Raw genomic sequence first — 72,089 nt, forward strand, 5'->3', positions numbered from 1 at the left:
TGGGAAACAACGTTAGGTTACCGCACGGAAGAGATCAGAAGTGAAACCTGGCTTACTTTACCAGGTTATTTTTAACGCCAACTGCAGAGTATTAGTGGTTTCATAAGACCTTTTTGGGGGGTGACTTTCAGTATTAGGACAGGGTGGAAGCTTCGTGAGAAAGGTCTGGATAGACTGGACAACCTAAGGTAGTCAAACGATCAATGTATTCCAATTTCCCCAACCGCGGAGTCCACACAGTGTAACCCAGCTGGGCGGAAGGTAGCGGGGACCCTCCAAAGCCACGCCCCTCCCAGCGTCCGTCTCTGCGCTTGCGTCACTTCCGGCCCTGGGCGATTCGCGTCCGGGTCGGAGTGAGCCTCTTGCTTTCCTAGTGTGTTACTGGCGGAGGTGCTACGCTCTCCGCGTTCTCTTCCCAGTGTGATCGAGCCGCAGTGCCTGCCGGCGAGGAGTATCCGCTGCCTCGAGCAGAGAAGGACGAGGAGGGGACCTGGGAGCGGGCAGCGGCCGGGCTGGGCCTCTCTGGGGCGGGCTGGCGACTCTGCTCCTTCGCTTGCTGCTGTCTCTGGGAACCGGGTGCCAGCACTGAGGAGTCTTCAGCTGACAGCAAGCCCCTTCCCCGGCTCCCCTGCCCGCCCTGCCGGGGAGGGCGGAAGATGCCGGTGAAGAAGAAGAGAAAATCTCCTGGGGTGGCAGCGGCAGTAGCGGAAGACGGAGGCCTCAAAAAGTGTAAAATCTCCAGGTACCACCTTCCCCTACCCTTCAGTCTTACCTCCTCTGCTGCAGGGCTAGAGAAGAAGGAGGCGGGCCGGGTTTCCGGGGCTCGGGCTGGGGAGAGGTGAACCCCCTCTGATAAACCTAGGTGGGAGGCGCGGAACCGCGCGAGTCTGCGCTCGGCTCCACCTCATGTTCGGTTTGTGTGCTCTGGCGCCAGCGAAGGGACTCGGAGAGTCGCCTCACGTTGAGCCTACGTGCCAGGGAGGGTGGAGAAACAGGAATGCGTACGCGAATTGCCCTCTTTCCCGTTACCCCCTACTCCCTTAATCCCTTCCCCCTCCTTCCTTCCAGACCTAGAAGTGAGTACAGATCCGTGCAAGGGTCACTTCTAGAATTTCTTTGTAGAGTGTGAAGAAAGGAATAGAGCACGAGGAATTTTGATCTGACAACTGCCATGGGAATGGTAGAAAAAAAGCTCCTTATGCTGTAATTGCCTTCCAGATTTAGTATTTGGAGTGATCTAACCCGGACCATCCCAGTAGGAGCCCCATTTTCTGGAAGTATATAGCGCCTCCACCTGAGCCAAGTCCTTATGTGCGGAGTTGGAAAGGCCCTGCGTGCGTTTTGTTTTTCAGCCATCAGGATGCTGTTAGCTCTCAATATAAATATTAATAATTTGAGAGCTATTGTACTCTGTATCCTCTTGGAGAAAAAAGGCAGAGCTGTAGTTGTATAGCTCTTTGATCCCCTTGTAGCGTGTCATTAAGGCATTACAGCAACGTTGTATGCTGCAAAAAATCATTGCAATTTAGGTGTGAGAAGTGAGTTTTTAAAATTCCGTTTTCGGGTGTCTTGACTGTATTAGTGGTTGGCACTTAATGTAACAACTTCAGATGCCACCATTTAAAGTAGCCAGCATTATAAAGAAGAGATAATGATAGAACTATCCTTAAAGAGAGGTCTGCTTAAAATGTGAGGTAGGTGACTTCTTTAGTCTGCATTATCCTTTTTGTAATTGGTTGAATTTTTTTCCTCATTACTGTGTTTGGCAAAAGAGCCCAAGGGTATTTCTTGGACTATTACTGTGAAAGATACTGCTGTTTTCTTATACCTCTTGATAACTCATACTAGAATTTGACATAGTTACTCCATTAGCTCATATTTTTTGAAACATGCAAATTAGTTTTTTGTCACATTAACTTGTAGTAATCTTAATTGTATAATGTATCAAAATTATTTAAATTAAGCACATTAAAACTGCTGAGCAGTCAGTATTATTAGAACTCAGGTGATACTTTGCTCTATCAACTTAAAATTTTAAATATGGCACCCTTATTTTATATTACATTATTCAGTTGCATAAGTTATAGCATTCCTAAGTCATTGTGGTAGTGTGGAACCTTGAGAAAAGGTTCTCTGTTCATTAAATCCTCAAGGCTTTGGCCCAATTATTTGAACTGGTATTATCTGTTAGGGTTTTTTTTTTTTCTTTTTAATCTGTGGAATCTAATTATAGCCTTAACTCCTATATTATCTTTTGTCTTTAAAATATTGATTTAAGCTTGGTAGATGATAAATAAACAACTCTTAATATATAATATTATTCTGAAATATTGATTCACTGAGTATCAAAATATACTTTGTAAAATTTGTTTTCAAATTATACACATATGTAATTTCCATACAAATCAGCAGAAGAATCACTGTAAAGATTTATACCCAACTACCAGTCCTGGATTGAGACCATCAGGTTGAACTTCTGTGTGGTCTTTTGAAATCTGGGGGAAATAATTTTAGTGATATTTTTGGAATTTGATAGTGAGCAAAGTAGCATTTGGGTTTTGTTAGACAGAAATTTTTATATATAGATTACTGTTTCAAATTGCAAGTATTTAACAATTCCAATTTTTCCCTATAACACCAACTGTAAAAAAAAAATACTTTGGTTTGAATTGAAGTAGTTCATATTGAACTTAGCTTTTCACTAAAAGTTGAGACTTGTTAAAATTCTTAGGCATTTGTGTGTTTTCTAAGCTATTGCAGATCCCAACCCCCTGCTAGACTAATAAGTGGAGAGGAACATTTTTCAAGCAAGAAGTGCCTGGCTTGGTTTTATGAGTATGCAGGTAATGAAATTAATATAAGAAGATAACAGTCACATGCTTTAAAACGTTCTTTTGGTTTATTCATTTAACAAATTATTTATTGCAGGCCTGCTATGTGTTAGTCCTTTGTGCTGAGATCAGGGTCAAGACAGAGGATTATGGTTAGGCTAAGAATTTGTTGCCCTTTAAGGCTGATATTTCTTTAAATATATAATTCAGTATATGTTTAATGGGAGGAGTGAAACTCATTTACTGTTAGTAAAATTTGTAAACAGATTCACTTATTGGTTTACATCCATTGGCTACAGTAGAGTTGGTATTCTGGAAAACACAAAGTATGTAATAAAACATTTTATATTTGTTTTTCTTTTCAGTTTTCTTTTGAAATTTTTCTGAACCATAAACTGACATTTTCTGAAACTCTTGGGAGACATAGTAAAAGATTTAAAACTCAGGTATATCATTACATGACAGATTTACCCTTTAATATAATTGCTATTTATTTAGCCATTCATTTCTACTGGAGATGCAATAATAGACTGATATTAGTACAGTGTACTATATGCTATATTAGGAAGATGCACTGTGAGAGTTCATAGGAGAAATGTATGATCCAGCCTTGGAAGTTTCAGGGAAAGCTTCTTCAGGAAACTAATTTAAACTACAGTAAATCCTGTAAGTGGTGAATGAAAAACTCTAGGACTAGGGTGAAACTGTAGTTCAGAGGTAAAAGTCAAAGCCTGGGATGAGGCCAACGAGTTAAGCAAATATATGAAAAAGAACACTTGTTTTCCATTTATTATTAACTTCTTCGTAAGCATATATGAAAAGAAATTTTTAGAATGATTTAGTTCTTTTGGAATTATTGATTTTAAAGTTTTTTTTTTTTTTCTTTCCTCCCCTTTGTTTCATTTCTTTTACCTGCCTCCCTGGTTGGGTTTTTTGTTTTGTTTTGTTTTTCCCCTTTTATCACTATCATTCTCAGAGTGTTTGTTTAGAATAAAAGTGTATATGCAGTCATTGTCTTGTATTTATTGCTAATCAAGTTAAGGTCTCAAGAGTACTTCGAACTTAAGGTTAAGGTTTAGGCTAACTGTATGTAAAATAAGACCATTTTGGAGGACAGTAACTTCACTGTTGGGATCCACTGAGTGATCCCAAAAGTATAATTTAAAAATTGTTTAGTAACAGAACAGATTCTTTCTAGACCAGAAAAACTGCTATTACTGGCATCCCAAGACAACCACTAACCCAAATTAAATAGAGGGAATTTATTTTCTTTTGACCTCCATTTAAAATGTTGACCCAGTATTCAAAACGCCAGTTTTACCAGTAGGTATGATAATGATACAGAATCAAAAGGTCAGTTATCTTATTTTGCCTATAAAGGGTACTAGATACCATAAAATTAGTCAATTTTTTTTTTCTTTCATGCTTGCTTGTTTTACTTCTCGTAGGGACTTTCCTGGGTAGCATAATATTTGATTTAAACATTTATTTCCTATACAAGCATTTTTTAATGGCCAGCAAAATAATTGCTATCTTTATTACAGAAATTGTGCTAATTATATAATTCTCCTATGACCATTCTGTTAAGTAGGTGGTGTTATCCTTATTTTCTAGACGAGAAAACTGAGGCTTAGATTAAGTGATTTGCCCAAGATCATACAGTGACAAGAATCTGGATTCAAACTCAGGTCATTCTGACCATAGAGCCTATGCTTTAACTACTACTGTCTTATTTTAAAATATGTACATGGCAGCTAGTTTTTCTTTTACAAAGAAAATATTAGTAAGTGTACTTTAGGTTAACTTATCTTCTGTCCTTCACTGAATGATGCATATTTATTGAGCACTTGTAGGTCAGGCACTGTGCTAAGTGCTGGGAATATAGTGGTAAACAAATTAGACAAGATCCCTGCCCTTGAGGGACTTGTCTTCCAGCAGGGAAGACAGACAGTAAATAAGTTAAGTAGGTAAGATAATTACAGATTGTGGGGGATTATAAAAGTAATAAATATGGTATGATTCAGGGATAGAAAGTAGAAAGTTGGGATGGACTTTCAAATAAGGTGAATAGGGAAGGTCTCTCTAGAGATTACTTTGGTCAGAGACCTAATTGATAAGGAGGTGCCAGTTGTTTGCCAAATAAACAGTAACTGGGATGTCCCTTTTTAAAATGGAGACAATAATTGTGCCTACTGAGATAATACATGTTAAGAAAGCACTTATCGCTGTACCTGGTTAAATATAGTCAGAACCCAATAAGTGTCAGCTATTATTAAAAGAGTAATAGTATTGCAGCATCAGATTTACTGGTTGTATATTTTCACAATACTGTTCCAAAATTAACAGTATAGTTCCTAGGTAGTTTATGTTGAAGGTACTGTGTCATTTCATTGAGCAGATTTTTTTTTTTTTTTCTCCTGAGCATCTGCTATGGCCGGCATTGTTTTAGACCCTGCAGGTATACCTGGGAACATTTCCTTATGGTTATTAAAACATCAGAAAATTGATTTTTTTTTAAGTTTTAAAAATGTTTTACCACAAATCTTATTTATATATTATAGGTCATGTGTGATAAGCCTGATGATTTTGCCCTTTCATAACACCTCTCATCTTGAGTGCTATTTACATCAGCAAGGATTCAGTAATACATTGGGCCTGTTACTGAACAAAAGCATAGAAGGTGAAAAGGCACTTTTAAGGTCTTATAAAGAATCAGAAAAAAGGTGGGATAGAATGCATGATCCTAATAAGTAACCAGCTGGTAGAGTGAACTAAATCATTTTCATAGATTCTTAAGTTGAGTGGAAGCCTATTTTGTGCCTGAAAAAGTCAGTTAAATTCCACTCCAGAGGTTTTACCCTGGGAGTAGTTTTATTGAAGAGTTTGTTTCAAGAAGTATAATTGATGTTATGCAATCTGGGGAAAAGAACATTAGTATAGACCTTGTTTTAGATTTAAATTTTTGCTATCATTATTTGCATTGCTTTGTGAAAGTCACTTGTCATTTACAGAAGGGTCTTATATCTATCTTATATATCTCCATATAACATAATTTAACTTGATTCTTATCAAATTTTAATCACTAATCTCCCATTTTCTAGGGAGGCTATATTTTATGACAGTAACTGATATTTCTTGACATGACTTTCTCTTCTAACTACTAATGATGGCAGCTTTGAGGGCAAGTCTGCTTTCTTGTTGCATTAGAAAAGTGTAGAATATATTTCCATCATGCCTTAAGAAAAAAACTTTTCTTCCATTAAATTTTTTATCTGATTTTTACTTTTATCCAAACCACATATAAGGATTCATATTCAGTATTTTTTAACACCTTAATTGTATATGTGTGCTTTTAAAATTACAAAATTAACACATTCTCATAAAAAACCCCTCCAAATATATATTAGGAAGTGAAAGTTTCCTGCAATTACCACCCCTTCACCTTTTAACACCTCACTGCATAACTAAGTGCAATGCTTATTTAAACTAGAAAATTTTTGAAAAGGTTTTGGTTTCAGACCATGTTGTGAACATCATCTTAGCAGCTTGGACCTTATCTGAGATAGTAAGAGTTTAACTGGTCACATATTGGATGGTCACATTCTTCTATGAAGAAAAACCATAGGACATTGGCTACATGTTGTGCTTGTGAACTAATGGTGGTGATATAAAATGCCACCTGAGCAGCCCTGGTCTAGTTTATGACTTACAAATCTGGAGTATTTTCAGTCCTTAAGAAAGGAAAACAAGTTTCTCTTAGCTACTTTAACAATAATATTTGAAGACTGTATTTTCTTTCAAAAACCAGGTGTGGTAAATATTTCTATCATATTTTATATTTTAAAATTTGTTTTACCTTCCTCATTATATTTCAGGTGTACAACATAATGATATATGTATATATCGCAAAATGATCACCACCTGTCACTACACAGTCACAAATTTTGTTTTCTTGTGATGAGAGTTTTATGATTCACTCTCTTAGCTACTTTCAAATACGCAAAACCGTATTATTAACTATAGTCATTCTGCTCTATGTTACATCCCCAGGACTTACTAAGTTTGGAAGTTTGTACCTTTTGACCACCTTCACCCATTTTGCCCACCCCTGCCTCTGGCAACCACCAGTCTGTTCTCTGTATTTGAGTTTGGGGGAGAGGAAGGGGGTTGGTAGATTGCTTATACAAGTGAGCTCATATGGTGTTTGCCTTTCTCTGTCTGACTTGTTTCACTTAGCAAAATGCCCTCAAGGTCCATTCATGTTGTCACAAATTTGTTTTATCAAGTCAAAAAAGAGACCTAGCAATGATGTAATTACTATATGGGAATCTGATAACGTAAAAAATATGAGAATTGGTGTACTGACTTATATTTACTGTTACTAAGGAGAAAAATATAAGGAAAATGTCCTTAATTTTTGGACTAATAATAGACATAGCTAATTGAGGGATTAAGCATCTATTTCTACATTAAGATGACATAATGCTTATGCTTTACTGTCTGTTTTAGGACCAAGGAAAATATCTCATTCTGGAATCTGAATGTTGTAATTTCCTTACATCATTATTTTCATAATGTATCTTAAAACTAGTAAATTTTATTTGGGTATATTTCAGAAGGTTAATGAATGACCTTCTGTTTTAGTAAGAAACAGATACTCTCCTTTGTTTACTGTCTTGAATTGTGGGTTGGTACTGGCACAGTCTAGTAGAATAAGAAGCTCAAACCTTCTTGTGCTTCTTTGTTAATGCATTGTGAAAAATTTTCTTCAGAGGAGGTTCTCAGTAAACGTATTTTTAATGGATAGGTTCAAGTTATTGTACAAGCTAGCGATTGATACTAACGTTGCTTTGTTTTCTGTTTCCTTAATTATATTTTATAATGTGGTTTTCAAAGAGTATTTCAAAATTAAAAAATTTTTAATCTGGTGACAAGTATTTATACTTTATCAAAGGTATGCCAAAATTCAAATTCAGTTATTCACAAAAAATGTTATGGTGTATTCATAGATGCCTTTAACACAGTGACTTATGTTTTATGTTGATATTAAATTATAACAATAAAATATATAAATTATTTTTGTCTTTGAAGGTCCTGATGAAGTTGTAGGGCCAGAAGGAATGGAAAAATTTTGTGAAGACATTGGTGTTGAACCTGAAAATGTATGTTTTATTTCTAAGTAAAATGGAATACAAGTGGGGTATAGCATATTCATAAATTTCTAAAAATTGGAACACTTTAATCTTATCAGAAGATTTTGTTTCTTCATGAATATTGTAGATTTTCATTTAGGTTTTTTTAAATGTATTTAAATTGGGCACGTGTTCTCTTTCTTGATACAAATGTCATTTGTAATAGAGTAAGAGAGATTCTACCTTCAGAAATTGTTAGAACTTTTTGCTTTTAAGAAATTGGCCCATCTAAATTTCTTTACAGTTAATAATTCCAGAGATTGTACTCTTTTAATAGTTAAAGGATGGAAATAGTTGTATAAAAATGCTCTCCATGATAAATATAGACATGATTATCTCTATGCTGACTTTTCCCCTATCCTTTATGTTCTGTTCTTTCCAGATTATTATGTTAGTTTTAGCGTGGAAATTGGAGGCTGAAAGCATGGGATTTTTTACCAAGGAAGAATGGTTAAAGGGGATGACTTCATTACAGTAAGAAATTTTTTTAAAAAACAAATTTGATGGCCTATTTGAAGATCTTAATTGATATTTTGTGCTTCGTAGTTTTTTGGGAGTAAGGTTTCACCTTAAATTAATCAAATTGGTTTGATCTAGAACAATCAGTTTAGGATTGACAAAATTTATATTATGGTCTTTGGCAAAATGAACTGTTACTCCAGTTTTCATATTCCCTAAGAAAGAACCTAAGAACAGTTCTATTAAAACTCATTGACTCTCTTGATGGGTGAATTAGAGATTCATGATCAAAGTTATTTACTCACGGGATGTTTGAGTGATAAGGGATTTCCTTCTCAGAATGTAGAATTCTACTACATGAGGAGTTTGTTCTTGGGCAGTCCTAAGCTCTGGGGCCTCCTCTCTCTTCAGTTTTACACTTGACTTAAAAAAGAAATTTGATATATAAAAGAAAGAATGTCTGTATGTGTATAACTGAGTCACTTTGCTGTACAGCAGAGATTGGCACAACATTGTAAATCAACTCTACTTCAATGCAAAAAGATTTAAAAAAAAGAAATTTGAAGAGAGTTACATGATACTTTTATTATTTCTTTTTTGCCAAATGAATCTCATGAATACAAAAGTAGAAATATTGTTTGGCTCCTGTGCAACCGTTAGCCATTTTATAGTTGTATACTTTCAGTTTAGGATGCTGCCTTGGGACGCTTTTATAAGTTATAAAATTGCTTCTTTATAAAAATAATTTGATTTTGGCTTTTCAGAGTAAAGTGTGCTTAGTTTCAGAGTCAGTTAGTAATTGTGTATTAATTTTATATTATGTCATGTTCCTGATGTTCATGCAGGAAGTTATTAATAGTCAACATTCTAAAATAGTTAGAGCAAGCATAAATTTATAATATTTTTGAGCCCCAAACTGGAGGTTAATTAGCCATGTGATTTCCTGTTGTGATTATGCTTTTATTAACACACTTAACTGTTCTTTACTCCTTGTTTGCCTATCCTTAAATTTCAAAATACTTGGTTATTTTTTTTAAGTGTATTTGTTCATATGAAACTTAAATATTTATATTTGGATTTTCAGTGTCTAATGTTTTGTAATTCTCCTTTTTAACCAGTATTAACATTTAGATATTTTGTGTGTGTGTGTATGTGTGTGTTTGTGTATATATATAAATATATATGTGTGTGTATGTATACACATACACATATGTATATGTATATATATTTGTTTAATGTAAAAATCTTTGCTCATATGAACCAAATCATAGTTCCTAGAATAGAACATAAAATCAACCCTCTCACTTTTATTACTTATAAGTGAGATGAGGAGTCTGAGACTCAGAGAGGTGAAGAAAATTTTTGCCAGAGTTTACATAGTTCTTAGTGGCAGAGCTAGGACATAGAATTTAAATTTCCTGAATACCAGTCTACCATACTGTACTTCCTATTGCATCATCCCTTTATGTATATTCCTTTGTTACATTCTTTATAAAATAGACGGCCATTATTAACTTTTAAAATCATAGTATTTATAACCAAGACTGCCATTCATCTAGGTGTCATAACATGTCAAATTAAAATGTTGATTCTGAAATTCTTTGGGCTGTTTCTCACCATTCAATTAGCTTTATAGAGAAAGACAAAATATATAAGATTATGCAAAGAATATAAACTAATTTCATGTAGCTCAGTTTGTTTTATTAAAATTTATGTCAGTTGTTGCATGGCTTGTCAATTGTAAGACATTTTATTTGGCATTACAACTGCTTTATGTACTATTCCTACTGCTTTTTTTGTCTATTGCTTTTTAAAATATCTCAGCTAACAATTGTTTGTGTATTTTTAAACCAAAAGTTTCTAATTATTTATGTTTTTGAATTACTTGATATAATATAAAGAGCCTCTGTATAACAGAAATATGTAAACACAAAGTGTTTCTAGTATTTACTTGTGAATAATTAGCATATAGCCTTGGGTATATGCTAGGGAAATTGATGAACCCATGAACATGTTGTTTATTAGCGTATCTTTCCAATAGGAAGTTCACAGGCTTTACAAAATAAAAGCAATATTTAGGACTTAAAATTGACCCAGAGGTTTCTGTTTCATTCATTTATTATCCCCTGCCCATCTGCTTAGAACTCTATAGTGTAGATCTTTAAAGCTACTAAAATTAGGCAAGCACTCTTGACTGGGAAAATGTTATTTTTTTTTTTTACCCCCAATGATCTAGATTGCTTTGTTGAAGTACAGAGTATCTTCTCTTAATTGGCTTAATCTTATTACTCCCTGAATCTTCTTGTAAAGAACTTGCTAGGAATAAAATAGTTTAAAATGTAAACCAATAGAGACAAAAGAATCTATAAAACTTGTTTTTTTAAAAATGTATAGTTGTCTAGTATACTTGGTTTTATATAATCATTATAAAATGTAAAATTTCACAGACTTGATTCCTTTTATAGATTTTTCATATTTTTAGGATTTAATTTAATCTGGACATAGTTATTTAATGGTTCCTAAATCATCTTAATGTAGTTATCAATTATTTCAAATTAATGAATTTTAACACGTAGAAAACTTTAAGTAGAGCTCTGCTAAAGAATAGAAACAGTCTGGTAGTTAAAATGTATATTATGGTCAAGAATAGGGGACTGTCATAATCATGGTTAATTATAATCTGTAACTGTATAATGCTTAACAGTTTTCAGAATACTTTTTTTTTTACATTTATTTATTTTAAAGCTGTTATTCATACAGACTTTCCACAACTGAATTGTCCTTCTCTTTTGTGTGAAAGAATTTATGGGTATGAATTTGTATATAATTGGACTAGAATGGCCATTTTTTTAAGTTTCGGGGATGTAATTGCCGTATCCTTTCCAGATACTTTGCTCTATTTCATTTTCATCATTGTTTAATAATAATCAAATTTCCCTTCAAGTCAGATTTAATTTAGGAGATATTTAAACACCTATTTTATCTAAAGTACTGTGCCGCTTACTGATGATCACAATGAGGCATGGGACACAACTCTGTCCCTTAGTTACATTTCATTAGGGCGGGAAAGGCATTACTGCAGCCATACTGTAACCATAGGCATACTGTAACCATAAATCCAGGTGGGATGGGACAAGTACTAGAGTAAAAGTACCAAATACTATGAAAGCACAGCTGCTAAAGAGGTTAATTCCAGCTGAGTAGACGGGAAAGTCTTTACTGTAGGTGTGGCATTTGAACTGGACCTTGAAGAATGATTAGGATTTTGATGGTTGAGGGTATAGGAAAATGTTGTTTCAAGAAGAAATTGTGAGCAGAACCTTGAGAAAAGAAAAACATATGTCTAGTTTGCTAGAATCAAAAGGTACATAAAGAAAATTGACAGAGTAGTTTTAAACTCCAGATAGTTGGGATAATGGCTACATTATGCAGGGCTTTGACTAATATGTTGAGAGAGTTCAAACCATATGTTTTAGCTTGGGAAGCCATCAGAGATTTTTGAGCATAGGAATCATCAAAGATTTTGGGGATAGTTTTCAATAGAGGAGGTTTTTTTTTTTTTTAGGTCATAGACTCTTTTGAGAACCTTAGAAAATCTGTGGACCTTATCCCCATTAAGATGCACATCTGTAGAGGCAAGATTCCAAGGATACTTGAAAATTTTATTCTGGCATACCTTACTGGAGCGGATAACTTTTCTCATATCTACTAGCTGAAAGTTTGTTGTTGGAGCATCTACCATGCTGTTAGAGAAAATTGTGGGCATATATCTTTGACAAGAGTATACTTGATTATGATAATGAAAAAAAGAGCCAAAAGGATAGCATCTGACAAGAATGGTAGTAACTAAGCTGTCTGCCAGTAGACTACAAGTTGTACACCTTCTGATCTCCATATTGAGCATTGTACTTTGAAGATTATAGGCTTAACTGGCTTCACTTTCTTTAGGAGGGAGGAATGGGGAACATTTATACAATTATTTTGGTGGGAGTGGAAGAGTTGAATAGATTGGATGCTGTGGTGTCTGTGGTGTATGACTATCATTCACTTAGCATTTTGGGCCCAAGTACTAATTGCCATTGGCATTCTTCCCCTTTGCTCTCCCCCAGAGTCATCAAAACAATTTCAAAATGCCCCCGCTCCACATTTCCAAATACCCCCCAGAGATGGATTAATTGTATGGTTCGGATTGATACACATGATTCAGAGAAAGTTCTAGTCTATGGCCATACCACTCTCAATGCGCCCAATCTCGTCAGAGAAAGTTCTAAATCCATAACTTGGTGAATAAAATTCTTCCTGTTATACATCAGTGTGTCATGGCATTCTTACTGACTTAATGATTAAGGAAGATAACCTCACTTAGATCTAATATATAAATGAAAATTTTTTCTCATTTTAAAGGTCTTAAGTGAAGCAGAAATTCAGAAGCCTCTCTTGTTAATCAGATGTTTAACAATACTCAAGAAATTAATTCCTAAGCCTTTATGTTGAAATTTAAACCCATTTCACTGATTCTAACAGCAGTGACCTTGGAGATTGCTGTCATATTGTGCCAGTGTTCCCTAAAATCTGTGTGGTTTTATTTGATTGTTATTTTAAAAAGTGCTATTCTTACTTTCCATGCTACACTAGTTAAGTATGCATTTCTTTTTAGTTCAGGGGAAATAGTCTTTCTAAACTTGCCAAGTTAGGAGGTGTCAACATTATTAACTCTTGTGAGTCTATTTTGGGGCTAGATTAACTATAAGAATCGTGTTTAACTGCTTGGGCATGATTACTGGTTTTGCTGGGTCTGGTCACGGTCTTTATGATGTTGGTAATAGATACGGAAGTTCGTGCTCTTATTTTTTTCACTCTTCTCCAAGAAGAAAACATTAATTGTCAGTTCTATTAAATTATTTCTCAACTGAAAGATGTAGATAAGCGATTATAATGATAAGAAATAGTTTGGAGCGAGCCACCAATGTGAAGATGATTTTTCAGCCATTTGCCTCAAAAGGAGCCTGTCAAGCTAAGAACTGTGCTACGCATTTACTACCTGATTCTCATTTAAGCTTACGGTTGTCTCTTACTGTTTTTGTGGTTTTAAAATGGGAAACAGATCGGTAAAGGTTAAGTAACTTGCCTAAAGCCACATGACTGGAAAGTGGAGAAATTGGAATTTTAACTGGTCTCTATTTGACTTGAAACTTCATTCTTTATCTCTGTCTTAAGCTTGTTGAGATCATATCCTAAGTAATATTGTCACTCTATGTACCTATGGAATGTAAAATATTTGGGAAGGATTGTAATCTCTTGGATTCTTATCTCCTTGAGAGACTTGTCAGTCACTACTTATACACTTTACAATTTTGTTTGAACTACAGTTTTCCACTAACCTTTCCCCAGGTAGGAATTTTGAAACTTCTTGTAATTAAATTAATATATCATCTACTTTGTGGTTTATTATTTAACATAATCTTGTTAAATAATACTTTTATTTAACAAATAATTTTGGAGTGCTTCTATATGCCAGGCCCCATGTTAATATGCCACGAGGATGATTTTCAAACTCTGGTGGTAGTGAGAGATAACTTTTGAAAGTAGGGAGGTATCCTTTAACTTGTTTGCCTTCCTGAATCGCAAGTCTGTTAAGATTCTGCATGAGATTTTGTGTGAAAATGTGAGTCACATCACTAAAAAAAATGTGAAAAGCACTGCTTCAGGAAGCTACAAAGATTTACAGAAAATGAGGCCCCTACCTAAAATAGATCATGATGGGGAAGGGAGTACATGTAACTAGCTACTTTAGTACTAGTACCTTCTGAACATTTTCAGTTGATAACTGGAGATATTGAAGACTTCATTTCCTAATTTTCAGACAGCTTAATAGTAGCATATAATCTGAGAATTTGTTTCTTTTGTGTATTCTTCTAGTAGAAGTTAACTACATTTTCAACTTTCATTAAAACTTTTTCATATAATGAAGAATTTTTGTACTAATAGAAGCCATTTATTGAAATAGTAAGTAATAAATTTCTAATAAATGGTAAGAATAAATTTTTCTTGTTTCTGCATGAAACATTTTGTGCACTCATTCATATGCAAGGAACTAGGCCCCAGACGAATTAGATGATTAACTTATCCAAATTTTGATTTTTGTTTCTGGCAGTTATGGCATCCTAAATGTGCAAACAAACCATTTCCCATATTAAACAGTTAAATGTCGGATAAATGATTAAAGCATCTTTTAAAAAAACACACCTGGACTTGAATGTAAATTAAGGAAAATAATCAGAGGCCAGAATTTATAAGAGATGGTGATTCCATAGGGATCTACGGAGCTGGCATTTACCCTGAGGATACCTACCTATTCTTAGTCACCTAGGATCTGGCCGTTTATCTGTGCATGTTGGGAACTGGAGACAAATTGCAACGAGAATCAGATCAAAACCTCCTATATTTAGTCATTGAGGCCAAACCTACCCAATAGATGGAGACTTGATTGCTTGGGCTTGGTTCTGCATATACAGTTGGAGGCAGAGGGCTTCTGGTTGAGAGAATTCCTAATTAAAAGCTCTTTGTGGGGAGTTCCCCAGTGGCCTAATGGTTAGGATTCCGGTCTTTCACTGCTGTGGCCCGGGTTCAGTCCCTGGTGGGGAACTGAGAACCCACAAGCCGCATGGCACGGCTCTTCGTCAGATTTAGGCACAATCCAGAAACGTATTTTGGAATTGTCCCAGGTAATCAGTACTCCCATGTGTTTCATGGAAGCAATTCTTCTGTATAGGAAAGCATTTTAAACAGAAGCCTCAATTTCTGCAGAAAAAATTTCAGTGATCATTAACAATCAGAAATCACTAAACAAGTTGTGAAACAGATCTTAAACTTTAAAATAAGACTTTAAGGCTAGTATTTTGAATAATTATAGTCTCAGTATAAAATAACTACATTTAATGTGTTTTAAAAGAAAAAAGAGGAATGGTCTCAGATGATCAGATTTCAGATAATTACATTTCTAAAAGTGAAATATATAAAAGATTTAAAACTCAATAGGTGAGCTGCAAAGGAGATAGATGTAAATAAAATAGGAATCAGTGACCTACAATATCTGAGGAAAATAGGAAAGAGGTTAAGAGCTATAGTGGATAAATTTTTTTTACTGTTAAGTTTTGAGACTTTTCTCTATATTCTAGATTTAATTCCTTCATTGAATATGTGGTTTGCAAATATTTTCTCCCCCTCTGTAGCTTGTGTTTTCATTCTCTTCAAAGGAATTCTGCAGAGCAAAAGTTTTAAATTTTGATGATGTCCAGTTTATCAGTTTTTCCTTTTTATGTGTTTTTGGTGTCAAGTCTTAAGAATTCTTTGCCTAGCTCTAGATCCCGAGAATTTTTTCTTACATTTTTTCTAGAAGGTTTATATTTTTACATTTTACTTTTAAATCAGTAATCCATTTTGAGTTGATTTCTTTAAAAAGTATGAGACTTAGATTTTGGTTTATTTCTTTACCTGTGGATGTCCACTTGCACCAGTACCATTTGTTGAAAAATCTCTTTCTCCTATTGAATTGCTTTACACTTCTGTCAAAAATCATTAGGGCATATTTGTGTGGTCTTTTTCTAGGTTCTCTGTTCTGTTGATCTTCTTCCACTACCACACAGTGTGGATTACTTTAGCTACATACTAAGTCTTGAAGTCAGGTAGACTGATTTCATCTTTTTTCAAATTTTTTTTAAGCTACTACAGTTTCTTTGCTTTTCCAAAAATTTTAGAATAATCTTCTATATTTACAAAAAAATCTTACTGAGGTTCTTGTTAAACTGAATGTGAATTTCAGAATAATTACATCTTTACTTTTTTGACTCTTTCAATTGGTGGAAGATAGGTATGTCTCCATTTATTTAAGTGTTTGGTTTCTTTCATCAGTCTTGTGTCAAACATATGCCCTGTACATGTTTTGTAAGAATTAAACCTAAATATTTCATCTTTATTTTGACCACTGTAAGTAGTATTGTATGTTTAATTTTAGCATCCACATGCTCATTATTAATATATAGAAATATAATTGATTTTTATATGTCCTGTGACCTTGCTGAACTCACTTATTCTAAGATTCTTTTGTGTGTATTCCTTGTGTTTTCCACAGACAGTCATGTCATATGATTATGACATGAAATAGGGACAGTTTTATTTTTTTTTCTGGTCTGTATGCCCTTTATTTCCTTTCCTTGAAATATTGCATTGGCTAGAACTTCTGTGTTGAATAAGTGTGGTGAGTGCAGACATCCTTTTTTGGCTCCCCATGATGAGGTAAACACGTCAGTCTTTCACCATTAAGTACTTTTTCTGGTAGGTTGTTTGTAGGTGCTCTTTATCAAGTTGAGGGAGTTCTCCTCTATTTCTGTTTTTCTGTGAGTTTTAACATGAATAGATATTATGTATTTTAAATATTTTTTCTGCGTTAAATCATATAATCATGTAATTTTTCTTTTTTTAGCCTATGAATGTGATTACATTGATTTTTGAGTACTGAATCAATCTTGCATACCTGTAATAAATCCCACTTGATCATGGTTTATAATTATTTTTATATACTTCTTAATTCTACTTGCTAATATTTTATTATGGCTTCATGAGGGATATTGGCCTGTAATTTTATTTTCTTTCTTTTTCTTATTTATTGAGGTACAATTGACATATATAACATTATATTAGTTTCAGGTGTATAACGTAATGATTCAGTATTTGTATATATTGCAAAATGATCACCACAATAAGTCTAGTTAACATCCATCAGTATACATAGCTATAAATTTTTTTTTTCTTGTGATGATTTTTTTTAAATACTGTCTTTTTCTGGTTTTGCTGTTAAGGTGATACTGGCTTTATAAAATGAATTGGGAAGTTTTTCCTTATAGTTTATGTTTTGAAGGAGGCTGTAGAATTGGTCTTCAAAGATTGGTGGAATTCTCCAGTGAAACCACCTGAACCTGTAGATGTCTTTTATAGATGTTTTTAACTTTTGAATTCAATTTATTAATAATTTAATAGTTACATACTCAAATAGTTAAAATTTTGAGTGTTGTATTTTTTTTTCTTTTTAAGGAATTGGTCCATTTCATCTTAAGTTGTCAAATTTATATCCTTTTGATATCTGCAGGTCTGTAATGATATCCTTTGTTTCATCCCTGATGTTGGTAATCTTTGTCTTCTCTTTTTTCTTTGTCATTCTTGCTAGAGACTTGTCAATTTTATTGATCTTTTCCAAAGAATCACATCTTTGTTTCATTGATTTTTTTCTCTAGAAAAGATTCCAAAGGTAGGAGCTTAGATTATTGATTGAGACTTTTTCTCTTTTCTGATGTTTGTATTTAGTGCTGTAAATTTCCCTGTCAGCACTGCTTTGTGTCTCACAAAATTTGACATGTTTTTTCATTTTCATTCAGTTCAGTATATTTTTTGGTTTCCGTTGAGACTTGCTCTCACCCATGGATTATTTAGGAGTTGGCTGTTTAGTTTCTAAGTGTTATTTCTAGTTGGGTTTCATTGTGGTCAGAGGACATATTCTGTGTGATTTCAATTCTTTTATATCTGTCAAGGTTTGTTTATGGCTCAGGATTGAAAAGAATAAGTATTTTGTTGCCATTGAATAGAATGTTCTATTAATGTCAATTAGATCCTGTTGATTGATGGTGCTGTTGAATTCTTCTATATGTCTACTGATGTTCTGTGTAGTTGTTCTCTCAATTGCTGAGAGAGAGGTGTGGAAATCTGTAACTGTAATTGAGAATTTGTTTATTTCCCCTTTCAGTTCTATAAGTTTTTGTCTCATATTTTGCAGCTCCATTGTCTGGTGCATACATTTAGGATTGTTATGTCTTGGTGGATTGACCTTTTGTCATTATGTAATGTTCCTCTCTATTCTGTTAATTTCTTTGCTCTGAAGTCTACATTAGCTGATATTAGTGTAGCCACCCCTCTTTTCTTTTGGTTGTTTCTACAATATATCTTTTTCCATTCTTTTACTTTCAATCTGCCTGTATTATGTTTGAAGTCAGTTTCTTCTAAATAGCAGAGTTAGGTTTTTTTTTTTTTTACCTACTCTGTCAATCTCTTTCTTATAATTGTTATATTTAGGCTACTTATATTTAATTTAATTATTGATATATTAGGGTTTAAGTCTGCCCTGTATTTTATAATTCAAAAAGTTCCATTTGGTTCTTTTATATATTTCTTTCCTTAGACTTTGTATTTCTTTGCTGGTAGTGTCTATCTTTTCATTTGTTTTAATTTGTTCATGATTGCTTTTTGAAGCATTTTTATAATAGCTGCTTTAAAATCTGTGTCAAGTAATTCTAAACATCTCTATCATTTCAGTGTTTGCATCTATTGACTGTCTTTTTCCTTTCTATTTGAGATCTTGGTTTTGCTGTGGCAAGCAATTATTTTTTCTTCTCTATTGAAACCTGTAAGATTTGAGTATTACATTATGAAACTCTGGATCTTATTTAAGCCTTCTGTTTTAGCTAGCTTCCTCTCATACCACTTCAGCAGGAAAAGTGAGGGCCACTACCTTATTACTTCCAGCCTATAGAAATCAAAGTTCCTCACTCTGCATCTGTTGACATCCGAGGAGGGAAGTCCTCATTACTGTTAGCAGACATGAGAGTTTTAGGTCCCACTAGGCCTCCAATGATACTTTCTTGTTCCCCAAAAAGTCTCTACTGACACTACTAGGGTGGTGGCCTTGTTCCTGCAGTGATGGTGAAAGCCCTGACTCTTTATAAATCCTCCTCTGACACTACCTCAGGTCAGAGGAGGATTGGCTGCTTTTTACTAACTGGTGGGAGTGGAAGTTCATGTTCCCCATGTGGTTTCCACTACTGACACTGCAGAATTTGAGAGGGCAAACTCCTTATACTCTGGTGAGGGTAGACCATTCAGGTCCCCATTCAGTCTTTGCTGGCGTTACTGGGGTTTGAGCCAGTTTTTTCTTTGGTGTTTGACAGGAGAAGAGTGTTTCTTTCTAATGTTTTCTGTCTTGTTAGGCTGCTTACTTTTGACTAGTGGGAGAGCAGGCTTTTTGTTTGTTTGTTTTGTTTGTTTGTTTGTCTGCCCTCATTGGCATTTCCGTTTTTCTGACTCCTTCATCTCCAAGTCTGCGATAGACAAGGCAAAAAGAAAACCCAGGGAACATACTACTGTATTGTTTCTCAGATTCTTTCAGAGTCTTCTTATGTTTGTTTTATATATAATATCTAGGGCTTTTAGTTGAATTAGCAGGAGAGATAGGGAAGAGAACATTTACTTCATCTTCCTAAAAGTAGAAGTTATTTCTTGTATCTATTTTTTTAAAAAGCAAACCTTCTGCCCTCCTTCACTATTCCACTTTAGAGCTCTTTTCTCTGCTCCATTTTAGAACCAGACTCTTTGAAAGCAGTTGTCTATGCTTATTTTCTCCAGTTTCTCTCTTCTCGTTTTTTCATTTAAACCTATTCTAGCAAAACTTTTATCCCTGCGACTCCTCTGAAACCACTCTTGTTAAGGCTTCATTTACAAGTGAATAATCAAATCAATAATACTTACAAAACTGTGGCTGAAGCTAAAATTGTACTTAGAGGGAGGTCTATAGTGTTAAATGTTATATTAAAAGAGAAGAAAAGCCTGAAACCAAATGAACTGGTATCTAATTTAAGAAGTTAGAAAAAGGATTAAACCAAAGAAAGCAGAAGAGATAAAAAGATGTCCAGACCTTACTAAAATAGAAAAAAGATACAATTGAGAGAATTAAATTATGGCAAGGTGATTAAGAAAAGCAAAGAAAAGGCAAAAATATATAAATATAATAATCATATTAGAAAATATTATAAATATTTTAATTGGCATATTTAAATAAAATTATATGTATGAAATAAATGATCAGAAAAGTGTATAAATGACCAAAACTGATTCAAAAAGACATAGAAAATCTGAATGGTCTGATAGCCATTTAAAATGCTGATTTAGTAATTAAAAGGTTTTCCTTCCCTCAATGAAAAGGCCCAGGTGGATTTTCAGTTGCTGAGTTTGGACAAATCCTAATTCCAGTGTTCAGTAAACTTTTTCAGAAAACAGAAGAAAGGGTACTATTTCTCATTTTTTTTTGTTTTTGAAGCTTATGGTATAAGCTTGTTATAGAACTAGAAAAGAGAGTGTGAAAGAATAAAATTTACAAGCCAGTCTCACTTATGAAGATAGCAAGATATCTAGCAGTGTATAAAATAGGTAACATGACCAAGTTTGGCTTATTCTAAGAATGCAAGAGTTAAGTAACACTAGAAATTTACACCTTAATAAAACAATAAGTTACTACACATCACAATTTTGATTTAGAATAGTGAAAGTCTTGATTAAAGCTGAGAATGCTAGGTGTCTACGTCATGAGTACTAAAATTCAGTTTTGAGTGGAATACAGTTGGTCACAGTAGATGGCACAACTAATTTGATCGGAGGGAGTCAGATGATCTCAGAGAGCACAAACTGTGAGTTAGGTTTTGATGAGTAATATTTTGTCAAAATGTTAGAAGGAACAGCATATCAAGTAGATAAAATAATGTGTGCTAAAGCATAGCTGTGACATTTGGGAATAGTAAGTGAAATTATAACTAGAGCATAGTTATATTTTAAGGATATTGGGCCCTGGCAGGAGATGAAACTGGAGATTTGTGCCAATTGTGAAAGGCTTTGTCTGCCTTGCTTCTTCCTAAGTAGGGGAATATATCAACCCAGGGGGAGTCAGAAAGCCAGTAAATATTTTTGGACATTCCATCTCTTTAGCTTCTTATACTTCATGTCTAGTCTTTAGAAATAACACATATTACTTGTTTGCATTCTTTTGTATATGTGCCTTATGTGAAGTTAGGTGCTATCACTGATTTACTTTGATTTTTTGTTTACTAAAAATGTAGGAATCTGAGTTTATGACTGAATCACTAATGTATTTCCTCTGAGTTATATACTAAACTTGTAAAAGCAATCATGGCTAATCTCTTTCACCAAGCTCGTGCCTAAGAACTTCCCAGTGAAATTTGTATCAGACGCCTGATTAATTTTATTTGTTCTGTCATCTTAACTTTATTTGTGGTAAAAGCACATTTTAGTACATCTCTTTTTATCAAATATTTGTGATTTTATTCGAGTTTTTGATGGAGTTGTGTTTTTTTTTAAAGAAAAGTTATTGGAGTGAACTTTCATTGATTGCCAGATTTTCTTTTATCATCTTTCCTTTTTGTATTGCATTGGTAGATACAAGGCAATAGTTTGTTATTCTAAATTTGTGAATCAGAGAATTTTAAACCTAAATTAACTTCATAAATGTGCTCAGTTTTTTCTTTAATGCATTCCTTCTAACCCCTAAAGATGCTTTTATTTAATTTTCTTAATTATTTAATATGTTTGATTTTTTTAATTTAAGGTGTGACTGCACAGAAAAGTTACAGAACAAATTTGACTTTTTGCGCTCACAGTTGAATGATATTTCTTCATTTAAGAATATCTACAGATATGCCTTTGATTTTGCAAGGGTAGGTGGAATTTCCATGTTTTCAATTTTAATATTTTTTTAATCTTGAAACCACACTTAGGGAAACTTTTACCTTTATTTTAGGATAAAGATCAGAGAAGCCTTGATATTGATACAGCTAAGTCTATGTTAGCTCTTCTCCTTGGGAGGACATGGCCACTGTTTTCAGTATTTTACCAGTACCTGGAGGTATGTATGTGTTTTTATTTTTAAAATAATATTTTAAAACTTAAGCTGATTGAAAATATACCTTTAATTGAAGAAAAACAAGTAGATTTTTTAATACTGTGCTTTTTAAAAATTCTGCTTAAGTGTTTGAAAATTTGTTAAAATGTGTATGTATCCGCTGTCATTTTTAGACATGAGTTAATGTTCATTAACATATTCTGTACATAAGTTCATTTTTATTCCCTGCCTTGCAACCCCCCACAAAAAAAAAAGATAAAAAAGAAACCTTCAGAAAATATATTTTAGCACAGACATCCTTCATGTAAAATTAGTTTCTTGGGATTTTTGCAGGAGAGAATATATGCTAGTGCACAAATCTCAAGCTTTCTAAATCAGGTTTCTCTCTGTTATACAGGGTATTAGGCTGAAAAAATCAATATAAGAGAACCAATTTTAGTATTAAAACGTAGGCTCAATCTAAAGAATTAGAATAAACTTTATGTACACAAATATGAGGATGTACTTAAATATAGTGATTACTGAGAATGTATGCTGAATTTATGAAGAAAGTATTCTTTTAGAAGGTTTATCATAGCACCTTCTGTATGTGGTGGTTTGAAGAAGATACTGTCCTTTTTTTCATTGCTTTCTTTAGTTTCCTATCTGTTTTTGTGCTTCTTTCTATTTTATTTTGTTTATTTCATTTTATTTCATTTCATTTCATTTTTTTGTATACTTCTCACTTCTCACTGTTTCTTGAATACAGATGCTTTTTCTTCGAAAATAATTTCTCATAAAGCTGGTTGTTTATCATAACAAGTTCCCCAGATTAGTTTCGTTTAAAACTTGTGATAATAGACAGTGGTATAAGAAGGTCTTATGTGAATGGGTTTGTGCACACTTAAATCTTTAAGCCTAATAAAGTAGATTGGTTGATGGATGTTATCAATCTTCCTCATATTAGTAGTTTTGGGGCAACGATAAGTATAACTCTGTAAAAATATTCCCCTCTAAAAGGAGCTGAGAGAAGTAAATATTTTCAAATGCTTGTTATGTGGAGGGTGTTTGACATACATTATCTTTTTAAATCTTTATAACACCATTTTGAATTATGTTTTATCTCCACTTAGCCAATGAATAACTTTCCCAAGGTCACTCAGGTAGCAGAAGTGAGATTTGAACCCAAGTCTGTACCCTTTCCATTGCCTCCAAAGATGCCAACTTCAAAATGTGCTAAACAGTAAATCTTACGTAAAGAAATGATTTAGTGAGAAGCAGTAGGAGGGAATTTACTGTGTTGGGAAACATTGTATAGCTTGATCTCATTGGTGATTACACAAGCATATACATTGGTAAAAGTTTATTGAGTTTTACCCTTACTATTAGTGCCCTTGACACTCATGTTATTCCTCAAGAATGAAAGAAGGGGACTTCCCTGGCAGTCTAGCGGATAAGATCCATGCTTCCACTGCAGGGGTTGGATCCCTAGTGGGGGAACTAAGATCCCGCATGCCGTGCCCCGCCCCCCCCAAAAATTAAAGAATGAAAGAAAAATAAAGGGAAAAATAAATTTGATGAAGTTGACATCTAAATGACCCTGAGGATTCTCTTAGAAACACAAATAATTAAAAGAGGAATAAATGTTTTAGGAAAGACTAAATCACAAAAAGGTTATAACTGTGTTTATTGAAGTCAAGTCCTAATAAATAGTGCTTGTTCTGTAATCCAAAAATTATATCATTTCTACAGCAATCAAAGTATCGCGTTATGAACAAAGATCAGTGGTACAATGTGTTAGAATTCAGCAGAACAGTCCATGCCGATCTTAGTAACTATGATGAAGATGGTGCTTGTAAGTATAATGTTTTCCTATGAAAGTAAAATTCTTAAAACTATTAAATGAGAACGTGGATTTGTGTAGCATTACCATAAAGGATTTAAACTTCCTAACAATTTCTTATTTAATTGTGTGAGAAGTGTGGAGGAGGCAGGTGTAGAAGGTACAGAACTTAGATTGAGCAACATTATAAAATCTGTGCTGGTAAATGAAATATTTTCGGTTACTTGGTAGCTAAATTTAGAATATAATTTCTGCAGCTGGAAGCTAAAATTCTGCTTTATTCCTGCCTTTCCTGGCATTTTCCTATGAAAGAAAAGTAAAGTCATGATTTTAAAAATAGGAAAGCAAAACCTCAGCTACAATAGCAGAAGCTTTAAAATTAATATCATAATAGCCATTCACAATATGGCAAATGATGTCAAAGTAACTTCCCTCAGGAATTATTGAGTAAACAGGAAATGAAATATTTACAATTTTTTAATCCTTCAAATTAAAATATCTGTCCATCCCCTTCAGTGGAAAATCCAGAATGCCATAAAATAGAACTTTGAAGTAATGATAAATTATTTAGATAAGCCAAACGAATTCTCAAGATAAATTAAGTTTTTATTTCCCACCATCAGTTTGGTTGCATATGTTGTTTTAATGTTGTGAAGGGTTACATAGAAAAGATACATTCCTATAAATGTAAACTGAAATTATGGACTTATTTTTGTGACACTGAAGAAACAAAATACTGAAGAAGGGATAACTTTATTTCTTTCTATATATATTGTGTCTTCCCCCTACAAAATAGTATAAAATTTAATATTTTTAGAAATAATACCTTACAGCAGTAAACTGGCAGCCCAAGGACTATGTCTGGCCTGCAAATGTGTATTTTCATGTGCATTTGAGTCAACATTATAACTGAGACATTTTGTATAAAAATAAAAGCTTCTGGATTTGCTTGAAAAGTTAGAAAATCTGACAAAACTGTTCCTGTGTTCTTTTATAGGAATTAGGCTGGAACCAAGTAGTGGCTTATGTTGGACTTGCATTCCGGTGTGTTGGTCCACAGTATGCCAACAACTAGGTTGCTTTTCAGTTGCCATTTATTATTATGCTGGTCTGCTGTTTTTCTTACAGTAGAGAAATATGTCTATCGAAAGCAAGAGGAAAAGTGAGACCACCAGAGGGTTGTGTGCTTTAAGAAGAATAGGGCAAGCATATTTCTTTGTGGCAATGAGTTTCCTACATTTACAAAAAATAAACAGTGAGCTTATTTAAACTACCTATCTGACTTTTGTAAGTAAATGAATTTGAACCCCCCTGCGTTATAAAAATATCTTTTACAATAGTTCTTAAGTCAGGTATTTGTTAGGTACTTGCTTTGTGTTCAGATTTATACTAGGTCCTATTACTGGAACAATATATAAGTCTCTAATATGGCCACACCTTCAATAAACTGTTACAAACTTCTTGCTGAGGTAACAGAAATAGTACGTTAAACACTTTTCAGATTGTTTAATAATTAAATGGCAGAAAGCTGTGGGCAGTTAGAAAAAGAGAGAGGTTAATAATGACTTAGTATTGGAGAGTTCATGAAACAAATCTTGAGAAGCAGCTTTCTACAAATATCTATTGTGGAAAGTCCCTTACGTCAAAAGAAAAAAGAAAAAAGGCTAGGAAAGCACTCATTAAGTAGAATAGGGAGGCTGAAAGGAAACCACCTGGAGAAGGGAAGGGTCAGTTCCCTATCATCACCACAGAGTTTGTGGGGAGTTTGTTTTATAGTTGGAGAGATGTGTTCCCTGAACTCTAATAACATTGCTCCTTTTATTTCTAGGGCCTGTTCTTCTTGATGAATTTGTCGAGTGGCAGAAAGTTCGTCAGACGTCATAGCAAGAACTATTGTGAAGAAAATGCAAACCTTTAGATCCTTACGTGTGTACAAGCTAATGAGACGAGGAAAAAAAAGAAAAAACCAAAGGGGTGCATTTTGACTCATATGAAAGACTTCTCATAGTACTTTTTTTTCCTTTTTTTTAAAGGAAGTTTTCTTGTTACATGTTATGGGCATTGAGCCACACCTCTTCCGAGACTGAATATTGAAGTTTTTGTTTTGAGTTATGTTTATAACATTTATTTCAGAACAATAAAGATTCAGATTTGTGACAAAGGCCTTAAAGTGAAGATGTCCCTTGAGTGTCAGAGTGGTATTTATTTTTGTAAATTTTAATTCTTGAATTTTAGAGGTCTGTCATACCGGGAGTTTGTGGAATTTTAAAGATTTTAAACAATCTTAATATTTGGCAGTGTAGTCTGCTGATGGTATAGCTCATTATATTCATTTCTGCACAATTAGAAAGAATATTTATTGGCCTTGACTTCTGGGGTAATGATTTTCTGATGCAGCTAATAAAATACATTTCTGGATATTGGAAGTGCTCCAGCTTTCAGCTATGGTTTTCTGTGAAAGCTGCCAACATACTGTGCACATACTCTATCTGCACAGTTTAGAATTGGAAAGATTATGTCTAGTTATTTTTTTTCCTAACCATTAAATAGTATTGTCAATAAGCATAAATCAGCATTGCATGTATATTCTTAATGTGAATTTTAAGTTTTCTGTATTCTGTAAGTTTAAAAATTTCATTTATATTTGAAAGAGCAAGGTTCATATATTAATGGTTTCAAAATCAGACAGCCTTATGAGAGAAATTAAGACTAGTATTGAAGCTGTATCATCATCATTATTGTTGTTGTTAGTGGCATATATATATGATCTTTTTTAACTGTCATTTTGTGATTTGGGGAGTTTTGTTGAGGGCACCCCTCCTCCATCTCTTTTTTGGTCATAAGGGAACCTTAGCTCTGATGTTGTGGACTTAGTTAAAATATATATTGGAAAAAATATATAATAGAATAAGGACTTATGGGAGAACTCTGGGTGTAATTGTGCCCAACTCAAGGGTGCCATTTACATTGGTACAATTACATTGCTAATTATCATATTTCTGACTTGGCAATAAAGTATCTTGAGGACAGGACAGCCTTTTTTCTAATTCACACGAAAGGCATCTTTTGGACTAGCAGCAGGGCTGTTTGTACATTCCTTTTCAAACCATCCAATGTCCCAGTGATATGAAAACCTTGTTCACATTTACAGCCAAGTCACAACCTCCGTAACATTCCTAGTTTCATTGTATGAGTGGAGAAAAGTAATAAATAAGTTACTTTTCCATAATAAGGACATTTCTATTGGGATTTAAGGTAAAGGTTGATTTTTGATGGTGAGTTTATTTAATGAGTGATTACAGAAGTGAATATTTATGGGAGAATAGCATTTTAAAGATTTTTATTTTATTTTGCTTTTTGGTTAATGGGCTGGGAGAAAATGATTGCTGTTTTACTTCTTAATGAAATCACTTTGTACAACTTTGTAAAACACTGGTATAATATGGAAAACAATTTTTCCCTTAAATGTCTGATAGTTAAGGTTAATTTTCCTGGAATACTTGTGCTAAGTATTAGAATCAGTGAATTACTGGAACTGAGCATACAGTGTTATGACATTATGAATGATGTTTTAATATTAAATTTGTCATAAGTACAGTCGATCCTTGAACAACATGGGTTTGAACTGTGTGGGTCTGCTTATAGGCAGATTTTTAAAAATAAGTATGCAGTCAACCCTCTGGCTCCATGGATGCAGAACCTGTGGATGTGGAGGGCCAACTATGGAACTTGAGCATCTGCAGATTTTGGTAAACTTGGGGGCTCCTGGAAGCAGTCCCCTTCAGATACTGAGGGACAACTGTAAAGCATTTAGATTTTTAGACGTTTGAGTCTTGATAATTTGACTTTTCAAGGAACAACTTCTGAACTTGAAGAATATTGCCAATTTTTATTTAATTCCAAAACATATAATTTAAAATGAAATTTTACAAGTTGTCAATATATGGCCTGAACAAAATTTATTGTCTTTGTCATCTTCAATATTAAAGTGAAATAAGGAACACTCAAAACTTATAGATGACCTTTAAATAAATAAAATATATGAAACTATTTAGTTTGCTTACTTATCCAAAGATACCTTTTAGACTTTGAACCTGAAAATTTAAATGAAACTTACTTCTTCCTTATGTCAATAGCCCACTTATACCCAGGCCATGCTTGCTTTACTCTCTTGCTCTTCCTAGTTCTCTTCACTTCTTAGAGTCATTCATTTATTTTGGAAGCAAACTTACTCTGCCTCATTCATCTCAGAATGTGGGCTTGTCCTTTCTTGGCTTTTCTTTTTTTAATTTATATTTGAACATAATTTATTGGGAAACTACTGATCAAGAGGTTAAGTGGTATAAGCAAAGAAGATAGTATTAAGGAGCCTGCAGTATGAAAAAGAAACCTTCTAACTGTTGGAGCTCTTTTAGCTAGTTAGCTTTAAGTGCCTTCCCAGAACTCCTGTTGTAAAATTTTCAGTATTACTTCCTTCATGTGGTATGAAATAGTCAATGGTGCTTTATCATTGGAAACGACTTCTTACAGAATAGCATACAGATGTTATACTACTGGAAAAAAGTAGAGCCAGGTGTTGATTCTCAACTGTGAGAGGATGGAGAGTTTGTCCCCCAAACCCTCGGAGCCAGTAATTTTTAACAAGGAATGGTATCTTTAGGAAATAGCCTAGGGATTCAGGTAACTTACTTGAATAGGAGATAAAAAATGGTGTACTGTGTGCTGACCTGACTCTGTTGCAATGTTTGTCTTTTATTGTCTAATGGTTTCTTGTTTTTCGAATGCTTCCAGTAAACTTCTTGACATAATCCATTTTTGACAGTAATAGTATTTTTATGTATAATGTATAGGTTTTGTTGATTTGAGTATTACTTTGTTTGAAGTACTCTAGATTAGTGTTTCTTAAATGGGAATATGAAGGCCTTCTATGGGAATGTTAGATTGACCCTTAAGAGTACTTCTCTTAAATAAAAATGCCTTTGCATCTGTTGAGCCAAAAATTTATCTTTAACAATATTAATGCTGTCACTGTGTGAGGAGGTGAGGAAGAGAGTAGAATTTTAAGATAGAGTTTTTAAAGCATACAAGTTAATGTAGAGTATTAATAATGAAACATTTTACTTTTTAAAAAAATAAATTTATTTATTTTTTTATTTTTGGCTGTGTTGGGTCTTTGTTGCTGCTCGCGGGCTTTCTCTAGTTGTGGTGAGTGGGGGCTGTTCTTCGTTGCAGTACGTGGGCTTCTCATTGCGGTGGCTTCTTGTTGCAGAGCACGGGCTCTAGGCACGCAGGCTTCAGTAGTTGTGGTGCGTGGGCTCAGTAGTTGTGGCTTGTGGGCTTTTGAGCGCAGGCTCAGTAGTTGTGGCGCACGGGCTTAGTTGCTCCGCGGCATGTGGGATCTTCCCAAGCCAGGGCTCGAACCTGCATTGGCAGGCAGAATATTAGCCACTGTGCAACCAGGGAAGCCCTGAAACATTTTACTTTGAACTATTTCTTCATCAAAACATGTCCCTTCTCCTTAAATGCTATGGGAAGTTACAAAAGCATTTATTGAAATACATTATGTACTCAGCTTGAGAAGCCAGTAAGAATACTAATTTTTTTTTAACTGCTTTCTTGAAGTGTACTTAAAACTGTTGTGATAATTCATAATCTCATAAAGTTTTGTTCGGGCTTTCAAGGCTCCTATAGCCTAAAGTTTTGTAGCACATCTCTCATGTGCTTACCAAATGTCTAAAGTATCAAATAAATTGGGGACATTTTAATACATAATTTAAATGCATTTCTATGTTAAACAAAGAGAAAAGGCAAAATAATCTCTTAATCATACGTCTAAAGAATTCTTAAAGAGGAATTCTCTCTTCTTGAGGTAGTATTACTTCTTGACTGATACTGGCAATCATTACATGGAAACATTTCAAAGAAGGCTTTATTTACTCTTCAGGAGAAAAGAGAAGTAACAGCAAAATATCTTTGATATCCTGAGGAAAGGCCAATCTGGATTATTAAATATTTTGGATCATAATTTTTTTATATAAATTTATTTTTTATTTATTTATTTTTGGCTGCATTGGGTTTTCGTTGCTGCGCTGGCTTTCTCTAGTTGCGGCAAGCGGGGGCTACTCTTGTGGTGCGTGGGCTTCTCATTGTGGTGACTTCTCGTTGTGGAGCATAGGCTCTAGGTGCGTGGGCTCAGTAGTTGTGGCTCCCGGGCTCTAGAGTGCAGGCTCAATAGTTGTGGCACACGGGCTTAGTTGCTCCGCGGCATGTGGGATCTTTCCGGATCATGGCTTGAACCCGTGTCCCCTGCATTGGCAGGCGGATTCTTAACTACTGTGCCACCAGGGAAGTCCCTAGATCATATAACTTTTAATGAATATAGTTTTATTACTTTCATAAGTATCTGTTAACAAGCAGACAAACAAATTGCTTAAGACTTGATCTTTTTTGTTGACAGACATTGTTACCTATAAGTAGTACTGCCGAAGCCCAAAAAAGCAGTCTAAATTTTATGATCAAATTTATATAGATTATGTAAAGATAAATTCCTGCCCCAAGCCTCAGGTGAATTATCTCTAATTCACTATTTAATTGTAGAGACTCTTCTTGTGAACTTTTACTTCACTGGACCAAATCTTTAGATCTTTTAAAGCACAATTTATTTACCTTTTCTCAAATATCAGTCTTAATAAAACATCATAAATTTGCTATATCCACTTTATAATCTTTTATATCCTATACAGATTGTGCTTCCTTTGCTCCTTTCCTAGACCAGTTGTTATTGGTTTGATCATTTTCTTTTGTGTGCTTTGTCTGTAATTTATTAAACCTTTTATAATATGGCTCAATTTTGCATGGGTTCTGGTTTATCATGTGTTAAATATTATTTAAAATACATCCAGTAAAAAGGTTAGACTTTAACATGAGTATGGATTCTTACCTTACTATGCCAATTTCATTGGAGCTTTGTTTTATTTATTTTGTGGATCTATGGTCCATAAATGTAAGAGTTATATTAAAATTTTCTTAGTTTTTCCCCAAGTTATATCATTTTGAAGAAATTTTATCCTTTGCAATTTTGGTGTTCTCAGCTTTAAAGTAATAATGAAAATTGTGCCACACATGACGTATTGTTTTACATATAAACTAAAATTGTGGATATTATGAAATACTCAAATACAGTACTTAAAATTATTTTTAAAGCTAACAAAAATAAGCAAAATGGGTATGTATGAAACCAGCTTTACCCCAGACTCAATGGTGTGTGTGTGTGTAAATAAACTGAGTGTTACTGGGTATTACCCGTAATTTATTTTTCCATGTAGAAAATAGCTTCTGGATGAAAGTCCGTCACATATTTTGGTGAAAAGAAAATGTGCTTCCATATGATTGCTTCCAGTTGCGTTTGAGCCATGAAAGATGAAAGGCTAAATTATTTAAACAACTTGTCATTAGAGACTTAGTGTTATTAAGTTATCAAACTTAGCAAAATTATTTTTTGTGAGTATTGAATTAAGTGCAATTAGTTTACCTTTAGTACTTTCCCCGTATTCTATTATGCAAATCAAATGGCTTATAGCAAGTTTATACACAGTTATTTTTAATCTACAAATGTAGAAACCTTACCTGTTTTTGGATTTATATCATTCCTTGGAACTACTTTAAATATTGAGAGAGTTTTTAGAAGTAATATCAAAGAAACCTGAGTTGGTTTCCTCTTTGCCACATCCTTGTTATGTCACTTTTAGACAAGTTACTTGACTTCTGTCATCAGTTTTATTGTCTGTAAAATAGCGATAATAATACTTACCAGTATTGTTGTGAAATTCAAATAGGGCCCTATCCACAGCACTAAGTAAATGTTGAATGAATACACCTTGGTATTTAAATGAAAAGCAATTAGTCAGAATAGTTCTTTTTTTTTCTAACAAATTTTTCCATCCTGTATAAACTGGAATAGCAGAGATTTTGTGTTTTATTCTACCACTTATTATATCTGACTTATTCATATTCCTCTTGGACTAAATGTTTCAATAAATCCCAAGCATCTAGTATGTTCTGAGACGTGTTCTAGGCATAGAATAGACAACTATTTCTGACCCTTATGGGATTTTCATTTTAATTGATAAAATATGTTAAAAATTGATAAAATATCATATGGTGGCATGCTATTAGGGAAAATAAGTCGAGGAAGGGGTCTGGGGAGTGTGTGAGTATAGGGTTGCCATTTTAAATGGAGTATACACTGATGAAGTGATATTGAGCAGAAGTCTCAAGAAGCAAACGGTTAAGCCATATGGATAATCAGGAGAAGAGCATTCCAGGCAGAAGGAGTTTCTGTTCTTCAGTAGTCAGCTCAGGACTACTGTTCTGAGCTGGTAGTCTGCCTGGTGTTTTTAAGAAATGGCAAGGAAATCATTGAGACGATAACGAGCAAGACGAGAATATTAGCCAGGATTAGAAAATGAAGTTAGAGAGATTGGGAGTAATGATTGTGCCTGATTGTAGTTAATCATGTAGGGCACTGTAGGCCTTTCCAAAGACTTAGACTTTCATTGAGTGAAGGGGGAAGCAGTTAGGGTTCTGATCAAAGCGAGGATGGAAGTCTGTAGAATTAGATAGGAGGGTAATACAGTAATCCAGATGAGAAATGGCGTAGTTTGAATGAGACCGAGAGCAATGGAAATAATAAGTGGTCGGATTCTGAAAATATTTTGATAATAGAGCTCATAGAATATGCTGATGGATTGGATGTCGGGTATGAGAAAGAAGAATCAAGAATGACTCCAAGATTTTTAGCTTGAAGAACTGTGAATGAAGCAGCCATTTACCAAGATGAGTAAGACTCAGGAGCAGGTTTGAGGACGGGAAAATCGCGAATTTAGTTTTGGATATGTTATGTTAGTTAAGCCTATTAGATGTCCCGAGGGAAATGTAGAGCATGCAGTTGGATATTTGAGTTTGAAGTTATAGGGAGGTCTGAGCTGAATGTGTACTATATATATATATATATATATATATATATATATATATATATATATATATATATATGTATGTATCATATGACATCATTGGTGTATAACCTTAGTTTAAGTCAGGGCATGGATAGATCACTTAGTAAGTATAACCAGAGAATAGGCCTGAATTGAAGATATGTGATTAGTGAAATTTGGGGCCAACTTTTGTGATTTTTCAATTACAAATGTGATGTTAACATTTTCTGCTACACACAAAATCATTACCTTCCACAATGTTATGGAAGCTCCGAGATTTAAGAAACAAGATTGATAATATATAAGCATATGACAAATTTAAAAGGGGGAATGCCGTTTTTTTCTTGTAATGAGGCTTTTTGTTTTGGGATAATACAGTTTTGCATTTTAATATATCTGAAATGCTAGTTCTTTTTTTCTGATAGTTGGAAATTGCTATTCTGATTCAATTTGTGAGTTTTAGCACTAGAGGGCAGGCTTGCCTCTAGACTGTGAAGAGCTGTTAATGGATTAATTTAGCCAAATGTATTACTGTACCTATATTCAATCCCAATTAATGAATGGATTTGTTTCTCAATCGACAAGTATACTATCTACTATATTTTTCCAATTGCTGGGAAAGCATAAAATTAGGCTAGTGGTTGATTTTAGTATATCTAGGATCGACAGTTGATACTTGCATATGAAGTCCAAGGAAACACAAGCGTAGCTTACTACAGTTACATTAAGATCTTATATAGAGGGTCCACACATATATGAGCATAAGAGAATTTGAAGCCAGTCAGAAGAAATATTGGTCATGAAAACATTCATTCAGGAAATGTATTGAGCTGTTAACTTTGTGCTATCACACTCTTTATCTTTTGTGATAAAGAGTTGCGGCTCCAAAAATAAGTAAAATATAGTCCCTGCCTAAATAAGCTTTGGTGTAGCATCTTATAGCATTTACTGTCTTGTGCTGTATCTATTTAAATGTCTTTTTCCTTCAATAATAGAAATCATGACTCATTTAGTTTTGGTACTTCCTAGTGCCCATCACAGTGCTTGGTACTTAAGTTAGTTCATAGCGTATGGATAAATGAATGAAAAAAGACAGGGAAAAAAAAACAGAGTCAAGGCCTTTGCAGAAATCTATTTTCTTTTCATACTTTTTCACTTGCAGGAAAGCCCTTCTATTAACAAATACAAAAAGGTTATGGAGATTATTCCAACTCTCCATCTTTGCTCCCACTCCTTTTGCTGATAGTCTTCATCTCCACCCACGATCAAGAGCAGTGAGTAGAAATACCTATGGCATTCATTGAGAATGGAGGTCTAGCCTTTTGATGGTCACCGAAGTGGAGAAGAAGGATAAATGTGGAAATGGACGGCTCCTGTCTGGCCCTTGTCAGTTTGAGGTGAAACCAAGCTTTCTGGGATGACACTTCTCCTTTTCCCACTGTTCACCCAGAAAGTTTGCCCACACATAATCCTTCTGCTCCCCAGTCTTTTTAGGGTCCCTCCTTCTACATGCTAGTTCCTCAATTTTCTTACCTGTAACATGAGAATAATAGTCCTTACCTCATAAGATTGTTTTGAGGATGAAATGAAATAATGCTTGCAGTAAATATGAGCTACACTGGTGTCTGGAAAACAGATCAATTGGACTTGGTAGGATGGATTTGTGTTCATTAAGTGTTGCTTATTATATAATAGAATGAAATAAATGGCAAAATAAAGTTGATCCACTAAATCAGTTACATTTAGAAATGCAAACCTTTTGACAAATTAGTCTCTAATATTAGTCAGTGATACGAACTGATTTATTTGCTCCATTAATGTGGGGCATTATAGCGAAATGGTCATTCCTAGGGATATTAACTGTGACTAAATGAGATGATCAATTTAGAGTGCACTCGGCACCAAGTAATAAACACTCGGCACCATTAGCTGCTGTAGCTGTCTTTAAAAGTGGACCAATTTGACCTCATAGTAAGGACTCTTTTTAAGACAAATAATTAAAAATTATAAAGCCAAGATACTATGTGTTATTACATTATTTGATTCTCTTAAACCTTGTTTCATTAATCTAAGTAGCAGGATTCTTTTCCAAAAGAAGTTGTACTTAGAAGCACAGTATCTAAAACAGGGCAAACTGACATGCTCTGGTTGAAATAGGAAGCTCTGAGTCTTTCCCTCTCACCACCCCCACTGCCACTATCACTTCTGAGAAATCTCAGAGGAACCCTAGCTCTGACTAGCATGTTTGGAAACCCACTGCTTCCACCTTTGCACTTTGGCCTGTCAAACGTGAATAAAGTAATAGAATGAGAAAGCCCAGACTCTGCATAATTCTCTCTGCATAATTTTTTAATTCTCTGCATAAAAGCCAAAATGTGGCTGACATTGTTTTAGTATGGAATAAGATGAGATATATTTCAGCATCATTGGAAATGTTTATACTAGTACTATAAAGTTTATGATAATTCTTAGGTTCATTATCTAGAGTTGGTCTAAAAGGAAGTGTTACATGAGAACTGCCAAGAGAGATTTGGAATAGATATAAGAATGAATGAATGAATGTCTAGCTGAGGTCCCTTTTTACATGTAAAAAAGAGTGTAGTTATCCTTGAGTATTATAATCTTTAAAGGAGAAACAGCTCTGTGAACAGGGATGATGTTCATAAGTGTTCCTTGCTCTGTGTCCACAACATAATAAGGGTTTAAATAGATGTTTATTGAATGAATGAAAACATCGATGTGTCTATCTTCTTTCAAGTAACTACAAGTTACTTGAAAGATGGGCCATGTCTTATCTTTTTGTTCCCAGTGGTAGCACAGCCAGTAAATTAGAGTTTCCTTACTGAATTAATAAATGAATGAATAAATGTACACGTGTACATAAAAAATTTACATATCTACATTCCCATTAGACTAAGGTTCTTGAGGGAAGAAACAATGTCTTCAGCTCTTAGCATAGTGCCTCACTCATAGTAGGCTGTCAAAATGTTTGTAGAACTGAATAGAATTTAAGTATGAATAGCACCAGAGTAGGTCCACATAGACTGACACAGTGCCTTCTAAATAGATACTAAAATTATTTCATAATTGAAGACAGAGATCCCACTAAGCATTTTCTGAGTTAGGACCAGTTGAATAATATGAGCAACAAGCTTTAGGAGTTCAGAGGAGGAAGAATTCTTTGAACTGAAATGGTCAAGACAGCTTCTCAGAGTCAGTGAGACTTGACGAAGGTGGGTGGTACTTTGGTGTTTTAAGTGCATGAATTAGACAGCTGGAGAGGAAAGAAGCTGGGAACTGGGAGACTGGTAAGGAAGGCACAGTGTGGAAAGAGCCCTGGGCTTAGAGAGCAAAGATCTGTATTCTGAATTTCTGTTTTGCTGCTTACTGGCTATAGGGCTTTGAGATTACTGTAGTTTCCTATTCCTCTTCTGTGAAGTAGAGGTAAGGCTGTTGTTCATATTGATATTGTACTTCAAAGTGTTTGTAAAATGCCAAGTAAAACATAATGCTGCGCTTTGAATGCAGTGGGTTCCAAATAAACTTTTGTTGAATGACAAAGAAAAATACGGTATTAATTAATGAAAAGAATGGGAGCCCTGGAATGTCAGCTCCTGCAATCTGTCAGGAAACCTGTTGCCTCTTATGGGAAGAAAAGTAAATATGTGAAGCCACAAAATCTCATGATCAGAAGAAACATTTTTGGATCAGTTGGAAACTCCAATGAGATGCTAAAGTTATGTCAGAGGTGAGTAAGTCATGAGCTCTTCATGCTGACATTATTTCTAAGATTGCTGCCTTATTGAAGGAAGCAAACCACAAGATAAACCATGAAGAACAGCTTTTTGAAAAAAAGCTTCCTGAAGGATGAATGCTTCATTTGCTTTAACTGCTTACATCTTTACTTACTAATGAGTCATTTTCCCCCCTTAATTGGTAATTTGTTTTGAATTGGTCATAAGATGGTTACATTGAGTAGTCTGGTGTTACACAATAAATGAAAAAAGTTGACAGGCCACCAGCTGAATAAGGGAAAATATGATTCTTTTTGAGCTGAAAATGTATGAATTGGTAATAGTCCTTATGATGTAAGATTGGATTTATTGGAACTTTTCTCTTATGTTCAAAAGTCACAGCACCTTTCTTTGCCTCTGAAATACCCGTATCTTTTCTGCCTCCTGTAGTCATTGAGGGTTCCACCCCTATTCAGGGTCTGATTATTTTTTAAGAAACATCCTTTCCTTCCTGCTTATCTTTGAACCACTATCATTTTATATATACTTTTATTAGAGTGTTGATAACACTGTATTATAAAGTATAATTTACATATTTGTTTTCTTAACTAAACTGTGATCTGGAGAGCAGGGATTGTGTATTTTTGCCTTTTATTTTTCCACTGTTCACAATTAGCCACAGTATAGGGAAAGCACTTAGTAAATGGAACAAATGAATACATGAAGATGAACAGATAAATAAATGATTTTGCTTATGTAAGGTGTCTATCTTTTGTCTATTTTTTTTCACTGTATGGCAGAAATTCCAGTACAGCCCTATCTTTAATGTTGACCTACTATTAAAGTTACTAAACAAATGTAAATCAAAATAAGAAATGCATATTAAAACAATTATGACATTTTTGCCTCCAAAATTGGCACAGATTTTTAAATTGATAATACTCATTGTAGATAAGGGTACAGGGAAACAGGAATTTTTATATTTTGCTGAAGGAAATATAAATTGGCAGATCCTTTCTGGAAGACATTTAGGCAAATATGTTCAAAAGCCTTAATAATGTTCATATTCTCTCACTTAGCAATTCTATGCCTAGGAATTTATCCTACACGATAAATTAAAAATTTGTAAAACATTTTAATCATATCATATTTTACAGATAGAAAAAAGGGAAATAACCTAAATGCTTACCAATAGGAAATTGGTTATATAAATTATAATATATTCATACAGTGGAGTACACCATCTTGAAAAATACATGCTGTATTATCAAAGGGGGGAAAACAGGTTTAAAGCAGTATGTACAATTGGTTACTGCAGTGTATGTGTAAATGTACAGAGAAAAGACTGAAAGGTTTTACACCAAAATCAGAAAAATGGTAGCTTCTTGATGATAGAATCACCAGGAGTTTTAATTTTTACTTCATTCTCTGTATTTTCTGTATTGAATATGTTCAATGAGTATGTATTACTTTGGTAATTTAAAAAAGTAAATAAAGGTTATATAAAGAAGCATGCCTTCTCCTTTGCTGATTTTACCCATTCTTCCAATGAAGGAAGAGAGACTAACCTTGAAACAGGAATTTTCACCAGGACCCACTGTGGTAGATCATTTTCTCTACTTGTTCTGCCCCTGTTGCCCATGGTAGTCATAGGTTACGATTGGGGCCAGTGCAGAAGTAACACTGATTGATTGATTCATTCTGGAAATATTTGTTGATATTCCTACTGGACCTTGGAACTTGGGATATAAGGGCAAGAATCATGTTCTTGAAAACTAGTTGTATTTTGAAATTAACTTTTTAAACTAGGAATTTAATAAAGCGTATCTAGTCCATCCCTCTCTCTTTGGAGACAGAAATGGATCCCAAAGAAATTTCCCCAAGATTGAATGGATACTAAATGGCACATCTAAACTTGAATTTTAAAACTCTCCTTCTACTCCACTGCTCTTTCTGGTCACTTGGGCCTCTCATTTTGTAAAACTCTAATCTGTATAAATATAGATTCTCAAAAATCTTTACTTGATGCTTATATATCTTCTACAATATCGTTAATTGGTAGCCTTAACTTGCTTTTTCTCATAGAATTTGTAGTTAACAAATGCTTCATATCTATGAATATTCTGTATTAGTCAATGTTAAGCTATTGCTCAAATTGTACTTTTATTTTTAACCTCATAAATAAAATTGAATAAAGCCAATTAAAACCTTTGCCCCATCTACATAAATTTGTTGCTCCTTACTCTTGGGGAGGGGCCATTCAACTGGTCAGTAATCCATCTACCTGACATGTTTATATTATGCACAAAGATTATTATATAGATTTTGTCAACTGGTGAAATATAGATACCATATACTTACAGAACAGCACTACGCTACTTGCGATTTACCAAATTTACTATTCCTTCACATGCTACTCTCACCATCTTGAAAGGTGTCCCCTGGCTAACTCTCACTCATCCTTTGAAACCCCTAATCCCAGCATAGATATTGCTTTTACTGGGAAGGCATTGCTCACCTGCACCTACTCCCCAACATCCTCTCTTACTTTCTATATATAGCATTGGTCATGTTACGTTGTACTGTCTTGAGCCCTTAAAACCAAGTATGTGGTCTTTCATCTTCCTACTATATTTAGTTCAGTGTGAGACCCATAACAGGTACTCAAACAAATATTTCCTTGTTGATAAGATGAAGAAATGAATGATGGAGTAAATATATTTCCTTACCATGTTAAAGAGTAAAGAAAATGTAGTTTGAGATGAATTGTTTTCCATGCTGGTTCCTTGTGATCATCTCTTCCTTATTATGATTCTTTAACCTGGTGTATATTTCTCCTGTGTTGAAATAAAGTCCTCAGAGGGCTGTAGATGGGAGAAGCCACCTTCTTTATTTTTGAAAAATAAGGAAAAATGTGTGCCCATCCCAAATTCTCTAGGAGCTGGGCCTCTTGTTCCCCACCTTTTCCTCAGCATCACAGACTGTGCTTTGGTTATCACATCTGTGTATTCTCTGAGAATTCTGGGTCCAGATATTTGGATTCAATTCAGAACAGCAGTGTGATATGATGGGATAACCATCACACAGGGAACTGAGGAGGTGATTCTAGTCCAGATGGAACCACTGATTTGCTAGGTGACCTTAAACTACCCATTTATTTTCCAAGGCTTCAGTTTCTCATCTGTAAAGTGAAAGCATTGGATTCTATAATCAAGCTCCCTGTGAGACAGGCTGGGCCCTGGGACCTGGGACCCTTTGCTGCAGTGCTTGCACCTGGACAAATGTCTCCTCGAGCAACAAAATACAAAGAAATTGTAAGAGACTAAAAATAACTGCACGCATGTGCAGTTGGGGCAAATTATGGACAATAAGATACAAAAATACCAAAAAAAAACCCAACTGGAGGCACTGGTGGGGGAACCTCGGACACCTAAGGGGATGGGAGGAATCCATGTGTGACCAGGTAGGACGTGCGAGGGAAGGAAAGGGGGAAGAAAAGTTGAGGTGGGATGACACTGGCGCCCCTGAGGGGAGCTGGGGGAGGGGAGAGGTTCCCACGCTCGGAGGGATCCACTCACAGTGAGGGGATCAGCAGGGATGGAGAAGGACCTTTGGGGGATTGGGGGATCAGAGGGGAACTTGGCCAGCATCTCCCCTGCCAGTTCAGGCCCCCGCAAGCCTGCTGGGGTCCTGGGCCTGAACACCAAACCCTGCCCCCCGCTGGGGTCCCTCTGGCTGCATGGGACCCCAGGCCTGAGCCCTGCCCCTGTCCCCACACCCCCGCCAAGGCCTCTTCCTGTGGCGTGGGTGCTGGCCATAAGCCCCGCCCTCCCAGGGCCCCCTCCAGCCATGCAGGTCCTGGTGGACCTGAGTACTGCCCCCGACAAGACCTCCATGGACCTCACGGGTCCTGGCCCTGAGTCCCACCTCCACCAAATCCTCCTCTGGCCGCAAGGGTCCTGGCAGCCCAAGTGCCACCCCTAACGGGGTCTCCTTTGGCTGCGCGGGTCCAGGTGGGCTGAGTGCTGCCTCCCTCCAAGGCCTTCTCTGGCTGCGCCAGCCCCTGTGGGTGCACCTGTGGATGCCTGCACCCCAGCTGACCTGCTTGGACATGTGTGCTCCAGGCCAGTTTCAGGAACAGATGCTGGTGAGAAGAAAACATGCAGAGATGAGGCTGACACAGTGGGTCCAGAGACCTATCTAGAGGTCTTGGAGGCCTACTGGGGAAGAAAGGATAGGCTGTAGCTCACCGTGGGGGCAAGGACACTGATAGAGGAGGAACAAGGGAAATTTTTACCTTTTAATTTAAATTTTTTAATTTATTTTTTTATCTTTTATTTTTATTCTTATTTTTTATTCTTATTTTTTTTTTCTGTTGTGGTTCTCTTTTGCTTTGTTGTTGTTTCATTTTTATTGTTAATTTTTTTAATATATTTTTTATCTTCCTAACTTTATTTTTTGTTATTGTTCTGCTTTTTTTTTTTTTTTTTTTAATGTGGCTTGCATGGTCTTGGTTCACATGCCAGGGGTTGGACCTGAGCTCCTGTGGTGGGAGTGCCAAACCCAAGCTGGACTAACAGAGAACCTCACACCCCAGTGAATATTAATTGGTGTGAGCTCTCCTGGAGGTCCTCATCTCAGCACCAAGACCCAGCTCCACCCAACCGCCTGCAAACTCCAGTGCTGGACACCTCAGGTCAAACAACCAGCAAGAAAGGAACACAGGCCCACCCATCAAATAAAACAAATGAGATGACAAAAAAATATGTTACAGACAAAGGAGCAAGGTAAAAATCTATAAGACCAAATAAATGAAGAGGAAATAGGCAACCTACCTGAAGAAGAATTCAGAGTAATTATAAAAAGATGATCCAAAATCTCAGAAATAGAGTGGAAGCATGGATCAAGAAAATACAAGAAATATCTAACAAAGACCTAGAAGAACTAAAGAACAAACAAACAGTGATGGAAAACACAATAATTGAAATGAATAAATACCAAAGGAATTTCCCTAGGTGGGAAACACAAGAGAAAGAAAATGTCTACAAAAACAAACCCTAAGCAATAAAGAAAATGGTAATAGGAGCATACATATCGATAATTACCTTAAATGTAAATGGATTAAGTGCTCCAACCAGAAGACACAGACTGGCTGAATGGATAAAAAAACAAGACCCATATATTTGCTGTCAACAAGAGACCCACTTCAGACCTAGGGACACATACAGACTTAAAGTGAGGGGATGGAAAAAGATATTCCGTGTAAATGCAAATCAAAAGAAAGCTGGAGTAGCAATACTCATATCAGATAAACTGGACCTTAAAATAAAGACTGTTACAAGAGACAAGGAAGGACCCTACATAATAACCAATGGATCAATCCAAGAAGAACTGTAAATATTTATGCACCCAACATAGGAGCACCTCAATACATAAGGCAAATGCTAACAACCATAAAATGGGAAATCGACAGTAACACAATAATACTGGGGGACTTTAAAACCCCACTTACACCAATGGACAGGTCATCCAGACAGAAAATAAACAAGGAAACACAAGGATTAAATGACACATAGAGCAGATAGACTTAACTGATACTTATAGGAAATTCCACCCCAAAGTGGCAGAATACACTTTCTTATCAAGTGAACACACAACATTCTCCAGGATAGATCGCATCTTGGGTCAACAAATCAAACCTTGGGAAATTAAAGAAAATTGAAATCATATCAAGCATCTTTTCTGACCACAACACTATGAGATTAGAAATCAATTACAGGAAAAAAAACTGTGAAAAATACAAACACATGGAGGCTAAACAATATGGTACTAAATAACCAAGAGATCACTGAAGAAATCAAAGAGGAAATCAAAAGATACTTAGAAACAAATGATAACGAAAACACAACTACCCAAAACTTATGGGTTGCAGCAAAAGCAGTCCTAAGAGGGAAGTTTATAGCAATTCAATATCACCTCAAGAAACAAGAAAAATCTCAAATAAACAACCTAACTTTACATCTAAAGCAACTAGAAATAGAAGAACAAGAAAACCCAAAGTTAGTGGAAGGAAAGAAATCACAAAAATCACAGCAGAAATAAATGAAATAGAAAAGAATAAAACAATAGCAAAAATCAATGAAACTAAAAGCTGGTTCTTTGAGAAGATAAAGAAAATTGATAAACCATTAGCCAGACACATCAAGAAAAAAAGGAGAGGTCTCAAACCAATGAAATTAGAAATTGAAAAGGAAAAGTTACCATGGACACCACAGAAATACAAAGGATCATAAGAGACTACTACAAGAAACTACATGCCAATAAAATAATCAACCTGGCAGAAATGGACAAATTCTTAGAAAGGTACAACCTTCCAAGACTGATCCAGGAAGAAATAGAAAATATGAACAGACCAATGACAAGTAATGAAATTGAAACTTCAATTAAAAATCATCCAACAAACAAAAGTCCAGGACCAGATGGCTTCACAGGTGAATTCTATCAAACATTCAGAGAAAAGCTAACACCTATCCTTCTCAAACTCTGCCAAAAAATTGCAGAGGAAGGAACACTCCCAAGCTCATTCTATGAAGCCACCATCACACTTATACCAAAACCAGGCAAAGATATCACAAGAAAAGAAAATTACAGGCCAATATCACTGATGAGCATTGACTCAAAAATCCTCCACAAAATACTAGCAAACTGAATCCAACAACACATTAAAACGATCATACACCCTGATCAAGTGGAATTTATACCAGGGATGCAAGGATTCTTCAATATACACAAATCAATCAGTGTGATACACCATACTAACAAATTAAAGGATAAAAACCGTATGATCATCTCAATAGATGCAGAAAAAGCTTTTGACAAAATTCAACACTGATTTATGGTAAAAACTCTCCAGAAAGTGGGCATAGAGGGAACCTACCTCAACATAATAAAGGCCATATATGACAAACCCACAGTAAACATCATTCTCAATGGTGAAAAAGTGAAACCATTTCCTCTAAAATCAGGAACAAGACAAGGATATCCGTTCTGCCCACTATTACTGAACATAGTTTTGGAAGTCCTAGCCATGACAATCAGAGAAGAAAAAGAAATAAAAGCAATCCAAATTGGAAAAGAAGAAATGAAACTGTCACTGTTTGCAGAAGACATGATACTGTACATAGAAAATACTAAGGATGCCACCAGAAAACTACTAGAGCTAATCAATGAATTTGGTAAAGTTGCAGATTACAAAATTAATGCACAGAAATCTCTTACATTCCTATACACTAACAACAGAAGATCAGAAAGAGAAATTAGGGGAACAATCCCATTTACCATTGCAACAAAAAGCCTAAAATACCTAAGAATAAACCTACCTAAGGAGTAAAAGACCTGGAGTCAGTAAACTATAAGACACTGATGAAAGAAATCAAAAATGACACAAACAGGGCTTCTCTGTTGGCACAGTGGTTGAGAGTCCGCCTGCCGATTCAGGGGACACAGGTTCATGCCCTGGTCTGGGAAGATCCCACATGCCACAGAGTGGCTGTGCCCGTGAGCCATGGCCACTGAGCCTGAGCATCCGGAGCCTGTTGCTCCACAACGGGAGAGGCCACAACAGTGAGAGGTACGCATACTGTAAAAAAAAAAAAAAAAAAAAAAAAAGACACAAACAGATTGAGAGATATACCATGTTCTTGGATTGGAAGAATAAATATTGTGAAAATAACTATACTACCCAAAGCAATCTACAGATTCAGTGCAATGCCTATCAAATTACCAATGGCATTTTTCACAGAATTAGAACAAAAATTTTTACAATTTATATGGAAACACAAAAGACTCCAAATAACAAAAACAATCTTGAGAAAGAAAAACTGAGCTGGAGGAATCAGGCTTCCTGACTTTAGACTATACTACAAAGCTACTGGCACAAAATGGTACTGGCACAAAAACAGAAATATAGATCAATGGAAGAGGATAGGAAGACCAGAGATAAACCCATGCACATATGGTCACCTAATCTATGACAAAGACTAGGTGACAAGTCTATGACAAAGGAGTCAAGAATATACAATGGAGAAAAGACAGTCTCTTCAATAAATAGTCCTGGAAAAACTGGACAGCTATATGTAAACAAATGAAATCAGAACAAACCCTAACACCATACACAAAAATAAACTCAAAATGGATTAAAGACCTAAACGTAAGACCATAAGACCAGACAGTATAAAACTCTTAGATGAAAACATAGGCAGAACACATTTTGACAAAGATCACAGCAAGACCTTTTTTGATCCACCTCCAAGAGCAATTAAAATAAAAACAAAAATAAACCAATGAGACCTAATTAATTTAAAACTTTTGCACAGCAAAGAAAATCGTAAACAAGATGAAAAGACAACACTCAGAATGGGAGAAAATATTTGCAAATGAAGAAACTGGCAAAGGATTAATCTCCAAAATATACAGACAGCTCATGCAGCTCAATATCAAAAAAACAAACAACCCAATCAAAAAATGGGTGGAAGACCTAAATAGACATTTCTCCAAAGAAGACATACAGATGGCTAAAAAACACATGAAAAGATTCTCAACATCACTAATTATTAGAGAAATGCAGATGAAAACTACAATGAGGTATCTCCTCACACCAGTCAGAATGGCCATCATCAAAAAATCTACAAACAATAAATGCTGGAGAGGGTGTGGAGAAAAGGGAACCCTTTTGCACGTTTGGTGGGAATGTAAACTGTTACAGCCACTAAGGAGAACAGTATGGAGGTTCCTTAAAAAACTAAAAATAGAACTACCATATGACCCAGGAATCCCACTCCTGGGCATACATCTGGAGAAAACCATAATTCAAAAATACGCATGCCCCCCAGTATTCATTTACTATTTACAATATTCATTGCACTATTTACAATAGCCAGGACATGGAACCAACTTAAATGTCCATCGACAGAGGAAAGGATAAAGATGTGGTACATACACACAATGGAATATTACTCAGCCATAAAAAAGAATGAAATTGGGTCACTTGTAGAGATGTGGATAGACCTAGAGTCTGTCATATAGAGTGAAGTAAGTCATAAAGAGAAAAACAAATATCATATGTTAATGCATATATGTGGAATCTAAAAAAATGATACAGATGAACTTATTTTCAGGGCAGGAATAGAGATGCAGACTTAGAGAATGGACTTTTGTATGTGGGGGGGGTAAGGGGGTGTGGGTTGAATTGGGAGATTGGGATTGACATATATACACTACCATGTGTAAAACAGCTAGTGGGAACCTGTTGTATAGTGCAGGGAGCTCAGCTGGGTGTTCTGTGGTGACCTAGATGGGTGGGATGTGGGGGGTTGGGAGGGAGGTCCAAGAGGGAGGGGATATACATATACATATAGCTGATTCACTTCATTGTACAGCAGAAACTAACACAACATGGTAAAGCAAGTGTACCCCCCCCAAAAAAAACCCAAAAAACAAAACCTCCCAACTGCCACTTCTGAAGAGCTGGGAGAAAAACAGGGTGTCAGGAGCAAAAGCAATATACTGCACATGCCCCCTGCCCTCAATACCACCAAAGGGGTGGGCAAACCACCTAAGCCATACCTCCATACTGACCCTTGGACCACCCCTATCCTCACCCCATATAGGGAACCAGCTTTCTCCCCATTGGAGAATGAGCAAGAGAACCTGTTACATTTTTATGGCCAAGTAATATTGCATTGTTTTATACTTACATCTATATCTATATATCACATCTTTTTAAACCAATCATCTGTTGATGGGCACTTGGGTTGTTTCCACGTCTTGACTGTCATAAATAGTGCTGCTATGAACATTGGTATGCATATATCTTTTCGAATTACAGTTTTCATCTTTTCTGAAGATGCCCAGGAGTGGGATTACTGGATCATATGGTAGCTCTATTTTTAGTTTTTTTAAAGGAATCTCCATATTATTTTCCATAGTGGTTACACAAGTTTACATTCCCACCAACAGTGTAGGAGGGTTTCCTTTTCTCCACATACTCTCCAGCATTTATTATTTGTAGAATTTTTGATGATAGCCATTCTGACTTGTGTGAAGCGATACCTCATTGTGGTTTTGATTTGTCTTTCTCTAATAATTAGCAATGTTGAGCACCTTTTCATGTGCCTGTTGGTCATCTGTATGTCTTCTTTGGAGAAATGTCTATTTAGGTCTTCTGCCAATTTTTTTGATTGGGTTGTTTTTTTGATATTGAGCTGTATGAGCTGTTTGTATATTTTGGAAATTAAGCCTTTGTTGGTTGTTTCCTTTGCAAATATTTTCTGCCATTCTGTAAGTTATCTTTTCATTTTGTTTATGCTTTCCTTTGCTGTGCAAAAGCTTATATTTTACTGGGTCCCATTTATTTATTTTTGCTTTTATTTCTTTTGCCTTCAGAGACTGATCTAAGAAAATACTGCTGTGATTTATGTCTGAGAATGTTTTGCCTATGTTCTTTTCTAGGAGTTTTATGGTGCTATGTCTTGTACTTAGGTCTTTAAACCATTTTGAGTTTATTTTTATATATGGAGTGATGGAGTGTTCTAATTTCATTAATTTAAATATAGCTGTCCAGCTTTCCCAACACCACTTGCTGTAGAGATTGTCTTTTCTCCATTGTATTTTCTTGCCTACTTTGTCATAGATTCACTGATATCACTTATATATGGAATCTAAAAATTAATACAAATAAACCTATATACAAGACAGAAACAGACTCATAGACTTAGAAAACAAATTTACGGTTACCAAAGGGGTAAGGAAGGGAGGAGGGATACATTAGGAGTATGGGATTAACAGATACAAACTGCTATACATAAAATTAGTTAATCAACAAAGACTTGCTGTATAGCATAGGGAACTATATTCAATATCTTGATAACCTATAATGGAAAATAATCTGAAAATATATATGTATATATATAACTGAGTCACTTTGCTGTATACCTGAAACTAACATAATATTGTAAATCAACTATATCTCAATAAAAGAATTCTAGTTTCTCTAATGTTTCTCATGTAATAGTTTCTGTTATGAGGAATAAAATTAGCCTTTATTCCTGATGCAGCCTCTTTGTACAGTTGCACGTCAGTGACTTTGCACATGCCATCCTTCTGCCTGCATTACCCTTCATCCCTTCCTCCATATACTGAATTACTCATTCTTCAAGGCCCAATTTAAACCCTGTCTTCTTCCAGCCAAAATTTTAACTCTGTCCTCTGTGTTTCATAGATGCTTTACTATGTTTTACTCACCGCTTACTACAGTGATTTTTATACTGTTTTCTAAGTTTCTTACATATCTGTGTGTTCTGTGATAGGTGGAACCTTAACTGACTTGTCCACGGTGCCTGGTACATAAGGGACATGCATGAATAAGTGAATGGGTGAATGAATGAATATATTTTCTAGCATATAATTTGGGTTCTGGTATATAGTAGCTGCTCAAGAAGTATTTGTTGAAGAATAAATGAATTTATGGATGAACAAATTAATATACTTTGCTTCAATGATCTTTGAATTCTCTTAAAATATTGAACCTAGAAACAAACATAAAACTCCAGCTTGATACAACCAGCTCAGGGTGTACAGAATTGGTTACTCCCCTCATTCTTGAAACTATCTTCTTTTTATTTCAGATTTACATTCACATTAATGGAGAGGAGAGAAACTAAACTAGGACTCAAGCAATTGTATTTTCTCTCTGTACTCAATGTGACATTCTTCATCAACCATCCCTGCCTTTCTCCTTTCTCTTACCCTGAACCTAACTGAAGAAGTTCCCAGCAGTTTCCACAGTCTGCAGTTTAAACTGAGTTTTTGCCTTCTGGCATTACTCTTAGCTGAGATATTTTTAGATTTGTTTTTCACTTTTGTGCTTCCTTCTTTCATGCTTATCTATGTAAAACATGCTTGCCTCTTTGTCTTTATTATAACTGATCTGCTTATAGTGTGGTAACTTCATTTTCAATATTTTAACATTCATGAAACAACTTTCCTTAACATAAATAAGTTAATTATCTGTAAGATTTAAAGAAAAGTGATTATTTAGAAATCCTGTTATGTTTTAAAGTGATATAAGCTTCCTTAAAAACAAAAGCTATGATTTAGTGCAGTCCACAGTATAGATTTATATGCAGTTTGCCCAGAACTGCTTAGAATGTTATTTTCTTCCAATTATTAAAATACAAATTCCTTCAATACCTTCCTTATATTATCTATCTAAGCAAATGCATATGGATACAGTTGGCAGTAACCGAATAGATCAAGATACAGGAGAAACAGAAATATAGACTATAGGTTTGTGTGTGGAAGTGATGGAAAAAGGCAAAGTAAAGTGACACCAGCTATTGTTATAAGTTCCATGAGTTGTCTATCCTGTCTTTAATTGGAAAAAGGCATGAAAAGAAGCTAGTAGGGCTAAGGGAAAACAGGAAATTGTTCAGATTTCTTATATATTTATATAGACAGAATGGAAAAAAACAAAACAGGAAGTACTTCAGAAGTATGAACAAATAGTTATTGTATTATTTCATTGAGAAATTGTATACTCTCCACAGCCCAATAACCAGAGAGTAGTTAAAGGGAAAAAATGACAACTAGGAAGAGAAAACCATCATGAGCCAGATTCTAGCCATGACACAGCCTTCAAGTACTTAACATGTGAATTTGGAAAATTACTCCACCACTAAAAAATAGAAATTGTCAAGAAAAATCCCAATAATATCTAAAAGTAAAAGAGAGATCAGCGGACATCAGAATTTCATTCAGAAACTATTTCTTTTAAATATAAAATTCTATGCACTCCTGGGAGAATGGTCTGTCCGTGTTTCTATGATCAATGAGATAAATATGTTAGGGGAATTTGTACAGCCACTTTGTGGAGTTGGTCTCACCCTTCCAAAAGTCAAGCTGGAGAAGACCAGTTCTCTATAAATTAGAAAATCTGTCCATTAATAACTGAGAATTCACTGTTCTCTTTGCCTTCTCATAACGCTGATTTATTAGCAGTAGAAAAATTTCTGGACTAGAAGCCAGATGATTTGCATAGACAATTTCCAAGAGTTGTCATAAGGTTCTAGTAAGATAAGGTATGGCAAAGCACTTTACAGAATCTAAAATGCTATTCAGTAATTTCAAGTGGTATGAACATCAATACTGCAATGATTATGTGAAATGCATGTAACTAATAGTAAGTTTACAGATTTCCAAAATTATTGATCATTAGACATGATTGGAAACTAGTCCAATAAATGTCACCTTAAATTTTTCTGCAACTGTGATTAACATATCACAGTTACGTACACAGATAACATAGACCATTTAACTAACTTTTAAAGCAACTTGGTGGTTTGAGCCTATTCAGTCAATGAAGACAACTTGCTTGGTATATGTGGGGAAATCAATTTTTCAGGAATGCATTCTTGCTAAGATTAGACAGAAACATGTAAGTACTAAACAAGGGTGGGCTCTGCATTTAAGTCATTAATTTTTGCTCAGTAAGTTTGGGAGAAGATCAGAGATGTTTGGAATTTTAATATTATCCAGAAGAGTCATCATAAAACCCAGTTGCAAAAAAAATCAGTTGAGTTTTCTGAACTGCTGGAAAGTTTAAGTAATAGAAGCTGTAATTCTTAAACCCACTTGACTTGTTACTGACAGAACTGGTCTATTACCATAAATGCAAGATTACAATAGGTACATTTTTCTATTAGGTGTCTAGTTTACTCAGTTTGGCCTTGTTTATTAAATTCTTAAGTGACTTTCTTCTGACATTGCCCTCTGGGCTTCCTCTGCTCCACATCGACTCATTCTCTTAGCCTGAGGTATAAGCTTATATACTTTGTTTCTTATTAAGACTAATAATTTCAAAATTTATACATAAGACAAATATATGTAAAGTTTGTATTGAACATTCAATGGGAATTTCCTGATTTTAACTCTTAAAATTCACATTACAACTAATTAAATATAATGTTCACAGGAAATAAAGGATATTTTCCTAAAGCAAACTTCTTTCCTGCATAAAAATTGGGAGTAATGAACATGACCAAATGAAATCAATCTTCTATTTAAAGCTCCTTGTTTAGGAGGGTGATGGGCTGTTAGGAACTCTGATGCTATAGTGGAAAGAGTTCCTATCTCAATCTTAATTCTTAGGAGGATTAAAGGAACTAATACATGAAAGTGTTTGGAATAGTGTCTGATACACGGTAAGTGCTCAATAAATGTTTGCTATTTTCTTTAGATTATTACTTTAAATAAACCCAGGGGTATTCAGTGAAGAAATATGTTGTCTGCCTAACAGAAGTCATTCTTCTTTCTTCATTGGAATTTAATTTCCCCTTTATTTGTCTCTATCTTATTCTTCTTGCTCTCTCTGCCTATCTTTACTGGTTTTTATTGTTGAAAAGCTAATGGTGTGCTTTGGTGACCTCAAAACAACTGCTTGATTCCCTTAGCCAGCATTTTGTCTCCCTGTTTAGCAGCCTAAACAAAACAGTGTGCTGTGCTTTTGCCAATACTGTTTTCCTCTTCTCTCTAACGATCCAAATTCTATCCATCCTTCAGACTCCAATTCTTGCTCTTTTCCTACATCAGTCCAGAGCACATTAAGATTCATTGAACTTATCTAATGTTCATAGTCTCTACTATACATTTATTGTTGCCCATATGTGTGTTTTATGTACTTTTGTATTGTCTCTTAAGTGACATTTTAGGTTTCTCAGCAGCTTAGATTTCACTCAAGCAATATTCCCATTTCCTCTCCCCATACAGTCGTACACATGGTAGTCTCCTAAGGAAATACTTGATGAGTAGAATCACCTTATCTCATTCAAATGGTTGTTTTGATATCACGTGGTTGTAACCTTATGATACCAGAGGAAAAAACATTCTCTATTCTTATTTAATAATTCATTCTACCATAATCCAAATTATACTCTATTTGTCAGGAAGTTTCTCCTAGAAATGCTCCTAATTCACTCCTTTTGCAGTTGATGTTATCATCTGGATGAAATGAAAGGAGGAAATGTGATAATGAGCATAGTTAATTATTTTGATTTTAAAAACAATTATTTCTTTCCTTGAGTTCTTTTTTTTAAATTTTAATTGGAATATAGTTGATTTACATTGTTGTGTTAGTTTCTGCTGTACAGCAAAGTGAATCAGTTATACATATCCATATATCCATTCTTTTTTAGATTCTTTTCCCATATAGGTCTAGACAATGGAATATTACTCTGCCATAAAAAAGAATGAAATAATGCCATTTGCAGCAACATGGATGTACCTGGAGCTCTTTTTTACAGGAATTTATATTTTTTGTTAAAGGAGTTTTAAATCTTTGAAGTCTGCGATTGGAAAAGCTGTATCCTATTCTTTCTAATTTTTATTCCTTTGGTAAAATAATTCAAAATGAGTCCTGCATAACATCCGCATCAGAATCACCTGATTTGTTTAAACTGAAGAGTGCCCCATTCCACAGCTGCTGAGCCAGAAGGTCTTGTTGTGAAGCTAGGAGTCTGCATTTAGCATGCTGCCAGGTACTTCTTAGGTATTTGGGAGCTGAGAATTATTATTATTTTTGTTTTGTTTTGTTTTGTTTTGTTTTTTTGCGGTATGCGGGCCTCTCACTGTTGTGGCCTCTCCCATTGCGGAGCACAGGCTCCAGATGCGCAGGCTCAGAGGCCATGGCTCACGGGCCCAGCCGCTCCGCAGCATGTGGGATCTTCCCGGACTGGGGCATGAACCTGTGTCCCCTGCATTGGCAGGCGGACTCTCAACCACCGCGCCACCAGGGAAGCCCTTGTTTTGGTTTTTAATATGCAATAAAGTGAATCTCTGTTTTGCTTTCCTTGTTAAACTTTGCATTATGTAATTTTCAAGCTATTTAGTTAGGGTATTGCTTGGCTCAATAAGACAACTTTTTTTGAGACTTGGAACCCTCTCTCTCCACCCTCTCTGTGTACACAGACACACAATCTTACCTTGTCATAACCTTCTAATGGTACCATAGTCCTAAGCTCTAATGAAAGCCATTTTACATTATACCGTTATTACAAGTTTGTCTATATCTGCCACCCTCCACTTCCACCAGACTGTAAGTTTCTCAAGAATGAGTATGCATAGCACATAATAGGCTTGTTATACAATAAATGTTTGCTGTTATGAATATCAAATAAATTTTATATTGCTATTTAACTGCTTCATGTCTATTAAATATATATTCTCAACACGGGAAAACACCTAAGCATAGATTTACTCATACTTCTGTGGTAACATTTACACTTCTGGGTACACAGTAGGAGATGAATGTGAATAAAGCACTTCTGTATTCAATAAGAATTCAGTTTTTGTTAATGATTTAATGTAAAACTGAGCAAATATTTAATTTATATATTAAAGCAAAATGGGAAGAAAAATAAAACAAGTCTTCACTCAGTCTTATTTCTGAAAGAATGGCTCAGCAGGGGGCTGAGCAAGGTTTTGTTTACAAACTTGGTTTCCATAGCTGGGTGAGCTTATGTACTGACCAACAATCTTTCATAACCAGCTGAAACATTGTCTCCTGATGTGTTCTTATTTTGTGGCCAGAACATGAAGTTGGTAAAATTATCCAAACTATTACATCCTAAGCCACTCTAGATACAGCCAAGAAGTTCAGTTTTACAAACAGAAATGTGTAACTAGTAAATCTAAGTGGAAATTTTCTTACTTTTAGGCAAATGATTTTTTTTCTCTGATTAAAAACATGTTTAGATAGATATTATTTTGGATATCTAAATCACTGTAAAATACTGTTCCTGTTTCTGTTTCACCTATAAGAGCATCCAACAGACAAATATCTCCTATTCTCCAGTTCTCTCTGAGAATAACTAGTGCAATGTGTTCAAGAATGTATAAAAATCAATGAAAAGGAATAAATCTTAGATTGAGAACAAAGTTTTAGAGATGTTGTACTTAGGCTTGTGAATTAACAAACTATCCTATTCTTACAGAGTTAAGCCTGAGTGATCACTCTCCAACCAGCTAAATAATGGGAACACCAAGGAATGTTCTCTTTGCACCCCACTTTCTCTATATCTAGGTCCTGTCTTATTGTCATACTCACTTCATAAAACTATTTCCTAGCAACTTCATGGCACCCCTCATACTGCAAGGGAAGAAGGGAACTAATATTGTGAGATACTGCTATGTGTTTAGTACTTTAAAAATATTATCTCATTTAATCCTTACAATTCTTTAGGCAGATTTCATACTCAGTTGACATATGGGAAAATTTAGACTCAAAAAGTCACACAGATTATAACTGAGTTAACTAGTACTTAATACCAAGATTTTTATTTTTAAGTCTGGTATGCTCATTACTGTCCCAGAATCGACTACCACATAGTAAGTGGTCAGTGAATTTTTGCCAAATGAATGATTGAATTCTGTGGATGACTAATGAATATCACCTTGAATCTCTCAAAATTTCTTTTTTCTTTCCTCCTTCCCTCCCTCCCACTCCCACTCCCTCTCTCTCGCTCTCTTTCTTTCTTCCTCTCTCTCTTTTTCCCATGGTAAACATTTATTTAAATGGATTTAGGGGTCACCTGACCCACCTTCCTCCATGAGTAGAAGTTACCTCCAAAATATGTTCTCAACACAAAGTCCTCCAGCTCTTGTTGGCCTTTTTCTGGAAAAGAAAGATCATTAATTTGTGAGGCAGTCTGTTTCATTCTTGTGTGGTCCTTATTAGAAAGACTTTCTTTGTACTGAAATAAAATCTGCTTCTAAGTGGAAGGATAACATGGTATTATGGGAAAAGCATAGGTCTCGGGTCAGAAAATTGGAATTTGGCCCGTAACATTTTCACTTTAGGCAAACCCCAACTTCTCTGAACCTGTTTCCTCACCTATAAAATGGTGGTAACAGTGTCTGCACTGCCTAACTCTCAGGGTCATTATGAGAACCACATTCTGTGGTTCATAGGACATGGGACAATTCTTTGCAAAGAATGAATCCCAATAAAAAGTTGGTTTTTCCTATTTCACCCTCGGGGACTTCACAGAATAATTCTACTCACTGTTAAAGAAAACAATGTCATGTTTCATTACATCTTCCTTTCTTTAAACTAAAGAGCTCCATTTCCTTACACATTTTTAAAGATATAAAACGAATGGATTTTATATAAAAAACCCTTCTGGTTACCTCTTGCTGAATCCTCACTAATATGTCAAATACTTCCTTGAAGTGTGCCCAAGAACTGGACCCCACACTGCAGAATCATTCTTACGCCACACTGCAGAATCATTCTTACCAGCATAGAATGCAGTGTTGTAACAGTTCTTGGCTTGGATATGTTGCTTTGATAATGCAACCTCAAATTACACAAGTATTTTCACCCATTACACTTCTCAGCTAACCTATGTTGAGTTTGTGTTTGACTAAGAGTCAAGTCCCCTTTATATTAGCTGCTGTCAAGTTAGGTCTTCCAGGTCCTGTATTCATGTGGTTGTGTTATTTAACCTAAATGTAGACTGCTACATTTATTTATTTTTATTTAATTCATCATGGTTTTAGCCCATCATTACAGCCATTATAACTTTTTTGACTTCTTATTTTTATCTACCAATGTATAGCCACATCTACAAGTTTTATGACATCTGAAAAAATGATAAGCAAGTCATTTCTGGTATTAGCTACATTACTGGAGAAAATGTTGAATAAAGTAAGCTTGAAAAGAACCTTGTGAGTGTCTTTTCTTCTCATTAAAGATTTCCCTCTAATCTTAGTTACTGAACAGTTTATTGCAGTTATTTGTGATAGAACTGCTTCTCCCTTGTAGACTGTGAGACCACACCTTGGTCTTCTTAGTACACCTAAGGCTTAACATAGTACTTGGCAAATAGAAGCCACTTTAAGAGTTTATAATTGGAGAATTAATGAGTGAATGAATCAACATATTAAGCAATATGCTTTGGGTAAGTTTATTCAACTAGATATCTACCCATCTAACATAGCCAACATTCAACTTACATTTTCCTTTTTTTATTCATAAAAGTACTAAGAGAGAGTTTGTCAGATATACCCTAAATCAGTAGAAGTCTTTCTTTGATCTACTGATTTAATAACCCTGTTTTAGAAGGAAATTAGATCTGCTGATAAGAAGATTTTGGTGAACTCATCCATACTTATTTATAGTTAACACCCATTTCTTCTTAAGTATTCACATAGCTTCTGTTCAATTGCTTCCTTCAGAATTTTGCTTTATTATCTCCTTACCTAATTACCATGTGTACATCCCTGTGGGATGTACATTAATGCAAGTACTTTCTCTTCCATCACCTTCTTCTCCCTTCCCTGCTCCCTATTTTTGCTCCTTTTTCTGCTCAATCTTTTCAAGTTATAGTTTTTCTTAAATGCATTATTGAGAATAGACTCCTCTTTATCTTCAGTTCTCCTATTTTTATCCCTCTCCTTTCATATTGGATTCTTCCCTTCTTTAGACTGAAGTTGAATAAAAGTAAATTTATAAGTGTGTTAAATAAAATATTGTGTCTCAAGATTGCCTTTCTTAAAACAAATCCAAAAGAAATTTTATCTCTACCTAAACAAAACTAAAATCCCTGCAACCAATACAAGCACATTTTTAAAAAATCTGTTGACAGATGAGTGGGTCAGTGGTCCTCAGATGGAGAGCTTTTTCCTTCTAGAGGAATTACTGAAACTTGGGTGATCAACAAAGATCCAAATAGAAAGCTTCTGATGTTGTGTGGTGTTTTATAAGGCTAGTTCTATTTCCCCAGAAGACTAAGAATATTCGATTAAGTCATTGTGAATTCTGTCTTACTTATCATCATCATTTAGCTCTTGAGTCACAGTTTAGATTTTATCATAAGGGCAGATTTGGCTTAGGTTGGTTCTCTGAGAGTAGAGTTAAATGAAGCTGTTGATGAGCATTTATGTTTAGCTTGAGGAAATAGCCTCTTTTGTGCTGAAAGCATATACACAATCCTCTGCTATTTCTTGTGTTTTGATAACAAGTAGTGTTTTTCTAGAATGGAAAATATGTGTCATTCTCTTAAAGATTTATTCTAATCTTAATCTGAAAGTAATTAGTAGCTGCATTTCCTTATATATAGTCATACATTTTACCAATAATTTTTACTGCCAGGTCCAGGGGTACCATTTTGATCCGCATGCCAGCTTTTCCAAAAGGTTATCCATGATGATAATATCTTTTATATTTGGGTTATTTTGAGTGCTGCTTTTTACTTTTTACTTAAGAAATGTATGAATTTACACTTAGAATATTGGTTTACCCCATTTGATAGTTGTCATATGACAAGATATAATCTCAGAGCTTTCAATCAGTAGAAAAAATACACAAGTCAGAAAGTCCAGAAAGTAATGTAAAGGAAGTTTTAAAATGCAGTCCCATAAGTACTGTCTCAATCAGGAACTAAATTAATATGTGATGTAAGGACTGTGTCAACTTCTAGGGGCACACTGAGGATTTTAGTTAGTACTGATGTGACTACACCTCATGTTAAATACTGTACTTCCTCAAGGCTACCACTGAAGTGTTATTCAATTCATTTATTTATCTATTTTTCCTATTAGACTGTGTGCTCCTTGAGTGCAGGGTCTGTGAAAAATATTTAGAAGCAGAGCAACTAAAAGTCTAGTTTGAAAAATCCCTCTGACAAACTACATAATCTAGAAAAATTAATCTTTTGATATCAGTGTAATAAACTATAGAAGAGGAATAGCATGGTCCTTTTTGTAGTTTTGTAGTTATCATAAAGATAAAATGAAATACTATAGATAAAAGTAAAGTAATTTGAAATGTAAAGAATTTATGCAAATGGAGGAACCATGAATGAAAAGACTTAATATTTGCCTATAAACAAGATTAAAAGGTAAATGGCAAATTGGGAAAAAATATTGGCAATACACAGGCCAGATGAAACATTGTTAATTAAATGAAATACATAAATTGCATTAAATATATAAATGCAAAACTACTATAAATATGGGAAATATTTAAAGTATCACTTACAATAGCACCAACAAATATGAAATGCCTACATAAAAGTTCAACAAATGTATGCTGATGAAATAGCTAATAGAAAGAAGACCTACATAAATGGAGAGACATACTATGGTCACAGACTGGGAGAATATTTATTACAATGAACTTTCTCCCCAGATTGAGTTATAGATTCAGTACAATTCCAAATAAAATCTCAGCATTCTATTTTTGTAAAAATATACAAGTTGATTCTAAAATTTATATGAAAAAATAAAAACACTGAAATACTCAAAACAATTTTGAAAAAGAAGGTTGAAGAATTCCTACTACTTGATTTTAAGACTTATTGTAAATTGAGAGTAATCAAAGTAATATGGTATTGGGAAAAGTATAAATCCAGAGATAAATGGAGGAATTGAGTCAAGATATAGATCTACATGTGTATAGTCAACTGATTTGTTTGTTTGCTGTTTGTTTTACAAAGGTGAGGTACTAGGGCAATTCATTGGAGAGAAGGTAGTCGTTTTAAACAAATGGTTCTGAAACAATGATCCATTTCTTACACCATAAGCATAAAGTGAACTGAAAAGGGATTATAGATCTGAGTATGAAACCTAAAGCCATAAAACTTCTGGAAAAAAACATAGAAGAAAATCCTTGCAACTTTAGGATAGGCAAGTATTTCTTAGATAAGACACAAAAAGTATGTGTCATAAAAGAAACAATTGATAAGTTTGACTTCATGAAAATTAAAGACATGTTCTTTGAAAAGCTGCTGTTGAGAGAATGAAAAAACAAGCCACAAACTGGAAAAAAAATTGCAAAACACATATCTGATAAAGAGCTGGCATCTAGAATGTGTAAAGACACATAACTCAATAATAAGAAAACAAACAGGTTCATTTTTTTAATTTTAAACAAACACTTGGTTTTTTTTTTGGGGGGGGCTTTTATTTATTTATTTGTTTTGGTATGCAGGCCTCTCACTGTGGTGGCCTCTCCCGTTGCCGTGCACAGGCTCCGGACGCACAGGCTCAGAGGCCATGGCTCACGGGCCCAGCTGCTCTGCAGCATGTGGGATCCTCCTGGACCGGGGCATGAACCCGTGTCCCGTGCATCGGCAGGCGGACTCTCAACCACTGCACCACCAGGGAAGCCCCAGGTTCATTTTTAAAATAAACAAAAGATCTAAACACTTTTAAAAAGTAGATGTAGGAATGGCAAATAAACACTGGAAAAATGTTCATCATTATTCTTAGAGAAATTCAAATTAAAACCACAGTGACATATCACCACACACTTATTAGAATGGCTAAAGTGGGAAAAAAAAAAGAGAGAAAAGGAAAAAGAAAACAAACTTGACAATATCAAGTACTGTCAAGGACATGGACCCTCTGGAACTCTTTTTTTTTTCTTTAATGTCTTTATTGAAGAATAATTGTTTGCAATGGTGTGTTAGTTTCTGCTTTATAACAAAGTGAATCAGCTACACATATATCCCCATATCTCCTCCCTCTTGTGTCTCCCTCCCACTCTCCCCATCCCACCCCTCTAGGTGGTCACAAAGCACGGAGCTGATCTCCACGTGCTATGCGGCTGCTTCCTACTAGCTATCTATTTTACATTTGGTAGTATGTATAAGTCCACGACACTCTCTCACTTCGTCCCAGCTTACCCTTCCGCCTCCCTGTGTCTTCAAGTCTATTCTCTATATGTGCGTCTTTATTGCTGTCCTCCTGCCCCTAGGTTCTTCAGAACCTTTTTTTTTTTTTTTTTTAGATTCCATATATATGTGTTAGCATATTGTATTTATTTTTCTCTTTCTGGCTTACTTCACTCTGTATGACAAACTCTAAGTCCATCCACCTCACTACAAATAACTCAATTTTGTTTCTTTTTATGGCTGAGTAATATTCCATTGTATATATGTGCCATGTCTTCTTTATCCATTCATCTGTTGATGGACACTTAGGTTGCTTCCATGTCCTGGCTATTGTAAATAGAGCTGCAATGAACATTGTGGTACATGACTCTTTTTGAATTACGGTTTTCTCAGGGTATATGCCCAGTAGTGGGATTGCTGGGTCGTATGGTAGTTCTATTTTTAGCTTTTTGAGGAACTTCCATACTGTTCTCCCTAGTGGCTGCATCAATTTACATTCCCACCAACAGTGGAAGAGGGTTTCCTCTTCTCCACACCCTCTCCAGAATTTATTGTTTATAGACTTTTTGATGATGACCATTCTGACCAGTGTGAAGTGATACCACATTGTAGTTTTGATTTGCATTTCTCTAATGATTAGGGATGTTGAGCATCCTTTCAAGCGTTTGTTGGCAATCTGTATATCTTCTTTGGAGTAATGTTTATTTAGGTCTTCTACCCATGAGTAGGAGCTCATGAGCTGCTTGTAAAATTTGGAGATTAATCCTTTGTCAGTTGCCTTCATTTGCAAATATTTGCTCCCATTATGAGGGTTGTTTTTTCCTCTTGTTTATGGTTTCCTTTGCTGTGCAAAAGATTTTAAGTTTCATTAGGTCCCCTTTGTTTATTTCTGTTTTTATTTCCATTTCTATAGGAGGTGATTCAAAAAGGATCTTGCTGTGATTTATGTGAAAGAGTGTTCTGCCTATGTTTTCCTCTAAGAGTTTTAGAGTGTCTGGCCTTAAATTTATGTCTTTAAACCATTTTGAGTTTATTTTTGTGTATGGTGTTAAGGAGTGTTCTAATTTCATTCTTTTACATGTAGCTGTCCAGTTTTCTCAGCACCACTTATTGAAGAGGCTGTCTTTTCTCCATTATGTATTTCTGCCTCCTTTATCAAAAACAAGGTGACCATAGGTGTGTGAGTTTATCTCTGGGCTTTCTATCCTAGTCCATTGATCTATATTTCTGGTTTTGTTCAGGTACCATTCTGTCTTGATTACTGTAGCCTTGTAGTATAGTCTGAAGTCCGGGAGCCTGATTCCTCTGGCTCCGTTTTTCTTTCTCAAGATTGCTTTGGCTATTTGGGTTTTTTTGTGTTTCCATACAAATTGTGAATTTTTTTGTTCTAGTTCTGTGAAAAATGCCAGTGGTAGTTTGATAGGGACTAAAATGAATCTGTAGATTACTTTGGGTAGTATAGACATTTTCACAATATTGATTCTTCCAATCCAAGAACATGGGATATCTCTCTATCTCTTTGTATCACCTTTAATTTCTTTCATTAGTGTCTTATAGTTTTCTGCATACAGGTCTTTTGTCTCCTTAGGTAGGTTTATTCCTGGGTATTTTATTCTTTTGATTGCAATGGTAAATGGGTGTGTTTCCTTAATTTCTCTTTCAGCTTTTTCATCATTAGTATAAGAATGCGAGAGGTTCCTTTGCATTAATTTTTTATCCTTCTACTTTAACAAATTCACTGATTAGCTCTAGTAGTTTTCTGGTAGCATCTTTTGAATTCTCTATGTTTGGTATCATGGTATCTGCAAACAGTGACAGTTTTACTTCTTCTTTTCCTATTTGGATTACTTTTATTTCTTTTTCTTCTCTGCTGTGGCTAAAACTACCAAAACTATGTTGAATAATAGTGGTGATAGTGGACAACCTTGTCTTGTTCCTAATCTTAGTGGAAATGGGTTCAGTTTTTCACCATTGAGAACGATGTTGGGTGTAGGTTTGTCACATATGGCCTTTATTCAGTTGAGGTAAGTTCCCTCTCTGCCTACTTTCTGGACAGTTTTTATCATAAATGGGTTTGAATTTTGTCAAAAGCTTTTTCGGCATCTATTGAGATGATCATATGGTCTTTCTCCTTCAATTTGTTAATATGGTTTATCACATTGATTGATTTGCGTATATTGAAGAATACTTACATTCTTGGGATAAACCCTGCTTGATCATGTTGTATGATCCTTTTAATGTGCTGCTGGATTCTGTTTGCTAGTATTTTGTTGAGCATTTTTTCATCTACCTTCATCAGTGATATTGGCCTATAGTTTTCGTTCTTTATGACATCTTTGTCTGGTTTTGGTATCAGGGTGATGATGGCCTCATAGAATGAGTTTGGGAATGTTCCTCCATCTGCTATATTTTGGAAGAGTTTGAGAAGGATAGTTGTTAGCTCTCCTCTAAATGTTTGATAGAATTCACCTGTGTAGCCATCTGGTCCTGGGCTTTTGTTTGTTGGAAGATTTTTAATCACAGTCTCAATTTCAGTGCTTGTGATTGGTCTGTTTATATTTTCTATTTCTTCCTAGTTCAGTCTTAGAAGGTTGTGTTTTTATAAGAATTTGTCCATTTTTCCAGGTTGTCCATTTTATTGGCATAGAGTTGCTTGTAGTAATCATTCATGATTCTTTGTATTTCTTCAGTGTCAGTTGTTACTTCTTTTTTATTTGTACATTGTTGATTTGAATCTTTTCCTTTTTTTCCTTGATATGTCTGGCTAATGGTTTATCAATTTTGTTTATCTTCTTCTCAAAGAACCAGCTTTTAGTGTTATTGATCTTTGCTATCATCTCCTTCATTTCTTTTTCATTTATTTCTGATCTGATCTGTATGGTTTCTTTCCTTCTGCTAAGTTTGTTTTTTTTCTCTAATTGGTTTAGGTGTAAGAGTAGGTTGTTTATTTGACATGTTTCTTGTTTCTTAAGGTAGGATTGTATTGCTATAAACTTCCCTCTTAGAACTGCTTTTGCTGCATCCCATAGGTTTTGGGTCATCGTGTTTTCATTGTCATTTGTTTCTAGGTATTTTTTGATATCCTCTTTGATTTCTTCAGTGATCTCTTGCTTATTAAGTAGTGTATTGCTTAGCCTCCATGTGTTTGTATTTTTTACAGATTTTTTCTGTAATTGGTATCAAGTGTCATAGCATTGTGGTTGGAAAAGATACTTGATATGATTTCACTTTTCTTAAATTTACCAAGCCTTGATTTCTGACCCAAGATATGATCTATCCTGGAGAATGTTCCAGGAGCACTTGAGAAGAAAATGTATTCTGTTGTTTTTGGATGGAGTGTCCTATAAATATCAATTAAGTCCATCTTGTTTAATGTATCATTTAAAGCTTGCATTTCCTTATTTATTTTCATTTTGGATGATCTGTCCATTGGTGAAAGTGGTGTGTTAAAGTTCCCTACTATGATTGCATTACTGTCCATTTCCCCTTTTATGGCTGTTAGCATTTGCCTTATGTATTGTAGTGCTCCTATGTTGGTGCATAAATATTTACAATTGTTATATCTTCTTCTTGGATTGATCCCTTGATCATTATGTAGTGTCCTTCTTTGTCTCTTGCAATAGTCTTTATTTTAAAGTCTATTTTGTCTGATATGAGAATTGCTACTCCAGATTTCTTTTGATTTCCGTTTGCATGGAATACCTTTTTCTATGCCCTAACTTTCAGCCTGTATGTGTCCCTAGGTCTTAAGTGGGTCTCATGTAGACAGTATATACACGGGTCTTGTTTGTGTATCCATTCAGCCAGTCTATGCCTTTTGGTTGGAGGATTTAATCCATTTACATTTAAGGTAATTATTGCTATGCATGTTCCTATTACCATTTTAAAAATTGTTTTGGGTTTCTTATTGGAGGTCTTTTCCTTCTCTTGTGTTTTCTATCTAGAGAAGTTCCTTTAGCATTTGTTGTAAAGCTGGCTTGGTGGTGTTGAATTCTCTTAGCTTTTGCCTCTCCGTAAAGGTTTTAATTTCTCCATAGAATCTGAATGAGATCCTTGCTGGGTAGAGTAATCTTGGTTGTAGTTTTTTCCCTTTCATCACTTTAAATATGTCCTGCTACTCCTTTCTGGCTTGCAGAGTTTCTGCTGAAAGATCAGCTGTTAACCTTATGGGAATTCCCTTGTATGGTATATTTTGTTTTTCCCTTGCTTCTTGTAATATATATTTTTTGTATTTATTTTTGACAGTTTGATTAATATGTGTCTAGGCATGTTTCTCCTTGGATTTATCCTGTATGGGACTCTCTGTGCTTCCTGGACTTGACTAACTATTTCCTTTCCCATATTAGGGAAATTTTCAACTATAATCTCTTCAAATATTTTCTCAGTCCCTTTCTTTTTCTCTTCTTCTTCTGGGACCCCTATAATTCGAATGTTGTTGCATTTAGTGTTGTCCAGAAGTCTCTAACACTGTCCTCAATTCTTTTCATTCTTTTTTTTAAATTGTACCCTGCAGTAGTTATTTCCATGATTTTCTTTTCCAGGTCACTTCTCCATTCTTCTGCCTCAGTTATTCTGCTATTGATTGCCTCTGGAGAATTTTTAATTTCATTTATTGTGTTGTTCATCATTGTTTGTTTGATGTTTAGTTCTTCTAGGTCCTTGTTAAACATTTCTTGTATTTTCTGAATTCTATTTCCAAGATTTTGGATCATCTTTACTATCATTTCTATGAATTATTTTTCAGGTAAACTGCTTTCTTCCTCTTCATTTGTTTGGTCTGGTAGGTTTTTACCTTGCACCTTCATCTGCTGTGTGTTTCTCTGTCTTCTCATTTTGCTTAAATTACTGTGTTTGTGGTGTCCTTTTCACAGGCTGCACATTCATAGTTCCCATTGTTTTTGGTGTCTGCCCTCATTGGCTCAGTTTCATTCAGTGGGTTGTGTAGGCTTCCTGGTGGAGGGGACTAGTGCCTGTGTTCTGGTGGATGAGGCTGGATCTTGTCTTTCTGGTGGGCAGGACCCATTCCAGTGATGTGTTTTGGGTTGTCTGTGACCTTATTATGATTTTAGACAGCCTCTCTTCTAATGGGTGGGGCTGTGTTTCTGTGTTGCTAGCTGTTTGGCATAGAGAGTTCAGCACTGTAGCTTGCTGGTTTTTGAGTGGAGATGGGTCTTAGCATTGAGATCGAGATCTCTGGGATAGCTTTTGATGTTTGATGTTATGTGGAGCTGGGAGGCCTCTGGTGGACCAATATCCTGATTACGGCTCTCCCACCTCAGATATACAGGCCTGACACCCAGCCAGAGCATGGAAACCATGTCAGCCACACAGCTCAGAAGAAAAGGGAGAAAAAAAGAAAGAACAAAAGAAAAAAAAAGAAATAAAGTTATTAAAATAAAAAATAAAAAAATTATTAATAATATAAAAAATAAAAACTAATAAAAAAAAGAAAATAGAAAGAAAAAAGAGAGCACCGAAACCAAAAATCAAATCCACCAGTGATAACAAGAGCTAAAAACTATATTAAAAACAAAATGGACAGAGAGAACCCTAGGACGAATGTTAAAAGCAAAGCTATACAGACAAAATCACACAAGGAAGCATACACATACACACTCACAAAAAGAGAAAAAGGAAAAAAAATATATATATATATAAAAGGAAGAGAGCAACCAAATCAATAAACAATTCTACCAATGATAGTAAACTCTAAATACTAAACTAAGAATAACATAAAACCAGAAACCAGTCAGTCACATACAGCAGACCACAAGTCTACAGTTGCTCCCGAAGTCTACCGCCTCAATTTTGGGATGATTCTTTGTCTCTTCAGGTATTCCACAGATGCAGGGTACATCAAGTTCATTGTGGAGATTTAATCCCCTGCTCCTGAGGCTGCTGGGAGAAAGTTCCCTTTCTCTTCTTTTTTCTCACAGCTGTTGGGGTTCAGCTTTGGATTGGCCCCACCTCTGCATGTAGGTCACCTGAGGGCATCTGTTCCCCACCCAGACAGGATGGGGTTAAAGAGTAGCTGATTAGGGGGCTCTGGCTCTCTCAGGCCATTGGGAGGGAGGGGTAGGGAATGCTGGGAGAGCCTGCGACAGCAGAATCCAGCGTGATGTTGCAACAGCGTGAGGCGTGCCGTGTGTTCTCCTGGGGAAGTTGTCCCTGGACCACAGGACCCTGGCAGTGGCAGGCTGCACAGGCTCCCAGAAAGAGATGTGTGGATAGTGACCTGTGCTTGCACACAGGCTTCTTGGTGGCTGCAGCAGCAGCCTTAGCATTTCATGCCCATCTCTGGTGTCAGCACTGATAGCTGCGGCTCACTCCCTTCTCTGGAGCTGGTTTAGGTGGTGCTCTGTATCCCCTCTCCTTACACACCCTGAAACAATGGTCTCTTGTCTCTTAGGAAGTTCCAGACTTTTTCCCAGACTCCCTCCTTGCTAGCTGTGGTGCACTAGCCCCCTTTAGGCTGTGTTCATGCAGCCAACTTCAGTCCTCTCCCGGGGATCTGACCACCGAAGCCAGAGCCTCAGCTCCCAGCCCCCACCTGTCCCAGCGGGTGAGTAGACAATCCTCTCAGGCTGGTGATTGCTGGTCGGCACCAGTCCTCTGTGCGGGAATCTCTCTGCTTTGCTCTCTGCACCCCTAATGCTGTGCTCTCCTCCATCACTCTGAAGCTTCCCCCACACCACCACTTGTCTCTGCCAGTGAAGAGGCTTCCGAGTGTGTGGAACCATTTCCTCCTTCACAGCCCCCTCCCTGAGGTGCAGGTCCCATCCCTATTCTTTTGTCTCTGTTCTTTTCTTTTTTCTTTTGCCCTACCCAGGTACGTGGGGAGGTTTCTTGCCTTTTGGGATGTCTGAGGTCTTCTGCCAGTGTTCAGTAGGTGTTCTGTAGCAGTTGTTCCACATGTAGATGTATTTCTGATGTATCTGTGGGGAGTAAGGTGATCTCCACGTCTTACTCCTCTACCATCTTGAAGGTCGCAACTAGAACTCTTATACATTGTTGATGGGAATGCAAAAATGGTACAGTCAATTTGGACTACAGTTGTTTGTCAATTTCTTACAAAGTTCAATATACATTTACCATGCTCTGAAATATTTAGCCACAGAAAAAGAAAAAATATGTCTACACAAACATTTCTATATGAATAATAATGGAGACTTTATTTTTTTAATTCATAATCACCAAAACCCAGAAATAATCAAAATTTACAGCACCTGGTGAATGGCTAATACACTGTGGATATGCATAGAATGAATACTACTCAGCAATAGAAAGAAAAAAAACCTGATATATGGATAAATCTGAAATGCATTATGCTAAGTGAAAGAAGCCAGATTAGAAAGACTACATACTGTACGAGTTCATTTATATGAGATTCTGGACAAGGAAAAACTACAGGGACAGAAAACAAATCAGTGATTAGTAAGGAGAAGAGTTGGGGGAGAAGAGAACTAGAGAGATTTTTTTTGGCTGCACCATGCAGCATGTGGAATCTTAATTCCCTGACCAAGGATTGAACATGTGCCCCCTGCATTTGGAGCATGGTGTCTCAATCACTGGACCACCAAGGAAGTCCCAAGAGAGAATTCTTTTCGGGTGATAAAACTACTCTATATTTTGATTGTACTGATGATTACATGAGTGTATTCTTTTGTTAAAATTCATAGAAAAGGGAAAATTTCACTTTTTCTAAATAATATCTTACTTACCCTGACTATAATGTATAATAAAATGATTTTTAAAAAGCAAATGACAAATTGGGCCAAAATATGTCTAACATGTGGGACAGCCAAAGGGCTATTTAATATATACAAACTTTTATAAATATATAAGAAAAAGATGAACATACCAATTTATAAATATCTAAAGGATTTACTCTAACAATTTACAGAATAAAAATAAAAGTAGCCTATTAACTTAAAAATGCCTCATTAATTTAAAAGACTTTGGAGGGAGATCAAGATCAGCCAAGATGGTGGAGAAGATAGACCCTGATCTCACATTCTCTCTCAGGCATACCAAAATCACAACTATTTGCAAAAAAAAAAAAAAAAAAAAAAAAAAAAAAAAAATCAATGGAAAAGACTGGAACCTGCCAGAAAAGATCTTCTACAACTAAAGATATAAGGAAGGAACCACAATGAGATGGGTAGGAGGGCAGACGTGATATAGTCAAGTCCCATATACCTGGGTGGATGAACCACAAACAGGAGAATAATTATAATTGCAGAGGTTCTCCCAAAGGAGTGAGAGGCCTGAGCACCAAGTCAGGTTCCATAACCAGGGGTCCTGCACCAGGAAGATGAGCTCCCAGAACATTTGGCTTTGAAGGGGCTTACTTTCAGGAGATCAAGAGGGCTGGGGGAAATAGAAACTTCACTCTTAATGGCTCACACAATATCTTACACACTCTGAGACCAAGGGCAGAAACAGTAAGTTAATAGAAGCTTGGTTCAGACTTACCTGCTGATTTTGGAGAGTCTCCTGGAGAGGCAGGAGGCAACTGGAGTTCAAACTGGGGACATAGACACTGGCAGCAGCTATTTGGGGAGCTTGTTCTACCACATGGACACTGGTGCTGAAAAGCACCATTTTGGAATCCTCCCTCTAGTTTACTGGACCAAGACCCAGCCCCACCCTAGCTCAACAGCCTTTAGGTGCCAGTGCTGGGACTCCTCAGGCCAAGCAACTAACTGGGCAAACACACAGTCCCATCCATGAGCAGACAGGCTGCCTTAAGACCCCTGAGCCCACAGCTGCCTCTAGACATGGCCCTGCCCTCCACAGAGCCCAGGACCCATCCTACACACCAGTGCACAGGCACTAGAACTGGGACCCTCAGGATCCTTCAGCCAGAGATCCTAGGACTCAGCTCAACTCACTGGTGGGCAGACACCAGCCTCAGAATTGCCTGGTCCCCAGCCCTATCCCCCAGGATGCTTGCACTAGTCTTGTAACCAGCCTCACCTACCAGAGGGCAGAAACCAGCCACAAGAAAACCTCAGCCCTGTAGCCCACAAACCTGGATCACCCAGTAACAAGCCAAATCCTGCCCTGGGACCAGCTGGGCCCTGGCCCCACCTATTAGCAGGCCAACACTAGCTTTGGGACAACAGCCCCTGCATCCAATTGTGTCAGGAACCAGCCGCAGTTCCACAGTCAGATGCCACATAACCTGGTCCTGCCAACTAGCAGCCAGCAGCCTTTGCACAAGGCAGGGCCTGGCAACCAAATGGACTGAGGGTCAACAAAGCCTACCAAACCACTGACATAACCTGCCACAACAGAAGGTCCCACACATTCCTCATAGGGGGAACCCCTAGAGCATGTAGCTCAGGTGACTAGAGGGGAGAGTGCTGCTGTAACACATAGGATGTCCCCTACAAAAAGCCACTTCTCCAAGGTTGGGAAACATAACCAAGCCATCAGATACATAAAAATAAAAACAGAAACTTAGGCAAAATGAGGCAACAGAAGAACATGTTCCAAATGAAGGAAGATGATAAAACCCCAGAAGAGGAACTAAGTGAAGTGGAGATAGGCAATCTACCCAAGAAAGAGTTCAAGGAAGTGATCATAAAGATGACCAAAGACCTCAGGAGAAGAATGGATGCAAGAGAGAGAAGTTATATGTTTTTAATAAAGAGTTAGAAAATATAAAGAAGAACCAAAAATGAAGAATAACTGAAATTTTAAAATACACTAGAAGGAATCAGCTGTAGACTAAATGATGCAGAGGAATGGATCAGCAAGCTGGAAGGCAGTGTAGTGGAAATCACTGGTTCTGAACAGAAAAAGAGAAAAAAATAATGAAAAGAAATGAGGACAGTTAGAGATCTCTGGGGCAACCTGAAGCTTGCAAACAGTTATATTATAGGGGTCCCAGAAGGAGAAGAGAGATAGAAGGGGACAGAGAATATATTTGAAGACAAAGTAGCTGAAAACTGCCTTAACCTCAGAAAGGAAACAGACATCTAGGACCAGGAAGCATGGAGAATGCCAAACAAGATGAACCTAAAGAGGACCACACCAAGATACACTGTACTAAATGGCAAAAATTAAAGATAAAGAGAGATTTTTTTTTTTAAAAAAGCAAGAGAAAAACAACTAGTTACATACAAGGAAATTCCCCTAAGATTCACAGCTGACTTTTCAGCAGAAACTTTGTAGACCAGAAGGGAGTGGTACAAAATATTTGAAGTGATAAATGGAAAAAACCTACAACCAAGAATACTCTACTCAGCAAGGATCTTGTTCAGATTTGATAGACAGATCAAAACTCTACAGACAAGCACAAGCTAAAAGAGTTCAACACCACCAAATAAGCTTTACAAGAAATGTTAATAGAACTTCTCTAAGCAAAAAAAAAAAAAAAAAAAAAAAAAAAAAAAAAGGCAACAACAAGAAACATGAAAATTATGACAGGATAAAGCTCATTGCTAAAGGCAAACATAGGGTAAAAGTAGGAAATCATCCATGCACAAAGCTAGTAGGAAGGTTAAAAGGCAAAAGCAGTAAAATCATCTGTATCCATAGTAAGCAGTTAAGATATACACAAAACAATCAGATGAAAAATCTAATCAAAACAATAATCCTGGGCTTCCCTGGTGGCACAGTGGTTGAGAGTCTGCCTGCCGATGCAGGGGACACGGGTTCACGCCCCGGTCCGGGAAGATCCCACATGCCACGGAGGGTATAGGCCCATGAGCCACGGCCACTAGGCCTGCACGTCCAGAGCCTGTGCTCCACAACTGGAGAGGCAAAATCAGTGAGAGGCCCGCATACTGCAAAAAAAAAAAAACAATAAAAAACCCAATAATCCTAAGGGGAGGAGAGTACAAATGCAGGATTGTCAAAATGCATTTGAAATTAATAGATCAGCAACTTAAAATAATCATATATATATATATGTATTACATATAGCAATATATACATACATATATGTATATATTGCTATATGTTAACCTAATGGTAACCACAAACCAAAACTCCATAATAGATACAAACAGACAAAAAGAAAAAGGAATCCAAACGTAACACTAGAGATAGCCATCAAATCACAGAAGAAGAGAACAACAACAACAACAAAAAAACCCCACAAAACAACCCCAAAACAATTAAAAAAGGGGCAATAAGAACATACATATTGATAATTACTTTAAATGTAATGTGAATTACATTTAAATGTAAATGGACTAAATGCTCCAATCAAAAGACATAGAGTAGCTGAATGTATAAAAAACAAGACTCATATACATGCTGCTTACAAGAGACTCACTTCAGATCTAAAGGCACACTCAGACTGAAAGTGAGGGGATTGAAAAAGTTATTCCATGTGAATGGAAATCAAAAGGAAGCTGAGGTAGCAAAACTTATATCAGGTAAAATAGACTTTAAAATAAAGACTGTCACAAAAGATAAAGGACATTACATAATGATCAATCCAAGAAGATATAACAAGATGTAAGTATATATCTACTCAACATAGGAGCACCTAATATGTAAAGCAAATATTAACAGACATAAAGGGAGAAAACAACAGTCACACAATAATAATAGGGTACTTTAACACACCCCACTTACATCAATGGACATATTATCCAGACAGAAAATGAATAAGGAAACACTGACCTTAAACAACACCTTAGACCAAAAGGAATTAATAGATGTATATAGAATATTCCATCCAAAAGCAGCAGAATTCATACTTTTTCAAGTGCATATGAAATATTCTTCAGGATAGATCACATGCTAGGACACAAAACCTGTCTCAGTAAATTTAAGATTGAATCATATCAAGCATATTTTCTCACCACAATGCTATGAGACTAGTAATCAACTACAAGAAAAAAATTGCAAAAAATGCAAACAGATGGAGGCTAAACAATATGCTACTAAACAACCAATGGGTCACTGAAGAAATCAAAGGGAAATAAAAAATAACTGGAGACAAATTAAAACAAAGACATAATGATACAAAATCTATGGGATACAGCAAAAGCCATTCGAAGGGGGCAGCTTATAATGATACAAGCTTACTTCAGGAAACAAGAAAAACCTCAAGTAAACAGTCTAACCTTACACCTAAAGAAACTAGAAAAAGAGGAACAAATAAAACCCAAAGATAGTAGAAAGAAAGAAATGATAAAGATCAGAGAAGAAATAAATGAAATAGAAACTAAAAAAGAAAAAAAATCAATAAAACTAAGAGCTAGCTCTTTGAAAAGAAATAAAATTGACAAAACTTTAGCGAGAATCATCGAGAAAAAAAGACAGAGAACCTAAATCAATGAAATCAAAAAATGACAAAGGAGAAGTTACACCCACTACCACAGAAAATCAAAAGATCATAAGAAACTACTACAAACAACTACATGCCAATAAATTTGACAACCCAGAAGAAAAGGAAAATTTCCTAGAAATGTACAATCTTCTAAGACTGAACCAGGAAGAAATAGAAAATGTGAACAGACCAATTACTAGTAATGAAATTGAATCATTAATAAATAAACTCCCAACAAACAGAAGTCCAGGACCAGATGGCTTCCCAGGTGAATTCTATCAAACATTTAGATAAGAGCTAA

General features: G+C 35.5%; 1 protein-coding gene across 3 annotated transcripts; it reads left to right on the plus strand.

Annotated features, from left to right (window-relative positions):
* The first annotated feature begins 384 nt into the window (after positions 1–384).
* DCUN1D5 (defective in cullin neddylation 1 domain containing 5) lies at positions 385–28,210 on the plus strand. Of its 3 annotated transcripts, XM_082844511.1 has the most exons (8): positions 385–742; positions 2,752–2,843; positions 7,923–7,993; positions 8,406–8,497; positions 21,921–22,029; positions 22,113–22,217; positions 23,946–24,048; positions 25,865–28,210. In XM_082844511.1, exons 1-8 carry the CDS (start codon positions 657–659, stop codon positions 25,918–25,920), a joined length of 714 nt encoding a protein of 237 aa, XP_082700637.1. In that variant the 5' UTR covers positions 385–656; the 3' UTR covers positions 25,921–28,210. The 3 variants fall into 3 exon arrangements, with proteins under 3 accessions (XP_082700637.1, XP_082700638.1, XP_082700639.1); XM_082844512.1 differs by lacking the exon at positions 2,752–2,843 and having other exon boundaries at positions 667–742; XM_082844513.1 differs by lacking the exons at positions 385–742; positions 2,752–2,843; positions 8,406–8,497 and having other exon boundaries at positions 7,925–7,993.
* Positions 28,211–72,089: the final 43,879 nt, after the last annotated feature.

Source organism: Leucopleurus acutus, assembly GCF_964270905.1.
Source record: "Leucopleurus acutus genome assembly, chromosome: 8".
Taxonomy (NCBI): Eukaryota; Metazoa; Chordata; class Mammalia; order Artiodactyla; family Delphinidae; genus Leucopleurus; species Leucopleurus acutus.

Coding starts and splice junctions, on each gene's coding strand:
- DCUN1D5 (XM_082844511.1), top strand. CDS start 657: ATGCCGGTGAAGAAGAAGAGAAAATCTCCTGGGGTGGCAGCGGCAGTA. Junction 8,498..21,920: donor AAGGGGATGACTTCATTACA/GTAAGAAATTTT, acceptor TTTTAATTTAAG/GTGTGACTGCACAGAAAAGT. Junction 24,049..25,864: donor CTATGATGAAGATGGTGCTT/GTAAGTATAATG, acceptor TTTTATTTCTAG/GGCCTGTTCTTCTTGATGAA.